The 68,915-nt window shown below is 35.4% G+C and overlaps 3 protein-coding genes, 1 long non-coding RNA gene and 1 pseudogene across 11 annotated transcripts; 1 reads left to right on the top strand and 4 right to left on the bottom strand.

Moving 5' to 3' along the window:
- Positions 1–8: 8 nt before the first annotated feature.
- Positions 9–2,208, bottom strand: LOC145215435 (uncharacterized; annotated as a pseudogene).
- Positions 2,209–8,284: 6,076 nt separating this feature from the next.
- LOC145214901 (uncharacterized) lies at positions 8,285–17,455 on the bottom strand. Of its 5 annotated transcripts, none has more exons than XM_080083521.1 (9): positions 17,387–17,455; positions 16,979–17,299; positions 16,625–16,795; positions 16,140–16,313; positions 15,391–15,558; positions 15,139–15,324; positions 11,703–11,921; positions 11,346–11,416; positions 8,285–9,180 (listed from the first exon to the last, which is right to left on the bottom strand). In XM_080083521.1, exons 1-8 carry the CDS (start codon positions 17,451–17,453, stop codon positions 11,370–11,372), a joined length of 1,353 nt encoding a protein of 450 aa, XP_079939647.1. In that variant the 5' UTR covers positions 17,454–17,455; the 3' UTR covers positions 8,285–9,180; positions 11,346–11,369. The 5 variants fall into 5 exon arrangements, with proteins under 5 accessions (XP_079939647.1, XP_079939648.1, XP_079939649.1 ...); XM_080083520.1 differs by lacking the exon at positions 8,285–9,180 and adding an exon at positions 9,251–9,312; XM_080083522.1 differs by lacking the exon at positions 11,346–11,416 and having other exon boundaries at positions 8,285–9,312.
- A 13,708-nt stretch (positions 17,456–31,163) lies between these two features.
- LOC145215250 (uncharacterized) lies at positions 31,164–41,631 on the top strand. Of its 4 annotated transcripts, XM_080083933.1 has the most exons (15): positions 31,164–31,495; positions 32,585–32,655; positions 34,391–34,515; positions 35,305–35,517; positions 35,744–35,883; positions 36,002–36,131; positions 37,317–37,504; positions 38,886–39,075; positions 39,377–39,556; positions 39,663–39,770; positions 39,828–39,947; positions 40,005–40,112; positions 40,260–40,361; positions 40,534–40,577; positions 40,649–41,631. In XM_080083933.1, exons 3-15 carry the CDS (start codon positions 34,407–34,409, stop codon positions 40,664–40,666), a joined length of 1,650 nt encoding a protein of 549 aa, XP_079940059.1. In that variant the 5' UTR covers positions 31,164–31,495; positions 32,585–32,655; positions 34,391–34,406; the 3' UTR covers positions 40,667–41,631. The 4 variants fall into 4 exon arrangements, with proteins under 4 accessions (XP_079940059.1, XP_079940057.1, XP_079940058.1 ...); XM_080083931.1 differs by lacking the exon at positions 31,164–31,495 and having other exon boundaries at positions 32,497–32,655; positions 40,652–41,631; XM_080083930.1 differs by lacking the exon at positions 31,164–31,495 and having other exon boundaries at positions 32,498–32,655.
- A 6,199-nt stretch (positions 41,632–47,830) lies between these two features.
- Positions 47,831–58,444, bottom strand: LOC145212841 (uncharacterized; the record flags this gene model as incomplete). Its single annotated transcript, XM_080081102.1, has 5 exons — positions 47,831–47,938; positions 48,007–48,188; positions 56,047–56,315; positions 57,399–57,478; positions 58,400–58,444. Coding segments are annotated over 4 exons (423 nt in total), but the record flags the coding sequence as incomplete, so codon positions are not given.
- Positions 58,445–66,578: 8,134 nt separating this feature from the next.
- Positions 66,579–67,194, bottom strand: LOC145212840 (uncharacterized). Its single transcript, XR_013856796.1, has 4 exons — positions 67,155–67,194; positions 67,016–67,084; positions 66,779–66,867; positions 66,579–66,708 (listed from the first exon to the last, which is right to left on the bottom strand). It is a non-coding gene; the product is annotated as an uncharacterized LOC145212840 (long non-coding RNA).
- Positions 67,195–68,915: the final 1,721 nt, after the last annotated feature.

Here is a 68,915-nt window from a genome sequence, read left to right as displayed (position 1 = left end):
AAGGGTCGCTTGTAGACTACACACGCTGATGGCTTCAACTGCCTTTCCCGGTCAGTCAGTCGTAGAATGTTGGGGAAGGAGGTCGCCCAAACAATTCTTGTTTCGCTCCGGTGTCTGGAAGTTGGGGGGGCAAAACGTTCCTTCCATTTGGCTGCTGCAGTAAGTACGCGGAATACACGTTAAATGGAAAACTGGAGCGTCGATATTTTGCCTCAAGGTCGCAGAGGCTGGACCTATATCGGTCATGCATTTCATTAAGTCGGCGGAGACGAATGCACTCCCCAAACACGATGCCTCTAAAAATCCAAGGTGGATGGTGGGACGTGCCGTTGAGGAATAATCTCCCTTTTGCCGTAGGTTTTACATAATTGGTGGTGTAAAAACCCCCCCGCGAGGTTTTGTCTATGATGTGCAGTACATCAAAAACTCCAGCCGATCGCCATCTTTGTCAGTGGAGATTCAGCGGAAGGTTATTTCGAGGTGATTTCGTGCAAACCTATCCCTTAAGGCGCGTTCCACAGCCAACGTGCGGGTCTTTCCATACGACAGCCAAACTATGTCGTCAATATATCGGCGAAATAGTTCTGTTTTACCCACAGCACGCACTTCTTGTTTGATGATGTAATGGGCTGTAATATTTGCCACTGAAACCGAGTGGTTGTCTCCTGTGACAATTCCTTCTGCCTGCTGAAAAAATGCTTGTTGGTACTGAGTTATTACATTTTTTAGGCAGTACATCACCAGCTGCATCAGCGATTGGCAAGCGTTTGCAGATAGTGTTGATTGTGTAGCCGTAGCGTCCAGCAAAGCCTCTGCGACAATATCGCGGCGCAGATTTGCATACATTTTTGTGACGTCTGCTGTAACCAGAAAAAGAGGTCGACTAGGGCGCATTTGTGAATCATGCGCCGTTTTCCAGTGGTCCAATTGCATGAGATAGTCTCGGGTGTCACGGCAATATTCATCCACGAAAGACCGACAGTATGCCACACTAATGGGCTGGAGTACAAGTTCCAGAAATGCCGTTATCCGTGATGTCGTGATGTTTCCAGCGGACTGAAGTAGTCTGATTGGGATGTCGGCGGCGTCGATGGATGGAAGCAAGACCGGTTGTACTTTGTGCGTCTTGAATAACGGGTAGGCATATGCTGTGTTGTTGTTGCAAAATACTTTCGACAAACAACCGTGTGTGTGGTGATAGCGGTTGTTTTGAAATTTTATCCCTACCGTAGCGTAGAGAAGCTTTTCAGTTATTGCACCTTCAGCGTGGAGCGCCATCATGTACTTGTCACACATTTTACGGACTTTATCCAGGTGTTGCACAAGTCCCTCAGCTGTCATGTCAAGCTCCATAAACTGTGCTAGTTCTCGCTTCATGGTCTTGTCATAATCAATATAGTTGATGATGATAATTTTACCATCCTTGTCTGAACGACAGATGACGATTTTTTTGTCACGAACCATTGATTGAAGTTTGTGAAAACTTTTTCGTAGGTCTACAGAAAGGTTGTTTTTCTTCTTATACCGCTGGATTACTTCTTCTTTCAAGTTGCGCATTTTTGCCATGACACCTTCTACGTACGCAATGGTGACATCATCTAGCTGGCTCTTGTCTGGTCTAGAGTGTCGTGGGACTGTCAGCTTACGTGGTAATGCAACATACTCTGCTTCGCTATTTTCAAACACGTGTGCCCATTCCACTCTTCTGATATGTGCTTGAGTGTTCAGCCATTCGTTCGTCTCTACTGCTGTTGCCCAATTTGGCGTCGCGACGAAATTTGGACCTTTCATCAGAAGAATTTTGTCATTGTCGTCCAGGTTAAACGCCGATTTATTATGAATGACTTGTGAGGCCTGTTGTACAATGTTTTCTCTTATTTTGTAAGCTTTTCTTTTTCTGTACCTTTGGGTGTCGCGTCTGTTCTTTTTGTGCCTACTGGAACTTCCAGGAAAGTAGAGGGGAACACACGCTCGCTGTGGACGTTGCTTTTCGTAGAGCCAATTTACTTTCCGGATAAAGTTTCTTGCAATAGCCCTTTTGTGATTTTTCAGATTATGTGCATATTTGGAGAAGTGGGCTTGTCTGTGGATGTTGGCTAAATCATTCTCCATTTTACGTATTTGCATTTTCAACTTGCGAAATTGCTGTATTAGCAATAGGTCGAAATCAATTCCTTTTCTGTGGTTGGAGGGGAGCAAAATGTGCATGCTGTTGCATCTTGTGCAATGCGCCCTGTGCGGTCACCACGGTAAATCCAAATCAATGGTTTTTCCGGTGACTGACTTGCGGTCACAACAAAGACTGTTCCACTTACGTCAGCAACTTTCGTGTCGTAACTACGGAATATATGTTGCCACGTGTTTGGCGTGTGAAGAACAATATGTCGGCCAAACTAAAAATAAGTTTTCGACCCGATGGAATTCGCATCGAGCTGTTTGGCGGACGTCCGACATAAGTGTAGGGGGTGACCGCGCGGCCCTTCTTCAGCACTACCACAATAAACATTTCCGACTTTTCCAAAAAAAGTTAGGTATTGCACAATGCTATAATGTGGTTTTTGTAGAGGAACCTCGGACTGAAAATTTGGACGTTTGTGAAAACAAATGGCTAATTTTAACGGGCGCCACAATAAATGTTCAAGCTATGGTCCTTCCTGCGGTTCGTTGACTGCAATCGCTTTGTTGCTACAATCGTGTTTGTTTTTTCGTTTTGCGCCCTTATCTTTTCCTCGCCTTTTTTCGTGGTTTTAATCAGCGCCATACCTGTCGGTCTGCATTTGCAGTCCTGTAAGACAGAGGATAGGCTTTTTGTGGTTGGTCTGTGTGTGTGTTTTTTTGTGTATTTTTTACTTTTATCCCGCTTTTTTATTTTGTTTTTAGACACTGATGATGCTTTTTATAGCGAAATGCATTTGTATTGATAAAACAAATAAAACATAGCGACAGATTTAGTGGTTTTTCACACTGAATTTTCTTCCTCTGTAAAATAATAGCTTTAGTCTTCTGCAACAATTACGCAACAAAAATTAAACAAAAAATAAGCAGTAAAGTAAAAAGTTTTGAAAAAGTTTTTTACACTGCTTAAAAAGAAAAACGATTGCATGTGCAAAAAGAGTGCACTAGTAAGGACGCTTTTCACCATTTGCTACAAATCTAATACCAGGTTTGCATCTGAGTTTGAGACGCTGGACCCAAAAAGAAATATGATGTCTATGATTAACTTTTAGCTAAACAGGGAATTTCCCTATTCAGAAACTGCCGAATGTTTTAAAACAAAACAAAAGTTTTTTTAAAACCTCTTTAGTATTACATGCAAAATTTAAATAACCACTGAGATTTACCTTGGTCATTTAAAAATGCCACAAACCCATTGGTCCTAAAAAACTTATTAACGATGCTGCTTAGAAAAGAACGCAAGCACGAACAGTGTGAAGACGATGGATTCGTTATCACTAGGGCAAGTTTTTGCAACTTTTGCAACTTTTCTTACAGCTTCCTGCAGCTTCATAAATACTTAGAATTTATGTAGTATGATGTTATAAGTTGTTTGTAGGAATATTATGTTGCATCTTTTTGCAACTTTTTTCTAATTTTCGTGTAACTTTTGACTGCAACTTTTATCAAGTATTGCGCAAAATGTAAAGAAGTGATTCAAAAAACATGCTAAATACTATTTCTAGTATGGTCTTATTCTCTTTGATTGCATAACAAACAGCTATGTGATAGATTAGCTGAATCTCAATGTTATCTATGACGCAACAGATGGCTTGCAAGCTAGAAGTTCAACAACCCCAGCCAAGCATAAAGTTTTATATAAACGTGCATTCGTTATTTTGCAAGTAAGAAGCGATAACCTTGATATCTGTTAAGATGACAGTCTGAGGCAGGGATTGTCCAACCTGCTGCCTGCTAGTCATTTTAACTCCAAGAAGTATGCATTAATGCAACTTGTGCATAAATGTAACATTTTACTGCAACTTTTGTTGAAATTAAGTGCAACTTTCTCACGTTTTTAGTGCAACAAAAACTTGCCCTAGTTATCACCAAAGCAAAAATATGTGTAACTAGCACTTTTATCGTAACTAATATATATTTTAAACATATTCGTGAACAACCATTTTTATCAATAGTTTGTTTGGAAACGAAAAATATTTTGCCAAATACTAGTTCTGCTCTAAGCAATATACTGGTTTAAATAGGCAGCTTTACAAACGCAACGAAAAAATGGATTGGCCTATATCAACGTTTGGTTACTTGTTTAGTGTTTTGTGATGAGGTTGAGTTCGTTTAAGTTCAGTGAGGCAAAAGAACACATGGGGACACAATTACACTGAAAAATCACTAATCCGGGAATAGCTGCACAGTTACGGAGCGCAACGAAGCTCTGTGGAATTTTAGACAACGAAATTTTATGTGGGAAAGGACATAAAATTTCGTTACTCGAAGAAACCAGAAGTCCCAAAAAGTCACAGCACTTTGTACTGCAGCAGAATCAAGATATCCTAGATTGGCTTATTTTTACAATTAGTCGGCTTTCATATTGAAGATCTTTGATCTCATAATACACGACCCTTTGTAATTTGACATGAAACAAACAATTAGGCCAATATTTATGCAACGTGTATATTTCTTTTCACAGGGTTCAAACCCAGGACGCTCCCAGGGACCGATCAGTTTTTTTGTCTGTACATGGGGCAGGCGCGCCAGGCCGTTGGGATAGGTTCCTGCCCGCAGCAACATGTTTGTGAAAACATAACGTCCGGTTCTACATCTTTCGAAAACCAGGCGGACAACCCACTTGCAGAGTAACGTCACAAAAAAGGAAAATTTCCACACTCCAGATGCGTTGGCTAAATCAAACGATCGCACACACCTGCTGCTTTGGCAGTCCTTTAGCACAGTGCTCTTCAACTTTTTTGGGTTTGGTTTTTTGTTTACTTAAGAGGTAAACTGAGGTAAAACGTTTATTAAAATGTATTTGCATGTCATCATGTCAATTAAACCTAGTGGAGCTACAGCAGTTTTACATCACAGACAAAATAGTTAACTAAACGTCAGTTGAAACCTACATCTATTTTCCAACATCATGAAAATTAAATAATAATAAACGAATTATCGTTTCAAACACAAAAATGCATATACGACCATACCCTAGGGTGCACCGTGCACACCGGTTGAAGAGCACTGCTTTAGCATACAAGAACACAGACCCTAATGTAAACCAAAGTTAAAATCTTTTTTATCTTTTATCTGCCCGTGGTTTCCTGCAACTCGCTTTGTTTTTGTTTTTTTGTCATTTTTACTATATTTACTGGTTTTAAATGTTAAAGGGACTTTTCTTTTTATTTCATTTGTGAATGACATAAGATGTGTCGAATCGTGTCTTTTACAACTATATTGGATTGTCTGTTCCTTGTCAGAATTTACAATCATGAATTGTGTACCCAAACTCTGTGATTTAAGTACAAATTGCGTAATACTGGTGTTCACCACTAGGTCGTGCACAGGATCGATTTCTTTTGACTTCTACCTTGCCGAAGGCGTTTACACCCACCTTGCTCGCTTCGCTAAACATGAGCAAACTCATCAGACCATGTCCATACGGATTGCACCATTTTAAGTCTAAACTTTCTTCGGTTTTTGAAACCGCTTCTAGTTTCCACGTTTGAGTAAACAATATAGCGGGTTAACAAGCTTTTTACTTTAACGACGAGTGGCTACAGTCTATTATTATTTTTGTAGTTAAAAATACGGAACCACAATGCATTTATTTCAAGTCTACTTTATATTGGAAAGAGATGTATCTGTATAATTATTTTGATGTAAGCCTATTCCCTTGCTCCTTTTTTAAGCATCAAGTGGTTATAATATGTCACAATTTGTTTGGTTCAATGTTTTCTAAAGTTTGCTTTGTTTTGAATATTATTTCCCTCCATAATCAGCAAGTCTGTTAAAAACCATAGCACCGAAGCCCACCAATACAGCATGACTATGAAGTTCTGCTGAGCAAAAAAAAAAAAAACGCAACAGGGTCGGTGGCAACCAAACAATACAATGCTTTGTGTTCGCAACCCAACCTCAACGAAAAGCCCGCGAGCCACACAAAGGGTTTGGAAAGTCCATGGTGTTTTCCAGCTGTCGCCATAGCAGCCTCATTGTTTGTGTCGTTTGCGCAACGGGTGGCTGACTTAATTGGCTAGGATCGTTTCAAACACAACATCGTCCTCATATGTGTTCACAAGTCAATGTTTACAAAACGTCAGTCTATATTGTTGTGACTATGCCTGTGGCATAATGTTCCATAAAATTCCTGTTACCCAATCCACTACAATACGTGTTTTCGAATGTACACAAAAGTTCATATTGTTATTCTTCGGAATTTTCCGCCGTACATGTATGTTCCTTTGTAGCTAAAATGCACATCATTGTTTTTCGCTATATGCGTGACATTGCACCTCTGGAGATGAATAAATAGCGTGTTTGTTCATTTGAGTGAAGATTCCCTACTGGCATTGTATGTCGCAATCACAACACAAATAATTACCTAATATGTATACAATGACAATTGTGTGTGGCGTTTTTGGTAAACATTATGTAGGTAGTTTGTTGTTTGTGCCATGAATTGGTGGTTTTAAGTGTGGGCGTACAGACTATTTTAGGCCTTGCTTGACAGGAACTGACGTGTTGAATGCAAGAAGCAGAAATAACGCCGTACACGCGTGGGTTGATAAATGGTCCATTGCAATCTGAAACAACGTGTACGCCTTCTACCTTGATTTTACTGCATAACACGTCGGAAGTCAAGTGTTCGTTTACAGAATAATGAATGTGCTAGCTAATTTTTTGTGCGTGATTGTCATTTTGGCTGTTAAAGTCACATTAATCATTTCACCTTAATTAACGTTGTGCAGTTTCAATAGCTACTAATCGGTTTGCTTTAGTAATCATCGAAAATAATGAATATATTTCGAATCAAAACACGTTGGGTCTTGATTGACGCTTTAAACTAAATTCAACCAAAAGCAGATTGGCGGTAACAAGGTTTCCTACAAAGAGATTTACTGGGCATAATGTATTGGGTGCGATTTCAGAAAGGAACCACACAGCCTATTCACCTGACAATGAGCTCACCGTACCCCATGCGAGACGCTCATTGAACCGAGGGTGAAACCTGAAACCACCAACAAACTGCTAGAAAGGCGGTTAATCACAAACCGTGAACAAAACAGTTGAAGGATTGTTTAAGCCGTAGAAATTCAAAAACCAATACCCAATCACGAACGGGTATTTTGTTAAACTGCAGAGGGGGGATTTCTGGACAATAAGAAACTAAATATATATGACGATTTTCAAGTTGTTCAACGACTTTTAAATTGCGATAAACAAAACATGCTTTAATTTATCATATAATAACCAACCCAGACTATGTAATTTCAAACAAGACCGCAACAACACATTGACATTAAAATGCCAAGCAACACCAACACACACAAAAAAACGAGTGCTGTACAACATTTCTTCTAAACGCACTATGGCATATCAAAAGCCCAGAACGAGCGCACTCGTCAACCATAACGCCGCAGTTCAATGCCAACGCTTGCAGCGAAGCGTTAATGCGCAAAAAATGGGACTGGGAGATTGTGTTTAGCAAGCAAAACACTTTTCACATACAATTACAGGAAGCAACCAAACACCATCTGCTCAATCCATACCCGGAAAAATACAAAACCTAAGGTACACTGAACACATTAAACATGTCTTTGTTTGTGGCATAAATTTAGCTTGAATTTCAAACCGCAGCACACTGCATTAAACATAATGACAAATGATGTCTCAGTCATTTTGAAAAAAATAATGAAACACACGCATATAATCTCACAACACATAACTAGCAAGGCATTTTTTGTTTAATAAACATTCATGGTGACTGTTTACCCAAGGAAATGTAGCGACTAAAAAATAATTGTAAACCGAACAATGGCAGCTCAATCAAAACTATCAAACCGGTTTCAATAGTCAATAGGTAAGACAAACATGAAGTCATAACTGGGATCAGCTCTGAAGGGACCATGCAGACCATTGTAGGTATGCGCGCATACCATGAGGCAAAGCAGGTAATTAAGAAACAAACACTCATATGCAAAGTCATCATAAAAAAACATGAAAGGAAATGCCTTTTTGAAGCCAAAACTATTTCAACGGTTTGACAATACTTTGAATGCCATTGTTGCAATAAACAAACTGTTTAAGGAGTTCTTGTTACATGACAAGCAATTAATACATAGCTTTATTTAATAATGTAAACACACAATACATAACGAGTATAAAAGGCAAGATTGGTTACAAACATATATCAGACACATATGCTACTTGGTGTTTGATAGTACAAATTAGACAGTTTTAAAAACTGGAAACATAGTTCACAAATATGTGTATGTGGAACATTTTAAAGAGTTTGTAACTCTTTTTTAAAAGAGTTCATAACTCCAAAGGGCTTGATTGTCACAAAATCAATGAGTGTGCAAAACAAATTTAAGTTACAGAAACATTGTTGTTCATACTAATGTTTGCTAAAAAAAGTATAAAATGTAAGGCTGCAATATTAAGAAGATAAACAAAACAACTTAACATATGTCGCATTAGAAATATGTTTAAACAGCTTTACACTTGTTAAAAAAAACTTACAGCGGTTTTGAAAATGAACTTTTAAAAAGCTTTTGCGGTGTGAAACAGAATAATACATATAACATAAAAAAATACTTTAAAAGGTAAAGAAAAGCACTAATTTGGATTAAGTTAGGCATTGAATGCTTATTACAATGGGTGACATAACTTTTCAAAAGACTCAAAAGTGTACATGTTACTTAAAAGTGCAAAGATTATTAATAGCATAACAAATCAAATGTTTGTTACATTGTTACAGTTTTGAATTAAGTGCTTAAATTGATTTTGGTGCAATATGTGCCTTGCATATTAAAAAATACAATAACATTGAAAGTTATAAACGGTTAAGAAAAACCAGTCAAACTCTATTGACAAAAGTAATTGCATAAACAAGAATACGAAAAGTTTGGGATGTTGGTATTTTTGAATGTACAGTTTTTTTTTGTTGGAAGTTGGCTTCTGATCATTGGTATTCCTTTAGTTAGAGAGGTGTGTTTTCACTGTCATCATTTTTATCTACAGTGGGTTTCATAGATGTTATCATTGTTCTTTTAATTACAGTGGTTTTGTCAGTTTTATGTCCATTTTAAAACCATCAGAAGGTTGTTCAGCAAAAAAGGCTATTGCCATTTCGACTTTCACCATGTTCTGAAAGTTGTAAAATTTAATAAGACTTTTTCTATTTTCTTACAAAAAACTCCTAAAAGAAAAAGAAGTCCTTCTACTCAACATGCTTCAAAGTTCAATTTGAATATCACATAAGCCTTGTACAGTCATTAGATACTCCATTCTAAATTAAAAACTGTATGACTAGATGTTGATAGTATCCACTACCACATTTGTTTCAAAATAAAGTCAATAATGGTGCCAGTAGATACACACTGATAAAAAACACATCCTTCATTGCCATAAAAAAGTACATATTTTTAAATTAAGTTTACAGTATATATGGTCTACTCATACGTTTAATGGTGAAAATCACGGCCCAATTAGACATAAAAAGTGACATGCTTTATTGTTCAAACGTTTCGGCAAATGCTTATGCCATCATCAGTGATATATAAACTGCTGTAACTGATGTGGCCTTCATATCAGTGATGATGGCATGAGCATTTTGCTATAATGTTTCAAAAATAAAGCATGTCGCTTTATACAGCTATTTAGGCGGTTATTTTCACCATTAAATTTACAGTATTAAGTCCAATTGAAAAGCCCTCTTACTGGAGTTGACAACTTTAATACAAATAGCACTTAAACATTTACTTAGTATTTATTTCTTTTCTTTTCACCAGGGTCTGTCACCTTTCACATGTGGCAGGCCAAAACCCAGACCACTCGCAGTAGGCCATACTAACTGTTCACTTGTAATTCCATTCTCATTACTGTTTACATGGTATTAAACTTCTTGAATTTTGTGTAATTGATAGGTAAATTTCGCCATCATAACAAAAAGTGGACAAACCCAAGTCCATCAGTTACTGATTTTTTTTAAATCCCGCAGACATAGTAGTGGCAACTGTTTCTAATTCAAGCTTTGTAAAACCCTCAGCAGAGTTTAAACACATACTTTCATTTATTAAGTGATTTTTTTATAATTAGCCACTTTGTAAGAAGGCTGTAGGTTGTTGATCTCTGCTTTAAATACTACAATGTTTCTAGTAATGTACAAACAAAACTTAGGCATAATTTTTTAAACTTGAATGAGATTTATTTTCGCTTACTTGAATTAGACTTACAAACTTGAATGGTAAAAAAAATCTGTACACCTATGAGCAAAGCTCATTATACAATTAGCTGCAGTCAAGTTGGACATAAAGTGTAGCATGCAAACTGCTAAACTTAAATTAAATTATTTCCAGTTTAAACCAATGATTCTCAAACGTGCTCTCAGGGCCGCATGCTGCTCCCAACTACATTTTTATGCCCTCACCAGATGTCAGAAAATCACTACAGTTTAATATTACCATGCATTATAATCTATTACATATAAGCACTGTAATTATTTAATCAATTTATTACCTATATAATTACAAACAAAGATAATTGTGTCTTAAAAGTTAGAACTTGAGCTTTTCTGTGGAGAGGCGTTATTAAAAAAGTAGCTATTTAGATTTTTGTTGTTTTCTGTTCACCTGCATTCCTTTTTTAATTTTTTTTTTTTTTTTTTGCTGCACCTTACACCCTTGAAAAACTACCTTTTGGCTTCAACAACAATAAATTGAGAACCACTGGTTTAAACTGATAGAAAACAGAAGAAAGTGACATTAGCATTATAAAAAGGTTTCAGTTAAACCATAACAAACACAAGAGTACAACATGCAATAAATGTATCAAAAGAAATAAAACTAGTACAGAAAGTATCAGTTACATCAGTGTTTCCCAAACTGTGATACATGAAGACCTTTTTCGGATGATACACAAGCATATTTTAGGTGGCAAGAATTTATGAAAAAATAAGTTTAAACCTGCATGTTGTGAATTCTTGATCCATAATTACTTATATTCAAATTTACACAGTTATGACCTAACAGAGAATGTTTTATTGATGTCAGCTGTTGTAGTGAAACCTAAGTTCTTGCAAATGAGCAAAATTTTTTGACATTATAAACACTGCTCAATGTCGTTCGATTGGTATGTGTTTGAAATTGTTTGGGAATCACTGAGTTAAACCATGCTCCTACCTATTTTGTCTTTTTTGCAACTTTTCACATTTCTATAGTTTGTGTTTCTGGTGCAACTTTTGATCCCTTTGCTACAATTTTATTTGAGAATTGTAAATATGGCTTTGATTTTCAATTTTAGCAGTGACAATTTTTCTAACAGTATAGCAATCCTTTCTTAAGGTTGTAACATGACAAACAAAGCTAAGTGGTGAGGAAAATCAAGGTATTTATTGAAATCTAATTGCAATCTGGGCTTTATCCATTTTACACAGGAATTGCAATCCTAATTTAATTTTAAACTGAATCCCAAGCAGTGGTCTATCAGGAGTTCTTCTGTGTATTTAGTTTTAGCTTATTTCTTGGCATTTTACTTACCTTTGTCATTATTTTCCTTTTCGCATAAAGTGAATCCATGTACCTTGCAAATGCAGCACACACAACAAAGGCAGGCGCAGCGTTCGCACAATTTGGTTTTGGCACATTCAAATTTGGTTCGTTTGATACATCCCTTAAAACAACATATGATGCAAACCACCACAATCAAACCAAGAATGGATCCAACTACACCTCCAACAATTTTGCCAGTTTGTGATTCTGTAAATACAAACAACAGACCAAATTAACAAATGACAAGTTTTTTGTCTAAAACTAAAAACTATTGTACAAATAATATTAAGATTGCCAGTGGTCCCATAAAAGCAGAAAGTCATGCTAACTTGCTTGGAAAAGGTGATTTATTGTTTATTGAAGTAATAGCTAGAAAGTTCAGTATGCAAATAAACACACTATCTGACTCCTTTTATAGTTCAAGCATTTTTGTCCAAATTGTAAAAGAATTGTCATAATTTAAAAAATGACAGAGCAATCCATTTTTGCTATTGATTTATTTAATTTCTTTTTATAGTTCTTCACTGCTATTTTCAACTCAATAAAATACTATGCATAAAGATATCAATTCTGTGGTATGTTTTGTAAAAATTCCATCCACTGGTGTCTAAAACTAAAGTAAAAATTAACATAGACCGAAAAAATTAGCAATATGTAAATTGAGGGCCAACAAAAATCCTAAATTCCCATTGCAACCTTTTGAAATAACACAGCCATGCAGCCAAGCATAAAAACATGCAGATACATTTAGTCGATTGCCCCTCATGGGCATAATCTAAAAAATGCAGTTATTGACTAATAACTATTTAGGGGTGTTAGGATTAAATAATTAGCGTCAAACCCATAAGTTCAAGAACCCCTGGATTTAAAGCTTAATGGGTTTGATTTTATTCAACATTTTCATTTACCAGTAAATTTTTGTTTTGGTAAATAAAAAACTAACATGCAAATGTATAGTGGTAAAAGAGACAAATAACATCACATTATCAAGCTGTTTATGCCAAAGCAGATCTCCATTAGTACAACAAATTATTACAAGACACCCACAAATTACCTTTCACCAACGTAGTATCAGTTGACATATCTGTTTAATTGCAAAGAAATTTAGATCGTGATCAGTCAATTTTAAAACTAGTAAAGACATTACTTACATTGTAAACAACACTGTTAATGCCTAAACATGATAAAAACATCAAGCAGTACACTATCAATGCTATACATATATTACCATGTCAGAATACTATGCTCGTGTTTAAATATGTAGAAAATATGATTGTATTATCTTACTTTTATGCTTTACATATGCAAGTTGTCTGCACAAACCATTGGACAACTGAGTTATAGGACAAGTGTGTTTTATGTAGTCTAATCAGTACCTGTGCTAATGCTAGACGTTGAACTACCAGTACTAACAGAACTACCAGTGGAAGTAACTACAGAAAACAAAACACAATAAACCACATATGATATACGATCAACCATAATGTATCTACTGCTAAATCTAACATAAAATAAAAACCATTAACACATGCAGTTACATTAATTGATAAACATCAAAAGAAACTAAAAATAAAGCTTAAAAGAATTAGGAAAAAACTACCCAATGAGCACTGATTAAAAACTATCTGGTATACCACATCATAATTCACCACAGGATTATAAAAGTTTGGGATGATAATGAATTTTGATTTCTATAAGAGCAGTTGGAGATGATTAAAAGGGTGTTAAAATAGTCAATTTTTTTCTGATGCTCTAATTATCTGTTATAACTTAGTAACACAGTAATGAAAATAGCTGTTAAATTTACAAGATTCTAAGACATAAAGTGCTAAGGAAAACTATTTTGGCAGTTTTTGTTTCTACTCCTATCATATCATTTGTATCATGCTTGAATTATTTAGGCATTTTTATTTTGTGGTAATGGTATAAACACCTTCAGATGTACTGAGAACACCCCCATTGTCAGTTGTACCAGTAGTAGCAGGTAATGTTGTTTGGGTTAATACTGTTTCAGTTTGTTCTGTATTTTCTAAAAATGAATCACTAATGGTAAAATATTCAAACACTTTAAACAAAAACAGTACAGGTTGGTTAAACATGCACTAAAAAAAAAACAGTGGTATTGTATAAATAAATCATAAGACAAATCTCAAATCTCTGCGAATTGAAGCATGCATGTAGTTAAAATAAAAATCACCACAACATGCAATGCAAAAAACTAAAAAAACATAAATGCAAATTTTAACAATTAAATAAAGTTGTTGATATATTTGAACAAAACTGCAAATGAGAAAACATGCCCATTCACTAACGCTATCGCTTAAATTCATGTTTCTGTTTTACAGTACACAAAGACAAATTATTCCACCGTATTTTTTTTAATAGTATTAGCATACTGACTCTGAACTTGACTTTTAAGATTCCGTTGACTCTGACAAGTATGGACTAATTCAGGTTGTTACTTATTATATTCGAAAATAAACAGTAGCTTTCCACTATAACCAAGTTAAGAGATCACCTAAATATATTTTTATATTTGAAAAGGCGCAAAATCTTTAATATCCTGGACTCAAATCTGTTTTAAAACCATAAAATGCAGTTATTCGCAAATAGGGTGTCGTGAGTGGATGCCAGGTGCACCCATAATCCAAGTCAATGACTACCTGACTGTATCACTCAAAACTTTGCTTATTTTATAAGTGTGCCATGCAGTAAAAAGTTTAAGAAAAGCTGATGTAATGCAGTACAAACAATAAGTTAAGGAAAATTTGTTCCGTTACCTATAGATAAGCATTGATAGCAACTAGTGACCAAATAAGCTCGGATGTGTTTTTAAGCTAAAAGATTTTGCCATTTTATTCACATGCAAATACTACCTGACACAAAAGTAGTTTGCTCTGTCAAACTACTGACATACACTGAAGTTACTGAAGCAGCAACAGAACTATCAGTTGCTCTGTCAGTACTACTTACAGAAGCAGGTGTAGTATCTAATGCATAAATAAAGTTAACAGATATATTTATGTTGTTATAATTTGGATTGTAAAATCCTAGCTTACAAAAAAATTACAAAAAATAAATAAAAAACAACCACTTGAAAGACATGCATAAATTATGACAGAGAAAAAAAACTAAATATAACTTTTAAACACACAATCACACAGAGAAGAAAAAAGGACAGCATTATTTTAAATGTATTGATCTTAATTAGCAGTGTTTTTAATGTTCAACTAATAAATCAGATAATGTTTGACATGTTTTATGCACACACAAAAAACCACAGGTTTCACCAAAATTTAATAAAGAAAGGGACCACTGGCATTTTGCTGAAAACACTTGCAGTAACCATGTCAAAATGTATAATCAAGCCATGTTGTATAGTGCACATGTCATTTCACACACAATTATATCTATGTATGTATACCTGAGGCTGAACAATCCAAAGTCACAGTTACCTCCCGCAGGTGAGAACAACTAGCTGTTGCAGTAGCACCTGGATTTCTGCAACATTGCACAGTAGAGGGACTTTCTTCAGTTATTGACAAAAAACTGGTGTTTGCAGAGCAGTATGTTTCATTCATAGTGCCACTTGGAAAAACCTCACACACAGCTAAAATGTACAAAAGCAGCTACAGAGGTGCTTGATATGACATAAGTAGTACAACACAATATTTACCCAAACAGTTTTGCACATTCCATAGGCCAGGACCAGCGCATGTTGCTGTTGCAGTGCCGGTATATCCAACATTGCAAGGGATATTCACAGTTTCACCTACTTGTGAAATGCCAACCAAAACGTTGGTGAATGAAACATCTGATGGAATCAACCTTTCAATGCATGTCCCTGAAAAATTCCAACATCATGTATCTACATTTGGTGATATTATCTAAGCCTGCTAATTGTTCGCTATAATTTAGTTTGACCATTTCAATGTTTTTCAAAATTGATTTGTAAATACACTCGATATGTATCCAATATGTAAATTCATTGTTTACCAGTACATACACTACTTGTATGATCAAATTGCCCAAGCATATCTACAATTTCCAAGCCTTTTTTACTTAAACAGCTATGAACTACAATTGGAAATTTATTAAAAACAAAATAAAACATGGTGTTAACCAGTGTATTGATCTGAATTATATATATATGTGTGTTTTTATCATGACAAGTATATACTATTTCTGAAAGCAGATGCTTGTAAATCAAGGTGAATTTTTGAATTAGCAGCCCATTAATAGGACTAAATTATGAACATAACAAAACAAAATTTAAACAAAATGTTTTGAAAATACATCAAACATGTTGAAAAGTCCAAGTATGAAATCAGAAACGCTAACAAATTTCTATGTCCAAACAAATAAATGCTTTTTTAAGGCTGTTAAAAAAAATTGTGAATAAGCACATAGATGCTAAAAAAATACCGTTGCAGTTGTCAGTAATATCCCACATTCCACTCCGTAAACACTGTGATGTCACTATTCCTGTATGATTTCCAATACAATTCAACCTTACTGTGTTGGGTGAGTAGGTTATGCCAAGAGGTGGTGCTTCATGTGTGCTAGTTGCCCTTATCTCCGAATTGTTACAACTAGGAACTTCAAAAGCAAATAAATTTTAGAGAGTTTAAATAGGTTAAAAAGACAATTCGTGCAAATTGATTTCTATGTATAATACTATGCAACTATATGTCACAGGAAATTCTTAAAAACACAAAACATTAACTTTTAGAACAATTACACTACTACAGGTGGAAGTGGATTTAAAACTGAAAAAAAATGTTGAAAAAATACAATGGACATTTTTTTGATAAAATACATGGTCTTTAATTCCCTTTACAATGCTAGCAGGTTGTTGTTGCAGACAACCAATTAAATAAACAGTATGCCAAAATAATAAAAAGTTAAACCTTCAGAGCAAAACAGTAATGTCAAATTCCATAGAGCATTAGCTTCACAAACAGCAGTTACTGGCTCTCCTTCGTACATTGGCTCCATGCATGAAAAAGTATGAGTACTGAGGTATCCTTGATTTGCCGGGACATCATTCATAACTCCGATTAGTGTGAGGTTTTTGCAGTCTAAACAGTTAATGTTAGGTTAAGAAAGGTAATTTTTGGTTCTATGATGAAAAGTAACAACAAACAGCAATATAAGATGTGATACTCTCTAAGGTGTTTTGCTTCACTCTGAGTCATATTGTCAAGTACATATTGTGAGTTGAAAAAAAGCAAACTTAATAATTATGGGTAAGTTTTACTTACATTCAGCTTGGAGACTAAATGATCCAGCCCCGTTAGGGGTACAACTAACACCAACAGTAATGTCAGCAGTAATTGCTGGTATTCTGTATGTGGATGTTGCAGTTGTTGTTGTTTCAGTACATGTTACATCATCAGGGGAGAGTGTGGAAGCATCCTCACAGCCAGAAAAATAAAATAAAATTGAATCATGTAAGTTTGAATTCCACTGACAAGAGGTAACAGCAGCTATAGTTACTGATACTTCAAAAACAGGCTGAAAGCCAATTGACACAGTATTGGTATTGGTGTTGTTAAATCCAGTAACAGTCACTTCTTGTGCATCTAGAATCATTAAATTCTTGCTTTAGAAATTGTTTTCTGATCATTCTAAAAAAATGCTTTAACCACACAGTACTTTACACAACTTACCAGCAAACAAGTCTTGTTCGGAGAGCATCAAAACCACAGCACACAAATTAAAAATAAATGTGATCATTGTTACGAGATTCCTGCCAGAACACAAAATTAATACCATGTAAGTTTCTGACAAACAGTTATAAATCTAACGCTAAAATGCATGTGGTGTTGTAAAGCAATGCACTTGCATATTTACATACAGAAATAGTGTATGTGGTGTTGTAAAGCAATGCACTTGCATACTTACAAGCGATACTACAATACTGATTTCTAAAAATTACTGGTAAATACAACAAATAACAAGCTTAACAAATATTGTAAACCGTATGTACACATTCCGAGTCCAAGCGCTACTACACAAAAATACGTTCTGAAGTTAATTCTAATCCATAGTTCATTCAGTTACATCCTTTTTTTTTTTTTTTTTTTAATTTTTTTTTTTTTTTCACGGGGTTCGAACCCAGGACTCTCCCGGGGACGAATCCCGATCAGGGTTTTTATGTCTGTATATGGGTCAGGCGCGCCGGACCATTCGGCCAAGTTCCTGCCCATTCAGTTACATCCTGCCGGGTAGAGGGTACGCATTGTTTGTTCAGTGCCCTCTGACGGTTTGCATTTCGTTCTTGGGCATCGATATTATCAACGACATTATTTCTTAAACGTTCAACTTTGACGTCGACGCACCCTATAAACACCCACTCCTCGCACTAGTTATTCATTCAGATAAGTAATTATCTTCTTTTCGGTCTATTTTACAAACACTTAACCCGGGGTTGCCAAACTTGAGTGCCTTCAAATACCACTGGGCCGCTTGGTGCACTACTAGGTGCTCCAGGTACCTCTCTCGGTATGCTTGGTAATGGCTAGGTAATTTGGTCAGTGCAAGTAACTCGTTTAGAATCAACTAAATTCGTATTTAGTGCAGTACTTTGCTTGTTTGCTATAGATACTTCGATTACAGCAGGTAACTTGTTTAGACTCGACGGAACTCGTACTTAGTGCAGCTAACCGTTTTTATGCGACTAAACTTGTGATAGGTGCAACATAGCTCTAAAATGCTGCAGGTAACTCGTTTTGTTTTGACGATAATCTACATGCTACAGATGACCCGTTTTGGCGCAATCAAATTCCATGAGGCTGAAGTTCAACTACTAAAAAATATTAAAATCTAATGTACAAAACTAAACATATGGAAACAGGTTTCCAAATAACCTCTAAGTTTTGTGTTGACTTTAGTGTTGACATAAAGGAACTTAAAACAAGACACAAACAAACGAATACAAGAAACATCATCAACAAATGTCGTAACAAAGTAGCCTACTCTGAAAAACCATACAACAACCCGTCACTTTTGCTGCTGGGTTTTGTGAGATCGCATACTTTGCTTTTTCTTTTTCTTTTTTCCAGCAGTTTTCGGTGGCACTTCTGTAAGTTTATGCAGATTTCCTTGTTTTTTCGTTTCATAAAATTAATAAATCTAAAAATGCGTGTAACTCTAACATTAAAACGTTAAATTCCGGTGCAAAGTGGAAATCCCACGATTGCTTTTTTGACGTCTGTGTATTGACTTGTGACGATTTCATGCAACATCGCTATAAGCTATGGCAGGTTTGGTTGTTTCCAGTCAGTTTTTGATTTCATAACATGGTTTGCTGACTCGACACTTTTTGTTTATCTAAATGTATCCAACCTCCTTTTTTGAATTCCACACTTGATCTTTCAGAAGTGGCAAAAAAACGATGTTCTACGTAATCCAGAGGCTCATCAGTAGAAGTAGTAGTAATTTTATTTTTGCGCTGTTTAAGCGGCAGGGTGGCGAAAGACCCTAAGGTCACATTGTCACCCACCCTTGATTTCAAAACAGGCAATCAAATGAATAAACAAAACAGAAAACATACAAAGGTAAGAAAAGAATCACCCATCGGAAAAATTTGCCAATTTACATTTAAGCAAAGAACAAAAACGAAAAAGAGATGGATCGACAAGCAAGTGTAGCCTACTACTAAATGTACTAAAGAAACAAAGAAGGGCACGGGACGAAAAAGATGATTGTGGTAGGAAAACCAGAGTAAAAAGATCAGCTAACAATGAACTACGATAACAAAAACCGGTAATAAATGGGGAAAAAATAGGACAAAAAAACAATGTGTGAACAAGGCGTGATTATGAAAAGAAATACAGGTGAAAGAATGATAGACAAACCGAAAGCACATAAGGAAATGAAAAAGGAAACCAGATAAACAGATGACGAAGGAACAGAAAAAAAAAGAGAAAATAATTAATTAAAAAAATGCTAACCGTAACTTTATATGATGGACTCAAAAACAACATTGCAGCAGAGAACTTAAAAAAGCAAAGTGTAAACAAAAACAGAATGCGTTTAGATAAATGATAAACAAACCGAAAATACGTGAAGAAAAGAAATACGATGACAAAAGAAAAAATCAGGCAAATTTTGACAGAAACACCTTAGATTTGCTTCATATCTGAAATAATCAGCCACTTTTTTGCTGTTTCCAACGGCCTAAAAAACAACCCTTGCAGATCTGCTGATAATAATCCAACATTATCCACTGCAAATTAAATATTTTGTCTCTGCAAAATACTGTTTAACCTGGAACGCAAAACCGTTTGAAGTCACATACTTGTACATCGGTATAAAGGTGGAAACTCACTGGTAAATCTTTTCCATGTGTGACACACCTTACGAAATTATAGGTCACGGCCATGTTTACCATTTCTATTTTTTCTTCAGCATATTTTTTCAGGTACTGGATTGTGTTTGGTCTAGTCAAACTGCTTTTCTCTGAGCAGTTGATCCTCCTTTGATTCTTGCCTATTCGAACTTCTTGAAGAAACAACACATTTATCGAGAGAAATGAACTCCCCAAAAGCACATTTTTGGCTACTGGGTTGTTGGTTGAGATGTGGTTGTGTAAGCTTGCGTACTTGGCAAATATATTTAGATGTGTGAACGAGCTTAATACTTCAAGGCTTTTGTACGAATATATTTGTACTGAGAAACAGGACATATGCTTTCATAAACAAGCTGGCACTTTATGATAGTCTTGTGCAAAAAAACACAATTATGTTTCCAAATTGAAATGAGTATTTGAACAGTGTTGATGTAAATGTTAAAGAGTTACTGAACATTGCAAGATAACACTTAAAACAGTTGGCTAACAATTTTAACTATTATTTTCCGGACCATGAAGATCTTCGACGTAGAAACCTTTGGATCAACAATCCATTCAACGAAGATGTCAACACATGCAACTTTGAACTCTATGAAAAAGAAAGTCTGATTGAATTGTGCTCCTGATTCTACTTTGCAGTCCAGCTACAAAAAACAACCACTAACACAATTCTGGATATTTTTTGAAAACAAATATCCGTGTCTAACTCACAAATCAACAAAATTATTGGTGTTTATTTCAATCTGCTGCTTGTGGGAGAAATCTTTTTCATCGCTAACTTTAATTAAAACATAACAAAGAAATCGACTAGATGCCGAAGCGGAGCTACGAGTTTCAGAAACCTTGTTGAGGCCTCGTTTGCCTCGCATACTGGCTGCGACCCACCAGCAAACATCACACTAACATTGATTTATATGTAAATGAATTGACGTTTTGTTGTTTAAGTTTGCCGTTTGGTTGTAATGTTTGTCCTAAATACATGGGCTATGACTTTATTTTGCATTATGTTGCGCAACGACAACTTTGGTGAACAAAAAGATTATAAATAGCTGTTGCATTCACTAAGATCTTTTTTGCCAGTCCGTGGAAATTGTTCAAAATTTTTACCGGTCCCACTGTGTCAAAAGTTTGGGAACCATTGGTCTTAGGTATGAGCCAAACTTAGGTTTTTTTCGCAGTTGCATGCTCGTTGTTGTCAAACGACCATTATTAAAAGGTTTGGGTGGGTCCTAAAGACACAAGGATTTTTTTTTGTTATACTTAGCTTATACTAAAAGTCCCCTCCTGACGAGTATGGTCACTTGAAGCGCCATTCGTCTAGGAAAGAAGAAGACAAACCAATGCTTGTATCTGAAGTATAAAACTGAGCAAAGTTTTGTTATTAAGCTAATGCTATTGACAATTCAACATCACCCCAATCATAGGTAAACGTGCAGGATGATCGTAGAAATAGACAAAAATATATGGAACAGGAAATTTTCTACAAGTTACCGTTATCACAAAAAGATTACCTGGTTTTGACTAATGTTTTGTTAATCAAGTGTTTACGCAGGCTGCTTTGAGATATTTTTTATAACATGTTTGCAAAGGGCAATTATAGAATAACATTGATTAGTATGTTATATGTTTTGGCAAATGGAAACCAAATGGGTAAGTCCAATTTTTATTGTTGTGACTGTAATGTTGCTATTCCTAATTGTTGTTGAACTAGCACCTTACTTAGATTAAATATGAAACATATGTTGACACATAACTGCGCAGCGCTAAAACTTTAAGAGGCGCCAAAAGAGTCTGGGTAATTGGGTGATGATGGGTAAATGCAATGCATATCGTATAATAAGGTGTTTAGAGGTTACAAGAAAGTGAGTGTGGCGAGCAGTGAAACACACAGCAACAAACTTGTAACAAGCATAGTGAGTTAAAATCAAACAGTTCAAATGGATAGCCGAGTGAACAGGGTGTTCAAAAATGACATCTCTTTTTGTTTGTTTACGGTGAATCGTATTCAAGGCTCGGGGGTGGTTGCAATTTCAAGTAAACTATACAGTACTTACAAACGCACAATATTCTTTTGTACGTAACAATGCTTATTTGTGATGATAAACAATTTACTATCGGCGTTTAATATAAAAACTCTTTTGTGTAAGGTATGTAACGCATCAATCGCATCCGGCCGATAAAAAAATACGTATTTTTAATGTGGTCGCAGGTGGTAGGTTGCCCACCCTTGCACTATACTATAATGACTGTAGTAAACGAGAAATTTTTCAACTATTGTTATCTCATTACCAGACCAGTAGGGTAAGCAGGATTAGTAGCCGTTGGGGGTAAAAAAATCAGTACCGGAGCGGCATTCCGCTAAAGTCTTAACTCAAGCTGTCACAAGTATCAGCACGATCATAAATCTATCATCAAATTTTGTAATTAATTTTCATATTCTTTCTATAATCTCTTCGTATTCAAATAATTATCTCATTACGCCTAAGTGATGTATTTTGTGACGCATACTTCCATTGTTGTTTATATTTTTTGTGTTTTTGTTACAATTAACGTTAAAAGTTTGGGTCTAAATTGACAAGTACCATATATTTCATTCCTGAGCGATCAGATGTGTTGTTTGAAACACGTAATTGTTAAGCCTCACAAACTTAGGAAAATAGGTGCAAAACGCTTTGGAAATGCGTTAAGGTGTGGTAGTACCGATCTATGCTATTTAGGCAACAATCTAAATTTGGTTTAACCCGACAGACACGCTTGTTTTGAAAATGCTTTGTTATTTTTAATTCTGCCTATTTTTAAAACTCGAGAAGACTGGTCGGCGAAAAAAAAGATGCATTTTGCCCGTGAGGTAAAAATGCGGCCACCTGATTGGCACCACACTTCGCCACTTGCTGTGCAATGTATAAGCAACTAGTTTTCTTGAGTAAATTTTAAAGCGATGCCTTGTAGCTTGCAACGTCCTAAAGCAAAATATATTTCAAAAATTTCTGGATAGTATCGTGTATATGGGTGACTTTGCAAAGTATTTTTTTAATTTTTAATAGTACCACATTTTAAATCAGTGTGGCAGTCTTTCTGGTTCTTGCACTAGTTCAGAACTATTTTTTTTTTCACTTGAAAATGTTGGAATTTTAGGTTGCAAAAATGTGATAGCAAATGCTAATTTATATTACCGCACTGTTGTAATGAAATCTAATTGAATTTAGCTCAGTGCTTTTTGTCTTCATCCAGTCAAGTCTACCTTTTCTTTGTTGTGTTCTACAGATAATGAAAGCAACTTTACATTATCACCAAGTGATAAACAAGCAAGGGGGGCAAACGCTACCTCCAAAGCAATCTATTCAATGGATCTATCAATGACAACTGTTGCTAATGTCTATTTGAATGAGGCCATAGCATCAAAAGTACGTATGCAGATTTAGTATGTGGTAAAATAAAAAATGCCTTAATCCTAAAGAATATATTGTAAAGAATTTAAATGCAGTTGTAATTGTTGTATATCAATAAAAATCCATAACACATAACAATAAAAATCCATAACACATCTTCAACAAGTATGAAAAAGGCAATTACTAACACAATAATTGTCTGGGTTGACGTATTCTTGTAAAACGTCTTAGATTCCTAAGATAATATTTAAAATCGAGCCACATCCGGGCTGTGCGCGCTGATTTTGCGCGGCCGGCGACAACAGTCTATCTCAGGGGTCACCAAGTTTATTAAGGCCACGCGCTACGCTATGGCCATCAAATGGCTAATAAGTTAAAACACAAGTAACAGTGGCGTTAAATTTTTTAATGCATGAGGTTTTGTAAAGAAATTTGAAGCGAGCTTAAACAATAATCGATTGTCAAGACAACACTGTTCTGCTAGGTCAGCCCGTTATTGAGAACCCTGGCATTCCATTTCGTTCACTTGTCTCTTGGAGTGTTTAGTTTAAAACTGTAGTCCGGTGTATAGTTTTGACACACTCTCAATGACTCTAGCAGATGTGCATCTGTTAGGCGTGTTCGGTGTGTAGCGTCGCACCTTCAGTGCAGCGCCTGGACAAGCTACCAGTGCGAGCAACAGAATTTTTATTTCGACCAAGATGAATGACGCGCGCAATAAACGCGGTTTTCTGCAAACATAACAACACTAGTAAAAGTCAGAACGAGGAACAACGACAAACGCATTTACAGGAGAGAAACAAATAACGTACCGAACTTTGATCGGTCCAGGCATTAGACTTCCCAGTTGGAAATCACAGATTACGGTTTTCACACTGTAAATATCGTAAGGCGTAATGAGTAAAACATGTAAAAACACACCAAGATACAGGCCATTACATTAAAACATACCGGCGTACAGCAATGCAACCAAGTCACTTCCTCGCACAGATCGATGTACGCCGAATCTTGCCCACAGTAAATTAGTCGGGTCACAATATTCCAATGCTCAGCGCAAAGTTCACAGGTCCAATTTACTTAGGTACAACTTTTGCACATTTGCAGTAAAATTTCTGTTTCAAATAGAATCAGAATGTCGTTACTTAGCTATCACAATTCACTTTCATGCGTTCAGCACATCACAGACACTAATAACTAATAACCATGCGGTCTCGCACAAGGTAATTGCACCACAATGGATTTTACGTCACAAAGTCATTGTTGCGACAATAGCAATGCCAGGACGATCTTCCTGGCAACCGTACATAACAGTTTGCGCCGCTAGAGGCAAGAAATCTTACACGGTGTTTATGTTCTATAAAGTTCATGTCTGAATATGTTGATTCACAAAGATATGTGAACCCGAAGAGACCAGCAATCTTCATAGCTTCTGTAGAGTTAGCTTTAAACTTTTCTTTGTCCACTAAGTTCCAAACGTTTGGGTTAATCAGGTTTGCTTTCAGGTGCAGATCATTTTGCAATGTTATTGTATCCACTGACACCTGCGCCGCATCCAATGTAAAGGTTGTACTTAGGTTCTCAGCTGTGGATGTAATGTCCACCGGCCTGAAGGGATTTGAGGTGAATGCAACCCATGGCTCAAGTTGATCAAAGTCATAAGTCTCTTCTATTAGTCTGTAAATCACTTGGCGGTATTTATCGACCTATCAAAGGCCGCATCTCCACAAGTGCGAGGCATTATTTCTTTTAACTGTCAAGAAAGAAATATATTTTAGCTTTAAAAGCTTTTACAGCACTGTTGCGTTTAAAACAACATGTTTGCTTACAACAAACCACAATCGGTTTCCTAACAATCTGAAACAAGACGTCACATATTTGCCCTCAGGACAGGTCAATTCACTGACCAACGCAGTATACTCGGAAGAAATCTCTGTAACGTAAACATTACCAAATTAAACTATAAATTGTCGTATTTCAAATAAACGATGGCATTAATTATTCTGTTGTATTGGCGCTTTTCATGTAATCGCCCTTTCTTGCGTTCACATACCTACGACACAGTATTTTATACGGTCCCTTTCGTTACGAAAGGGAGAGTGTTATCCTCGGGACAGTCGTCCAGGGTATATGCTGGACTGATTGCCCAGTGTTGTTGCCCGTGCAGTTGTACGCTTGTTGAATGCAGTTGCTTTAGAGCTGAATGCCAGATTGCATTTGTTTTGAATGTCTTAGCATTATGTCTTGTGTATCATAATCAAACGCGTCTTGTTCTTTTTCGTTTCACCTCCACTCGACCACTTTTCTTGTAAGTCGATGGAACGGCTCTGACACCAGAAAAATTCAATCGTATAACCTTGCCATTCAACTGAACAGCATCAAAAAACGAACGGCTGTTGAAACATTGTGGGGTTTAGGCATTTAAATAACGTCATTTACTTTCGCACCTTTCTCCATTCTCTCATTAGATAAGATGTGGCCCAAATACTCGACTTTGTTTTGAGCAAATTTCCACTTTCTTTGCGACAACGAAGACCCATTTTGCCCAGTCCGATCTAACTGGTCTGTTTTGTCTGTCTCATTTTGCATCTAACATGATTTATAGTTGGGAGTTGATGTCTTGCTTTATCCCGGGGCAAAACTATGTCGCCCCAAAACAAGAAATCATTACTGAAAACGGTCCGGGAAAAAGTGTTGATAATGGCGAAATCTAACTAACAAAGAAAAAAACGAAAAGTTTTAGATGACGTCCGATATGAAGTTACAAGCACATTAAAAAACATTAATATACACGGAACACAACAAACGCATTGCTACAATGTCGGCGTTCTTGCAGTTCCTTCTGGTTTTGCATAACCTCAAAAAAATTCTCCTTCGTAGGAGAATTTAAAGAGCCACATTGCATTTCATCTCGTGTAGCCGAATCCTATTAAAACATCTTTTGATGAGCCATTACTAGGCTCGTGTTTATGTAATCAGGAATGTTACTGCGCTATAGGACACAAAATGAGCTGCCAATTGAAGCATAATGTTAGAGACAACGACATAACAATAGTCCACTAAGTTCCAAATCCTTAACAGTAATGTTGTTTTAGAATGAAATAAAAAACACAGTTATATAGATAAAACACTGTAGAAAGTATTGTTAAAAGCAGTGTTGAAAAAGGTGCTCTTGGTAACATAAACAGGTGGTTTAGAGCAACTAAATTAGTTGCATTTTAGCCCAATAAACACGACTTAAACATGACGGAATTGATTGGTTCAAGGTCAATACCAGTTATGTATTGGTGGTAATCTTAACCAATTACTGATCAATCTGGCGATGCTGGGATGACATGTGCAGCATAAGAGGTAGGCTACGGTGTTTGTTACTCAGTTGGTAGAGTGCGTGTCCCAGAAAGACTCGCCTCGCCGTATGGTATAATGCAGTGTTTCTCAACCTTTTTTCCTGTACCGCCCCTTATAGACCTACATAATTTATAAACGCCCCTTCTTGAACTAACAAAAATCAAAACGATTTAATTTCACGTACAATATCAATGTGATAATTGAAAGTCTAATCTCTAACAAGCTAAATTATTATCCCACCAACGTTAAGTAACAAACAACAACTAATTAAAAACACCTTTGAGTGCGCGCGTGCCCATTATTTAACGTTTTTAAAAACGGTCACTTTTATTCTTAGGGATCCTACTTCAGTACGTCAGCAGAGAACAAATCACACGTTGAATTGTGATGTTAACAAACCCGTTTGTGACTTACCCGTTACATCAGTGGTTCTCAATTGGTGGTCCATGGACCACTAGTGGTCCATGATGCCTTTTTTTGGTGGTCCACAGGACGTCCACTAAATTTAGTAATAAACTAGAAATGATTACATATTACATTTTGAAAGAGTATCAAAATGCTAGCTGTCAATAAATCAATCTCACTTCTTGAAAATCGGTTTAAAAAAAGTATGTTTCAAGCCCAAATGGTTGCTTTGTATATGTACTTCAATCTTGCTCAAAAATGAAATGGTCCATGATATTATTTTTACTGGGACGGTGGTCCATGGACCGAAACGAGTTGAGAACCAATGCGTTACATTATAGTGTAATTAACAAGCGATCAATTCGTAGCACGGTTTACAGTGATTGTCTAACACTCTGGGGCCGAACACCGAGCATCAAAAATACCGAGTACTCGGGTTCTGGCTCGGTTCGGCCTAGCACAGCGGTTCCCAAACTGTGGGTCATGGCCCAGTACTGGGCCGCCAAGACATTTTTAATGGGCCACAGAGCCATTTGAACAGATTCTACTGTTTTGTTGTACTATATGCGCTTTGTTTTGAAAAACGTAACTTTTGCAAAGAATTCCGAATCTTGTAGCCAAATTTCAGGAGCATGTATCTCATTAAAATAAGTTGCTAGAAATCATTTCGATGTTTTTGAGTTATTTTTTTGTTTGTGCCCAAATTTACAGCACATGGTGGGCCACGAATCGCTATTCAATAGACATGTGGGCCACAGATGAAAAAAGTTTGGGAACCCCTGGCCTGGCACAACTCAATCACTACCTGCAAATGTTGCTAATAAAGCGCAGACAAGCCCCGACAAATGGCGCATTGTGATTTGCACAAAATTCATTGTGACATCATAATCAAAAACACATAGCAAAACAAAGCACCCAATACAGTAAATACTTGAAAATATAATTTAGTGAAAAATAAATTTACTTATACTGGTCACTGGAAGAGATATGAAAAATATAACTTTGACTTTTGTTTAGTTTTAACTGCTCTATTTTCTCTCAGCGCCCCCCAATCGCCCAATTATTCTCCAGCGCCCCCTTTGTGATAGAAAACGCCCCCAGGGGGGCGCTGGCGCCCCCGTTGAGAACTACTGGTATAATGCTTGGTGACGGGCTGATTTGTAAGACGCCGTCATTAGGCCTGGCGAACTAGGATTTGACCCACAACCCGCCAAAGGTGTTTGCACATAAAAATGCTATAGTGTTTCGCTAACCAGTGTTATGTTAGAGACAAGACATAACGCAAAGCGTTTGTTTAGTGACTTTCGCTGTTGCTTGCGCTCATAGAATGAAACAACGTGGTGTGAACGATTTCTAGTAGGGTAAAGACGAACAGGGTCATTTTTCTACAATAACGTTTGCATTATATTCTTTACAAGGTGTTGTGTTATCCTGGTCATGAATGATGAATTTTTGGTTACTGTTTTGTTTTGTTTTGTGGCGATCGTTTGTTTCTTTGGTGTATGTAACTGTGAGTGCATTTGGATTATATGAAAGCATTTTTTTTTCTTTCTTTCAAAAGAACTTGATTGCCAATTTGGACATGTGGTGCTTTTTCACTCGGGTGTCGGCATGCCTTTTCATCTTCTTTTTAGCATGCTCATCTGTGATACAAAGGTCTGTGTCTTTTGTTATCTCATCAATGCAAGGAATAGTTATTTTGATGTTTCTGCCAAATAGTAGTTCAGCAGGACTCACTTGTGTTGCAGAATGATGGGTTGCTCTGTACTTTTAAAGAAATTGTTGTAGATTACCTTACCACGAGTTACTTACAGCATTCATGATTTTCACAGCTTTCTTTAAGGTTTTTATGCATCTTTCTGCTTCAGCATTCCTTTTTGGCCAAGGTGGAGTAATCATTCGATGAGTAAATCGAAGTTGTTTTGCAAATTTCTTGAATTCAGTTAAACAGTGGATATTTGATATCCCAAACCATGTTTCATTAGTGGACCTGATAACTTTGACAATTGGATTCTTTCCTTTCGAAGTTCTTTCCACAGACATTTGCAGTGGTTGATAATTTTTGGATTAGTTGCTTCTTGACATTTCAATCACTTTTTGAAGTTTTTCATGGTTTTGAAAGGCATATTGCATATCATCTATTGTTAATGCCGTAGGTATAACTGCTGTGGCAAAGAAATTGAGTTTTTATGGGTCCCCGCATCTTGATTTCACTCAGTTTTTTTTTTCTTTTTTTTTCACCGGTAAAAATTATCCATGCACTTTTGGCTTGAAATTTGGTGGATTTGGATAAAACTTTCACAGATGTTAGATATAGTTATGCAGATGTGCCATCTGCTTCGTTTGACTTGATACTGCGCACCACAAACGAAATATTTCTGTGGTGTAATGGTATAATAAATATAAAGTGTTAACAGGAGCTTGGCCGAATGATAAAGTGTTAACAGAAACTTGGCCGAATGGTCTGGAGCGCCTGACCCATATACACACATAAAAAACCTTGATCGGGATTCGTAAAATAGAAAAAATAAATAACAATAAAAAAGTTTTATGGTGTTAACAGCCTTGTGACGTCAGAAGCGTTAACGAATGTTGCTAATAACACCTCTAGTGGTCCGAATTTTAAACATCGGCATATTTGGACAAAATTTTACATTAATAATGATTGGGTCATTCTGGTTTCATATGTTTTACTTATGGGGTGTGAAACCCCATCAATTGCCCAACTAACCCCCTAAAATAAGTGATTTATTTTTAAAACAAGCACAGAATTAACTGAAATTTGGACAGCTTATAGAATTTGTCATTTTTAGGTGGCAATTGTTGTGTTTAACCCTGTAAACCAGTGGTTCTCAAACTTTTTGCCTTTGCGGACTCCTTTTGGTACTGTCAAGCTAATCGCGGACCCCTTTGATAGTTTTGCTATTTTTTGTCCTTGTTTAATAACAAGCAACCCAAAAAAGGTGCAGAATATACCAACCATGTTTGGTCCAGGACCAAAATTTCAATCACTTTGACTGGACTGCGACATCGGAACTCAATAATAAAGAGCCACTACATTGTAATGTGACGTTGTTTGCCACTCAAAATTAACCTCTGTTGCATCACAATGGGGTTAAAATGTCACAATGCATTTTGGTTTAATCGTTGCCTATGAAAAATGATTTTAAACAAGTTTCATGCTATTTTAAAACGCTGTAACACAGTTTTTAATTAGCGCTTTATCAATATCGTTGTCTGCTAAATTAGGAAGTTGTGGCGGACCCCCTGAAAACGCTTTGCAAACTCCTGGGGGCCCGCGGACCCCCGGTTGAGAACCACTGCTGTAGACCCAATATTCACCCTCTACCCCCCTAAAATGGGTGACTTGTTTAAAGGATGTCGGAATTGGCTGAATTTTGTAAACGCTTGTAGAATGGTCATTTTGTAGATGTCAGTTGTTGTGTTTTACCCTGTAGCCCCACCATACACCTCATTAACCCCCAAAATGAGTAATCTTTTTAAACAGTGTCGGAATTGAATCAAGTTTGGACAGTTTGCAGAATTTGTTATTATAGGTGTCGATTGTTGTGTTTAGCTTTATTTTGCCCCTATTTACCCCATTCTTTCTTATAAATAGAACAATAAATAGGACAATGTGTAAATTGAATCAGATTTGCATAATTTAAACAGATAGTAGCATGATTATTTAGGACAAGAAGTGACCACAGTGTTTTTTTAAAACTCCCGACTGACAATTATCTCTTGAAATGCATTGTTGCATTTGTGGGGGACCCATGAGTTTCTGCCTGCAGAAACAACTAAGGTTATAAAAGACAGTGGGTGATATGGGACCCAATATAAAATATGTGTAGGGAATATATCAACGTTTCAAAATAGGTTATAGTGTATGTGCAACGGCAATATGTGCTGAGCCACCTTTCTAGTTTTTTTAGTATTATTTATTTCTGGAACTGAATGACGTGTAATAGAATGTTTTGACATGTAATCTGCTGGGCTGTCTTTGCCTGGTCGGTATACAATTTTGAAATTGTATGCTTGCAATCTCAAGTGCCATCTATCAAATTTTGTGGAGGTTTTGTTGACGAGTTTTGAATATCAATTCTAAAGACTTGATCTGTTACAAGTGTAAATGTTTTTTTTTCCATTCCACACAACTAAAGGCGAAGTTTTTACATCCCCAAACGATTTCTAGTGCTTCACATTATGTTTGTGATTATCTTTGTTCAACTGATGTTGGCACCTTTCTGGCAATAATGTGGAAGTTATTGTTTTCATCTTGTTAGGTAAGGCCTAATCAAATTATACTTGCATCAAAAATCAGCTTGGTGCCTTTTTGTCAATCGAAATGGTGTATGACAGCTGTGTAGGTTAAAATGTCTTTTAGTTGTTGTAATGAATGATCATGTTCATGTTTTGCATTCAACTCCCAGGTAGAATTCTTGTGAGTAAGTTCTCTTAACGTTGAAGTAATTGTAGCATAATCCTTATCCAACTTTGAACAGCATTTTGCTAATTCAAGTAAGAATCTCACTTCTTTGTTTGTTTTAGGAATTTCAGCATCTTTGATTGCTTCAATTTTCTTTTTTGGGCATAGACTCCTTATTTGCTTACAACAAATCCAAAAAATTCAAGTTTAAAATTGTTAAACTCATTTTGGTCAATGTCAGATTCTTCTTTCTGAGAGTATTGAGTACTGCCGTAAGACTTTTGTAGGATTTGACCAAAAGTTGAGATGTTGTTTTTGTAGAATATTTTGTTTCTTTATCACATTGATTTGCATATCCCAAAGTAAAAGTATGTGTCAAATAATATTGTATTCATTCACCTCTGTGATAATTTGTTGCTAATGTATTAGAAGAAAATATCAAAAACACAGTAACGTAGCTGCTTTATCACATTCTTATCAGTTATTTCTTTCCGTATGTTAACTTTCTTATTCACAACAATCCTACCAAAAACAATCTTTAAAAGTTTTCTAGGTATATGCATATTTTGCCATCTTTTTTACAAGAAATAAACTTTGACATGCACAGTAACAAATTTCAAAAGTTTGAACATTTTTAACAAAACTTTAACATGCACGGAACATTGTTGTACACAGCAAGTTACACTTTAATCCACAACATGTGACAACAGCATGCAACACACTGGAACGATGACTGTAATAACCTTGAATTTAATATCGCATCAGATATGCTATTAATTGGTTCTACAGTGAATAAAGATGCCACAGATCCTCTGCATTAAAGATATGTAGAACAAACTGTTTTTTCAGTCACTACTAACAAACCTAGGAGTTGTAACATGAAACAACCAATGCTGGATTTTTTCTTGTAATGCAAACATACTGTTTGTTTCATCCCTGTTTTAAGGCTATTGGACTTGTGGATTTAAAGATAAACAGTAGCCGCTGCACAAAAGTGAAAGAAAATGCACTGTTCAGGTATGATTTTACATTTAAAAAACAACCTTGATAAAGTCAAGAAATATTTCAATATTCTGATTTTAGTAGCTTGTATATGAATTTTTTTGCAACTTCACTAAATTGTTTAATTCAAAAATAGTAGCTGCAATTGCAGTAGTGTATTTAAATTAAAACACCATGTCAGATCAAACAAGTGATAACTTTTGTATCTGTTGCATCATTTATGCCAACGCTTCGTTCAAAATGAAGTGGTTCATTTTTTTAATTTGAGCATGAGCTTAATATTTTCATTGAGTTGTACACTGAAATTTTAACCTTGTTGACCCAGCAGTTAACCTACGGGAAACCCCAAAATATATTAGTTTAAAAAAGGTTAAAAGTGCATGATCCAGAATTTGTAAATGAATGTTTATTTGTAGTGCAATATTGGTATGTACATAAAAGCATCTAGTATCTTTTGACATGTTTCAACCATTTTTATTAGGGTATATTTTTGATGTTTACTTTCAAAGATCTTTAACATTACAAATTGAACCTTATCCTTATTAAAGGTTTTACACCTTTAATGAATTCTACATAGGTTGTTTTGTGCTCGTTGTAAAATTTTGTTGACCTATTTGATTGTGATTTGTCCTTGCAGCACCCAAAACATAATAAAGGAACATGTTTTAACTGTTTTTTTTAATAGCCTTGGATAGCAATATCGTGGTCACAGCTAGAAATTAAATTCTAGGACAGTGGTTCTTAACCTTTTTTTGTCCATGCCCCCTAAAATGTTTGTCCGACACTTCACGTTGCTGTGAAAAAAGTTTTGTGACTGCTGTTCTAAACTGATAAACTAAAAACTTAAGCCATGTATATCAATATTCAAAATGTGTGTTATGTCATAAGGTATTGTATCTTAATATTCATTTCTTTTTCAATGCTGTTTGTTGTTTGCTCACAAACAATGCACTACATTTCCAATATAAATTTTAGAGGGATGTGAGTAAGTTTGTTTATTTAAGTTTGGACTCATGCCACACTTGAAAGAGTATAAGGCCTCCCTGGTTAAGAACCACTGATCTAGGAGAACTTTTGTACACATACAAAACTTTTGTACACGTACAGAAATACAATATGGCCTATGATATGTCAGCCGCACCGATAAGACCTTATAAGTCAAAACAATGTGTGCTGCCTGTTTATAATTTACTTACTGTTGTGTTTTGCTCTATTATGCCACTATTTACCCCCTATTTCCATTACAATCGGACAAAAAATAGGACAATTAAACATCAAACGTTGTCTGAAATGAATCACATTTATATAGTTTATACTTTTAATTGCATGGTTATTTAAGCCCAGTACTGATAACTATATTTTACCTTACAAAGCCAAACTTTTTTATGATTATATTTCTTGAAATGCTTCATTTTAAACTTTGCATATTTGGGCCCATGTGGTTCCGCCTGCAGAACAACTAAGGTCATAAAAGACGATGACTAATATAGGACTCATTATAAGTTAATGTAAGGAATATATTGACGTTACAAAGTAGGGTGCAGTTTTTGTACAATAGCAAAATATGCTAAGCCACCCTTCTAGTTTTAAATTGTCGTTGCGTTTCATTCACCACACTACCTATAAATCACAAAGTTAACAAAAATTTAGGTTAAGTTTAGACAAAATTAACAAAAATAATCATTATAGTGACATGTGTTATTGTTGGTAACAGTGAATAAACTTTAAGCAAACAATGTTCATAATGCAGTTGTTTTCGAAACAATATGAAAAAGACAGTCCTGGTTGTTGCAACATTAACAAACCTCAAGTCAAACTATTCACGTTTTATTTGGATTGGTCCTGTCAATCACACAGAACCTTTGAATGTGAAAGGTAAGTTATGTTTATGTTTCAAAGTTTTAATTAATTTAGTTGTACAAAATCATGCGAAAAAAGTTTGTTTAGGTTTGTCCATGCCTTTGCAAAAACATTTTAACGTATGTTCCCTAGTAAACTGATTTGTTTTGCCAAATATGTCACTAAGTAATGCCAAATGAGCTCTATAAACTGGAAAGTAATGTCAGTTGCACAGTAATTTAGCAGTAAAACTAGTTTGATGCATCTGAACTGGCCATATTGATTAAAACTTCAAAACTTGTGCATTTTGCTTAAAGTGTCATGCCTAATTTCGTTGTTTGTAAATCATTTGGATATCATTAAAAAGCAGGTCAGCAACCTTTCGCATGCAGTGTGTCAGGACCAAGATCAGTCATGTTGCTGTGAGGCATATTAATACTCAATTTGAATTCATTTCCATTTACTGTTTCCAACATTCAAAAATTTACCATAGTTTAGCTGCATTTTGCCAAACACTGCAAAACTTTTTTTAATCTAATGTCAAAACCAAACATACTGAGACTGCCAATGACCCTCCTTTGTGAAACTTGAAATAAAAGCATTGTTAAAGCATTGTTAGGACAGAGGTATTCATATTCTTATGTATAAGTTATTTGTGAAGATTGCAACTTGCAATTGAAACAAAATCTATCCACTTTAGCACACAGGTAATAGTGTTACTATCACACTCTAAAAATCACTGAGCTGAGTGATGTTGAAACCTTATACAAAAAGTATAAAACACGAATAAAAAAGGAAAATAGAAAACACTTGTTTTTTGGAAAGGTTGCCAATCTGATGTTAGTAAACACCAACCACATGTGAATTCAGATGATAGTTTTGTAAATGGGGCATTTGATTATGATGCACAAGGCAAATTTGAGTGTGAGTCAGGAAAAAAAATATTTTTTAAAAATTCAACTCGTCCAGTTGAGCTTCAAACACGATGTCTTCAAAATGCTGAATGGAAAGGAATACAAAACTTGGAATGTTGGTCAGGTGCGTTTAGTTTTATTTTGTATTATATAGGAAAAGCAAAGAAAAATGTACGTTCCAATACAAACATAACACAAGCAATCTTTTAATGGAAATATGTAAGACATTAAAAATGGAAATATATAAGACACTTTTATAGAGCAACCAGTAGTTTTGCATTTAACATTTAAGTGCTTGTAATGCAAAGTATTGATACAGATTTAAACAATGCCTTCTATTTTATCGGTAGCACCTGTTTTCAATCTTACTGGAACATTTGAAGGGAAATCTGGAGATAGAATAACAATTTGTTGCAATGCTGACATGCTTGTGCATCCACCTGTCATTAACTACACATTTACAGTTGGAGAAACAATAAACAAAAATCAAGTAAGTTTCCAAAACTGGATTTCATTTCTTTTGGGTTAAGCTGCAAAAGTGTATACCAATTTGCTTGAAAAAAATTATTATTGCTCCACAATGTTGTATTCATTTTTTTGTATTGCAGACTAGTGAATTTAATATTACACTTAAACCTGATCTTAACAACGCAACAGTAAACTGTCAACCAATATCCAAATACACCAACAAATTTCCAAGTACAGAAGTATCCCAAATTCAATTGTTGACTGTGCTGTGTAAGTGCCTAGGCTGTATTTTAAAGTTTTCACAGGTTGTAGTATATATTATATTTGTTTTTTGTTAGTTTCTCCTCAGAATGTTAGTTTGGATCTAACAAATGTTGCATCAAGACTCATCAATTTAAGTGAAAAAAGGGGTTTAGTTAGATCAGATATGATTCTCAATCTTAACTGTTCAAGTCAGGGAAATCCAGTCCCAACATGTCATTGGTTTAACAACTATGACAATGTCAGCAACCAAAACCTAAATCATGGTAACACATGTTTGGGAAAATTTAGCAACCTTTCAACTGGATCTTTTTACTGTGTTTCGAGGAACAGAGAAGGATCAGTAAATAGCACAGTATACAGTCTAATTATTATTCCAAAAAATAGTAAGTGATATAAAACCCAATTTTGAATCTAATATACATGACTTAATCATTGCTTATAGGAAATACCAAGATATATGAAAACATTATCAAAGAGAAAGGCGAAAGTTTGTTTGTCAACTGCTCTTTTCCTACACATTCTCTTTTGATCCCAAGTTATTCCTGGAGAACAAATAGCAGCAGTAGAAGATACAAGTTTAATAATCAAACCCTAAATGTTTTTAATGTGACCAGTTTGGACATTGGTTTTTACACATGCAATGCAACTGATAAGTTTGGAAATGTTCAAAGGTTATTTTACTTGGATGTTCTGTGTAAGATGTTCTGTGTTTCGTTGCCGCTTTTAGTGGTTTAATGATTACCATTTATTATTTTGGGGAGAAATTTCACCACTGATCTGAAAACTGTCCTTATAAGATGATGCAAAAGTCAGTTTTCTGGTGTAATTTTTAGGGCCTTGGATGGTTCGATTTTTACCTTAACACTACAAATATGTTCAGGGCATTTTTTACACTACACTGGTTACTTTCTTTGCAGTTGCTTAAAATAAGTTATAAGTTTCCATCAGGTTATACCTAAATGACCATTAAACCCTAAATCCAGTGTAACTCTTTATTGCAGTGTTTGAGGTTTTGCAAAGAACAGTGAAAAACATAATATAATTGAACCATTAAGATTATGTTTAATTTATTTCACATATTACCACAAGCAAAAAACACCGGAAGGTTTATACTCAGCATTCATATGCTCCCTCCTGTGATAATTGATTAAGGATGTTTTTAATGTGCTTGACTTATTAAATGTTTTCCAGACCCACCAGAAAGTGTGGAAGGTGTAGAAAGAAATTGCACATGGTATGTGGGTCAGAGTGGTGATTGCTCCATTCTGTATCGATCAAATCCACCCACTAAATGCAGTTTTTCAAACTCCTTCTTAAGCAGTATGAGTTGTATGACCATTTCATCAGATGTACAGATGTTCAAAATTCAAAAAAACATTGTGAGTAAGAATATTGTCTTTATTAATCACATGTGCTTTGAGGACATTGCCTACAATATTTTTTTAGTTATTCAATCATTTTTTTGTTTTGTTTGAAAGGACCAAGGTTTTAAAAGAAATTTTATGAAAATCAATATGGATCCACCCACTAGCCCCCAAAGTGTAAAATGTATTTGTTTGTTACTAGGCATTACAAACGAAACAATTCTGTGGCGCAATAGTGTTACAAGGGCAACCAGTCCTGTGTTTCTCGTGTTTGTGGGTTGCTTGGTGCATGTTTTTATGCCATGGTAGTTAGAGGGGTGTTAACAGCCCTATGACGTCCGAAGCATGAATGTTTGTTGCTCAAACACCTCTAGTGGTTGGAATTTTAAACATTGGCGGATTGAGCTCCAATTTTGCAATAATATTGATTGAGTCATTGCGGTTTATAATGTTTTACTTTGTGTGTCAAACCTCTTAAGTTACACTAGTAGGCACCCTAAAATGAGTGAGTTTAATAAACAGTGTTGGAATTGACTAAAATTTGGAAAGCATGTAGAATTTTCTTATTGTAGGTTTCGATTGACATGTTTTACCTTGTAGCTCCAACATTTACCCCACTTGCCCCTTAAAATTGGTTAATTTTCCAAACAACTTTTAACATAGAGGAAATCTGTATATCTTGTAGGATTTGCCAGTTATAACTGTTGATTGTTGTGCTTTACCCTATAGCTCAAAACATTTACCCCACCAGCCCCCTAATATAAGTGAATTTTTTAGAAAAGGCGGAATTAAATAAACTTGCAAAGTTTATTGAACATACTATTTTAGGTCCTCAATTGTTGTGTTTCGCCCTGTAGCCCCATAATTTATCTAACTGGCCTCTAAAATGGGCTCTTTTACCAATGTTCAAATTGAATAAATATTTGACAGCTTAGAATTAGAATTAAAATTTCTGGGGTGAATCTGATTTGTACAGTTTGTCCTCTACATAGTGTTATTATTTAAGCCCAGTGCCCATCACTGTGTTTTACCTTACCACACCCGACTTTCTGTTTGGGGACCCATGAGTTTCTGCGTGCAGAAACAACTAAGGTTATAATAGACGGTGGCTAATATGGGACCTAATATAAAATTAGGAGAGGAAGTATACTAATGTTTTAAAATAGGTTATAGTGTATGTGCAACGACAAATTGTGCTAAGCCACCCTTCTAGTTTCAAAACACTTGCAAAACTCTTTCATGAATTAAGCTTACAAAACATTCTTTGAACTATACAAACAAAGTGGTATTCTAGCATTAAAATAACTATTAGCGAATTACAACTTGAGATACAGTTGTTCTAACAGTATATGTGTAGAAACATTGTATGCAATTACTATATAAAATTTATGTCAAGGTTGAAATGCAAGACATGGGTAAATACATTGCAACAGTAAATGGTACCTTGAACCTGACAATCAATATTTTTGTTGAGGAAAGTCAAAGCGTTGTATTGTACATCAGCTTGAGTATTGCTGGAAGTATTGTTATCATATCAAGCAGCATTAAAATAGTTCTTGTTCAACGAAAAAGAAAAAGTAATAAGTGTAAGTGAACTCATGTTCATGTTTTTTTTTTTACAGTTTTAGTTATTTTGTTGTGCTGACATTGTTTGATAATCAGTACAATATAAAAATAATAAATGATACACTAATACTCAAATAGCAATGTCTTAAAAAACAATTTTATAATAAGTTTTTGTGCTTTTGATCTGAAAATATTATTTCATTTCAAGTGTAATAGTTAAGTTTTTACCATTTATCCTGGCCAGACTAAGTGCCAAAAACAAAACCTTACAATACAAACAAGACTAACAAACAAAGTCAAATAAAAATGTGTTTATATCAGGTGTGAAAGAAGACAGAGAAAACCCATTGTATGGTATAGTCCATGATGGTAACCAAGAGGAAACCTATGCTAAAGTCAACAAAAAAACTAAAAAATTTAAGAAAGCAGGATCAAAACTAGAAACTGTGTCTCCCTCAACAGCAGGCACAATAGAAGATTCCTATGCTACAGTTGCCAAAGGTTTGAACAACTTTTAACATGTTCCAACCTTAAAGTACTGTTATTTGTTGTGCTGGTTGACGAACATGAATTTTTGTCAAAAATTTTAATTTCGTTTTTGTAAAAGGTGAAAAAATTACAAAAAAAAATATACTTTATGAACCTGCTGGACCATCATCTCAACCAGTTGAAGAGGCATATGCTGCAGTGGATAAAAATAAGAAACCCAAAAAAGGTTTTGCTAATTAAATTGAAAGAGTAATTCAAAATAATCTCAATGTTATTTTGATAGAAAAACTAACAAAAGTGAATGTGGCATATGTACCAACCCCAGAAAACCCTGATGCCCCAGAGGAAGCATATGCTGCAGTTGATAAGACAAAGAAAACCAAGGGAAAGAAACAAAAGCCAAGTAGGGCACCTGGGTTTGTTGAATGTTTTTGTGTGCTAAACTTGCAAACATCCATAGATCGTGGCGAAAAGGAAATGAAGGACAATATTCTGTATGCTACTTCTCAAGCTGGTGGGAGTGTGGATGATGCTTATGCACAGGTTATTAAAAAAAAGAAAAAAAATGGTGAGCACAATATAATTGGTTGATAGCTTTACTTGGAAAAGGGGCAATAAAAATATTAAAATGGATTGTAACTATTGATTAACAATGGTTTTTATGACTTAATACATATCAAAGACTCAAAAATAACTGTTAAAATGTTGTTGCTAGATAACAATCTGGGCGAATCAAGCAAAGGTGAAACCTATACAGTTGTCAACAAACCAAAAAAGAAAAAGAAAGAACCACCAACTGACCCCCCTTCAGAATCAGGTGAGACCTTGTGTTTACCCTTTTAGCTGATGTCTTAATACAGATTTGTTGGGGAAGTTACTACAGATTGTGTGAAACCATTATGTTGTTTTCTTTGCTGCTGTTCAATATACATCGTTTCAACTGGATGATTAATATTTATGTTTTGTATTCATTATGTAAATCTTTTCAGGCTCGGATGATGATCCTTATGCTGAAGTTGACCTACATGGAAAAGTATGTATAGGTCCACTTGAAAACGTTGTGACACAACTGTCTAAATAGTAACAAAAAACTTGCATTTTTAGCAGAAAGACCAGCAATGAAGAATGTTATGTGAGCAAGCAAAACTAAATCTCAACACAAAGTTTTTTGAGATATTATGAAATTATTTCAGCAAACTGAACTATTGCAACTTTCTTGGTTTCTTTTATATGTTTATATATATGTGAGATGAAGCATAAAACTTCTAAGCTTAAGTTTAGGACAAGTGGTCAAATTATCGGTTGCATGTGTTTTCTTTCCACGTAACATTTTTGAATGCCATTTATCAGCAACGTATTGTGCTAAAAGTATCGAAAAAATAATCATAAACTTTATGCACGAATTAGTATAAGTTTCAATATTTGATACCCATTTTCGTATATTTTTGAGAATTTTCGTGCTTTTTCGCAAAATGTTGTTGGCATTTCATCTAAAAAGTCAAGATATCATATAATAAGCTATCACGTATCACGTAGAGTCTGCATATCGCTATCACGTAGAAGGAAATTATTGCACTTTACTGTAGTGTGTTATGTTTGGTTTGCGCAGCTGTTTCCGGCTTGATAGTTGTGTGGTTTATCAACGCATGATCGTAAACGAAAAATGCGATGCTTGATAGGGTATGTTGTCCATCATGTTTACAGAAAATTGTAATTAATTGCGCTTTTTTGTTCTGTTGTTTTCTTTGAACTAAATTCTGGGTTTTGTTTCGCATGAACTGTTTGTTTATTGTATCGCGATAAATTCGAAACATTATAAGGGAAATGGAAAACGTTCAAACTAATGTGTAAGTGCTTTAAATCATATACTTACGTTTACTTTTAAATTTACAGTTAAATCTACTTTAAGGTACTCATTGTCTACATATTTAAAGTAATTGCGTTAAAGAGTAAATTGTGTGCATGAACTTTACAGATGTGTATTTTTACATTAGTCAAGAGTGTGTCTATGTCACTGTGGTTTTGAATCATCGCCCTATGATTTTTCACCAAAAATAAATAAAAGTGACAATACACAAATTTGTCAAGTCACAAATAGAACATGCGTTGCCTTCACCTGAATCAAAAGACTCAATGAGGTTTACGGGGTATCAGCAGTAATAGAAGTATAGAAGTCCACATGAACACAGAGAGTCTATTAAACATTTAAATAAGTTTTGTTTTTAAAGGTTTGTTTACACATGTTTGTAACCTGTTTCTAAATGATTTTTCGCATTTTGAAATAGTATGTCAAGTGGGAACAAAAATTAAAACAGTGAGCAATGTCAACGTGTTTACCGGTTTGGTTTATGTTGGCATTAAACACCAGGCTGTAGGTTGCTGCTGTTTTAAGGAAGTTGCGCAGATACCTGTTTTAGCCTGACAAATTTGGAAGCAGCATCGCAAACTATATTAGGAGTTAGGGACTTCCAACAGTGTAGGTTGCGTCCGCCAGTCATTTCCCAAACACCGAAAATAGCTCGATTAACTGTTTGTGTTATCCAACGCACAGGAAAGCCAAAGTTTGCAGAACAGGCCCACGTGTTGTATTCATAGTTGGTGTCTATTGTTGGAAGCTCCGTTTATATTTTTTGTTTCAACGTAGGGGCACTGTATATGCAGTGGTAGGATTCAAATTTTTGTCAGCCGGTTCTATCACAAAAGTCATCTTTTGAGCCGGTTCTGTTACAAAAAGTCCATTGACAGTAACCAGTAATGCTAACCGGTTCGCTGATCTCATGTAATTTTAAGAAAAGGTTATATAGACCATCACTGTGTCTAGGTATTTATTAAACACTAAAACACTAAACGCCTTGTAGGTATGTCATGAAAAAATATAACAGTAAGATAGTTTTGTAATGGAGATTGTCGGGTGCATACCAACTCACATAATAAAACATATTAAGCTCTTTAACGTTATTAGAATCAATTGTGTCCAATCACATAGTCACGTAACGTTTAATGTTTTTCTTGCACATAACGCAGACGTTTTTTTTTGTGGTGCAGAATAGTTTATCTTATCCAACTAAAGAGGGCATCGGGGTTGAACATTTGAATATGCAAATAACTTAAAGTTTTTTTAAAGTTCATTGTAACGCCAAAGAGCACTAGCTTTTGTGTGAACGCAGACAAAGTTCAGCGCGCATATTGAAAACAGAATTTCGAAACACTGTTTGCCCTCTTAACTTACAGTAAACTTTTACAATAAACCTTTTCCATAAATAGAATCACATCAATTGAAACCAAACAATTGTTATCGCCATCCCCGTTTTGGTTTTGGTCTTTAAGTACATGACAAGGACATGTCATCACAAAATTGACTCATGCTAGGAGATTGATTAAAGAACTGCCATGGCTTGCATCGTATACCGTTAATTCAATATATTGCAGATGTTTTATCGATGATTGTTGTCAGCATAATGTTACTAGGTACAATATATCAGGCAATGTCGCTTTTCGGTCAAAAGTCATACTTTGATGACGCATTACACAACTGACCGATTTGGATTCGGGTTTGCCATTTTTTTAAAGCCTAAAGTGCAGGCAAAAGTAAATTTTCCAAATAAGCCAACTTATCCGGCAAGACTACATAAGGAATTTTCGAAATAAACTGCACCAAACAAAAGATTCGTGATCCCATTCGTACAAGAAAGGGAAAATAGCAACAAAAATGCTTAGGCTTTAAAAATTTCGATTTTAATTGTATTGAAATAGCTAAACCCACATGTGACTTTTAAGTAAGCGGTTTTGCATACGCGGTTGGCTTGTTGCGCGTCTAATCCTCTGGTTGACAAGGACTAGAAAAAAGAGCAAACCTGTCAAAATATCTATTCAAACGCTCAATGTTTCCACCTAGTGTCGAGATATTTATTTCCATGTACTTTACAGTAGTTTTATTTTTGTAATAATAAAGTTTAGTTTCAAAGTGTTTTTTGATGCTTTTATTCCAGCTGTAAGAAATATTTAAAGATGCTTTATCAATTTAATCATTTTAACGTTAATTTAACTCGTATAAAAAACAACGCTATTTGTTGGTCGTTATTTGTCGGATTGCTCAATCTGGTTTAAAACAAATAAAAGCCAGGAATATTCATATTATCCTTAAATGAATTCACTGTTTAATATTTGTTTAGAACTAAACATAATTTTTATCTAAACTTAAAATGCAGTCTCAACAAGTAAATTGAAACTTGTGCGAAAAAAGGTATGTGGAGAATTATATAGTTCATTATTCCAATATCTTGGCTAGGTTTAACGTTTTAAATTTGTCAGAAAAATAACCTGCTCTTATCTCTTATCAAGTACTCCCTTTCTAATATAATCTTTTTAAACAATAAAGGTTCTTGGTCGTTTTTTTTCCTACACAAGATCACAATATATCATAAAGAAGAGTTTAAACACTATTTTCCTAATACCACGGACCAACATCGTTAGGAGCAATGTATACGGATATGTACATTAACTATGTGGCGAATAGGTTACCCACAATGCACTAAAAACGATGTGATTTAGTTTTATAAACCGTTTAGGCATAACATTTTGTTATATTTTGCCTCGACTTAAAAATGTCACAGAAAACATAAGGAGTAAAATATAGGTAAAATTAATTATTCATTTCTTAAAAACACTAAGGCGTAGAGAAACAATAAAGCAAGTGCTTTTATAACTAATATCAATTCAAATTATACCTGAAATGTCACTGACATCGATAATACTCTTTCCAACTTTACAAGATATGACGAATAAATGTATGAAGTTTCGTAGTATGTATAACAATTGCCGTGATCACCACCAGAAAATTTGCACCTATATTTTTTTCATGTTTTCTGGTGCTCTCTTTTGATTTCCTGAAAATGCAAAATATGGTATAGTACCAACACTATAGACCGATACAATAAATATAGGAACATTAGACAAGGGCTTGGAAAATAGTTTAACCGTGGTTGTTTCTACCAGAGGACCTTGAAAAGCAAACACGATATTAAAAATAAAACATTCTGACACGAAATTTGCAAAACTCACATTTGAGAATTTTTAAGTTTGGTAGTAAATGTCTATTAAAACAGAATCTTTAAACAAATAAAAATCTAATCTATTGCTTTTTTATGTTTTTCGCTAGTTAGAAATACAAGTTTCAGTCATGAAAAGAATTTTGTCAATCAATGCAATTAGACAAAGTATACATGTCTAATTTTTTTTATTATTAATAATGATCTAATGACCACCAAAATCCACATGATATTGCAATGTATACGACAGCTTATAATGATTTAAGCAGTTTTATTTTAACATGAACGGAACGCTAATTTCTGTGCAACAAGGCATTCTGTCTCAACAAAAATGTCGACACAAGTTCGTCCTAAACAGCCCGAAAATTTTAAACTAAATTTTTATCTGTTTATAAATGATGAAACTTATTGTCATATTTTTTAGATAAAAAACCTTTAGCTCAACTGTAGACATTTCCTGAACGACAGCTAGAACCCGCGCGCTGCCACTATGGCACTCTCGTAAGAATGCTAGTCATTTTAAGGACTGCTTTTTAAACTGTTATAGTTCTAGTGAGTGAAAAAGGCTTTATGGAAGCTCTTACGTTTTTTTGTTGTCAATCATTAAACAAGGTACAATACCCAAAATATATTATCGTTAAACCGATATTTTTAGCCCAAATTCAATGAGATAGAAAAATTATTTAAACCGACTGTAGTGAACACACACTATGACAAAAATAATTTTTCTATTATATGTATAAATATGTAAAAAAAACTAAAGCATTTTTTGTCTTCATTACCACAAAGTTTTGCCTTCATTAATTTAATTCTGTCTGTCTGTCTTTACATTTACATTATTCATACTAGCAAAGCATCACACAAATTTCAGACAAAACTAGAGAGCAATTAAAACACGCAAAATACAGAGAACTATACATAAACGTGGTTGGATGACAAACAACCTTGTAGACAGAAATAAGCTTGTTTAGGCGAAATAGGGCAAATACAACCTAATACACCCACAGTGAAAAAGATGCAGCGCTACAAATTCCAAACGATCGATATTAAACATTTTTAAAAAAATGTTCGCAAAATTGAAACAAAATTTCGTTTCGCTCAGATTGTAAACTGTTTATTTTACCAAACATATTTCTTAACTAAGGCAAAATGTTGGTAAAATAACTAAATCAAAGTATTGGTATTAGTACTAAATTTTAGATCTTTATTTTAACTTAAAAATCACACTTACCTTTAAGTTTTATTCATGCCTTCTGCTATAATGTAGCGCATGCGCACAACCGTATTATTAATTTAACGATGTAAAAAAAATTTAACTTTTTAATACAAACTTAGATCGTCAAAAGCCAATTACAATTTTCTGGTTATTAGTAAAAATATTTTTGCATTAAATTTTTGTTTGAATGCGGTAAATGCATCAATCAAATACATATAAAAAAGTTCTGTTTCGGGAAATCACCGTCGGATACAGTAAGGGGATTTCCCATCTATGATTTATTTTTATTTTTTACTTGGCAAAGTAATAAAAAACGGGTGCCTTCGAATACTACAGGTGCGCTAGGTGCGCTTGGTACCTCGCTTGGTAACCTTTTTTCGTGCAACGCAACTTAAAAATAGTGCAGGTAACTCTCTTTAGGGCGATTAAACTCATAATAGGTACGACGTAACTCGAAAATACTGCAGCTGTGCTGTTTTTATGCGACAAACTGTAAATACCGCAGTTAACGTTAAAACACGCAAATAATGCTGGAAAAGTGTTTCGGTAGTCCCAACACACATCCAAAACCCCAAACCCCAAACCCCAAACCCCAAACCCCAAACCCCAAACCCCAAACCCCAAACCCCAAACCCCAAACTCCCAACACACATCCAAAACCCCAAACCCCAAACCCCAAGGGTTAGGGTGTGGGTTTGGGGTTTGGGGTTTGGGGTTTGGGGTTTGGGGTTTGGGGTTTGGGGTTTTGGATGTGTGTTGGGACTAACTTCGTTTTTGAACGACTTGTGGAAATGCATTCAATTTATGTAAGATCGATAAACAACATGGATTTAGTAAACATCGCCCCTTTTCTTTCCAATGGAAGGTTAGATTAGGTTTTTAATTGAATAATTATTTTAACTAATTCTATTCCTAACCCAATACTGTGGAACCTTGTATTTTAAAAACTACATTCAGACTTTAGAGTCCTATGATCAGAGTTGACAAAACATCATTATTTGCTAAATACGTCCTCAATTGTATCAACGACGTGAAAAATATAAGGTCTTTATTTCTGAGAAATGTTATCAGTTTAGATTGGGGCCCAACTTTAAACGTTCGCTATTTTACTATATCGCCATCATCTGGATGTCGCCATCATGATTTGCGACCGGTGGTACTAAATACCTAATGATACCTCATGTGACCCTAAATACTGATCTAATTTACCCTTGTTGGGGCTTGTATTCTTACATACCATGTAATATTTTAGGCGGAATAACATGCGGTATTTAGTACCACCTATTTTCGACTTGATATAAAAAAAAACACCAGAAACGTTAGCCATAGCAATATTAGCACAGTAACTTGCTAGATTTGTTTGTAGTATTATGGTATTTTTCGAAAAAGTTGCAGTAAAACTGCTTGTTCTTTTAATGAGTGAAATCATAATATTTTTATTGGTGACAACTCGCTTGTAGTAACGGTGTAACTGCAGCGCATTGGCAGCACTTATAAGTTCGTGCGAACTGCCTTTTATAAAACAGTAAAGAATCAATTGTTCTTTTTAAATGCATGCGTTTTATTTATTAGTAGTACTCTTCCGTTTTAAATGAAATGTTTATCGAAATTTGGCAAGTGCTTGGATTCTTTTTGCATGTGCTGATAGAATTGTAAGTAAAACTCCACTCTTCTTGAGTGCATCACAATCACAATATTCATGTATTTTTAGATGGGAAAGAACTTTAAAACCTTGGTCAGAACACGTAGTTATACCAGAAGATCATAGGACAGAAAACTTGACCAAAGATTTAAAAAAATCTTTTTTGATACACATATTGCCTTTGTATTATTTTTTTTCATTTTCTATTTTCAGGTTTTAAACTGAACACATACATATATAACGTCAATTCCAAACGTTTCGTAAATATACATGCAAAGCAACTTCGAATTCATAGTAACTGTGTATCCAACCATAAACCAATCGGCACGGAGTCATTGTGATTGTTTAGTAAAGTGATTCTTGTTGAACTAGCTGCTGCTGCTGTTGTTTCTTATCCCTTGAAGCAAACAAACCAATGTTCTCATTTTTCTGTGAATCATCACTTCGAAAAGTGGGTTTTTTATTGATCAATGAATTGAGTTGAAAAGCTGAAATGAAAATTTAAATGGTAACAAATTTGTGACTGTCTGAGATTAATGCAATAGATGAAACTTACCATTTTGGGAATAATTAGAAGAAAATGGTTGTGTTTGCATATTTTCCTTATCGCATACTTATTGAGACTTCATTGCAGACAGAGAAGTTTAACCAAACATAAAAAAGCATCAATACTCAATCCATCTAAGGCAATATTTTATCCAATTGATTCTCAGCCATTCTGAAAATGTGTGCTATAATCTAAACATAAAATAACCATAGTTATACATAATAATATGTTTGTTTTTTAGATCAAACTATTTTACATTTATTAAGTGAGTTATACATTTACATAGTGTCCACTTCCTCTGTAATGACATGCCTAGAACCTTGATTCTATTTGAATAAGGTTGCCTAGGTAGCATTATTTAAATACAAAAAAGTGATCTGCTGAAATATTGTGTGAAAACTTTGGAATATGTCTCAATTAAAGAAAAAGAAGGAAGAACAATCTTTGGTTCTTGAGAAGATAGAATCCCTGAGGGATGAGGTTCGGGAGAGTAAAACCTCCACTGACTCAACCCTAAAAGAACTGATCAACGAGCTAAGGGAGATCCGCAAGAGCCAAAAATTCTTGCAAGATCAATATGAAAATGTTAAAACTCAGCTGGTAAAAAACGAAGCTGAAATGAAAATCTTAAAAACTGAAAATAAGGAACTAAAAAAAGCTGTTAAAGATCTACAGGCGCAAGCCACCTCCAATGCCGAGAACCTAAATGATCTCGAGCAATATGGTCGGAGACCGTGCTTGGAGTTTAAGGGACTGCCATATTTGGAAAATGAGTGCACAGATGATTTAGTCATCTCTGCAGTAAAGAGGTTAGGAATCACCATCTCCAAACCTGACATAAGCATCTCGCACCGACTAAGGAGATCTACTAAAGATCATCCCCGTCCAGCAATCATAGCTAAGTTTATGAGCCGGAAAGTGAGGGATGCAATATACTCTAACCAGTACAAATTAAAACATTCCAACAAAGGTGTAGCCCCGGTCAATCAAATCTTTATTAATGAGAGCCTGACAAAGAAGAACAGGGAGAGATTTAATAACTGTCTCCGGTTCAAGAGGGAGCAACACTTCAACCACATTTGGACAAGAAACGGAGTGACATTCTTGAAGAAGGATGACGACAGTAACATCATAGCCATCCGGAGTGACAAAGACTTGGTAAGGCATAAGATTTATTTACAATAGTTGCAGTTTAATCTACAAAATTCCTTAATCCTTTTCTCACATGAAATGTAACAAATGCGCAAGTGATCTCAACAGCAACAACCCATACTTTTGTACCCGATGCCTATTGTCCAATTTACCCTTCAGCAATATCAGTAACTTAGAGCTAGTACATGTAATTTCACCCAATAAAACTACACATCCACCCTGTTTACTAGCAAACATTAGTCACAGCCATTCAGACTACTATGATTGTGCATCCTTGAACTGTACTCTGAAGCAACATAGCAACAAAGATATGTATATATTGCACACAAATATTCGAAGCCTAAGAAAAAATAAACCTGCCTTAGAACTATTCCTGTCTGATATGGTCAGATCCCCTGACATTGTTATGATAACTGAGACTAGAATAACCCTTAATGGCATAAGCACTGATGCTGATATTATGGGATATAACTTTCATCACACTGATACTCCCCATAGTGCCGGAGGAGTTGGAGTATATATAAAATCACATGTTGCATATAGTATAAGACCAGACTTGGAAATTACTGTCCCAGATACTGAAAGTCTTTGGGTCCAACTTAAATTGAAAAACAAAAATGTTATTTTGGGAGTAATATACAGACATCCAAAGCATTCATTTGAAGTGTTCCAGGATGCACTATCATCTACATTGCATAAACTAAATGATGCCAACCAAACTGTTTATTTATGTGGTGATTTCAACATAGACCTCATGCAGCACAAGGAAGCAAAAGGCATTCAAAACTTTTTAGATTCTATGGAAATTTATGGTCTATCATCATTAATATGTCAACCCACACGTATAACAAACCATAGCCAAACACTCCTTGACCATTTTTATACCAACAATCAAAATATTACCTGCAAATCAGGAATACTGACTGTAGACATTTCAGACCATCTTCCTGTCTTTGTGTTATTGCATTCAACTTGTGGTGATAGAACAGAAAAACTCTTAAGCAGAAATGAGACCTCATTTTGCAGTGAAGATTTTATTTCAGACATTAAAGATGCTGTTAGCAACATACCACTACCAAGTGAAACCATATTGCATAAATTCACTTCATTTAATCATTTATTCCACGAAATACTGGAACGACATGCACCATTAACCACAATGACTAGAAGAAGAAGGAAATTGGCCAAAAAACCTTGGATAAGCAAGGGAATTTATAAGTCAATCAAAATAAAAAATAAAATGTACCATGCATTATGTAAGTCAGGCTTCTCAAGTACAAGTAAATACAACCAATATAAACAGTACCGTAACAAGCTTAATCACATTTTACGAGATGCTAAGCACAGGTATATTGAAAAAGAACTAACAGATCATAGAAATGATATTGGTGAAATGTGGAAAATCATCAATAGATTGTTGTCCCGAAAACAAACTTTACACAAAGCTCCAACTGAACTAAAACTAGATGGTACTGCACATTGCACTACTGACCCAATCACTGTGGCCAGCAAATTTAACCAGTTCTTTGCCAACATAGGAGCAAATATGGCATCATCCATTCCACAGCCAGTAATGCCACCACCCGATATTTCCCTCACAACAAAGCCATCATCCTTCTTCTTCTATGACACTACCCCAGATGAGGTGGAAATGTATATATCCACTCTTGACAGTTGCAAGTCTGTGCCCAGTCATGAAATTCCTATCAAATACATCAAAATGGTCAAAAGCATTATTTCACCTTTGCTTTCAGAGACTTTTAACTGGTGTATACAGCATGGGGAATACCCCACTGAACTTAAAATTGCGGAAGTAATACCAATTCATAAAACAGGTTCACAAGTTGAATGCACTAACTACAGACCAATTTCATTACTGTCCCCTTTCGCTAAGATTTTTGAAAAAATTATATATCAACGTCTGTACAACTACGTTGAAAAAAATGGAATGTTAACAACTCACCAGTATGGTTTTCGATGCAATCGGTCCACATCCCTGGCAATTTATGACATACATGAAAGAGTGTTAGCCGCCCTTGACCAGAAGAAATATACATGTGCTATTTTCCTAGACTTATCAAAAGCGTTTGACACAGTCGATCACAGGGTTTTGTTGTGGAGGTTGGAGCATCAGTACGGAATACGGGGAAGCCCCTTAGAAATGTTCCGTAGCTATTTAAGTCACCGCAAACAATGCACACGCATAGAAAACGTAACATCAAAACTGCTAAACGTTACCTGTGGCTGCCCTCAAGGTTCGTCACTGGCTCCTTTATTCTTTTCGCTTTACATAAACGATTTACCAACGGCATCTAAATTCACAACGAAACTCTTTGCGGATGACACGTGTTTAAGCATGTCATCAGAGTCTCTGACTGATCTACAGGCCAACGTAAACAAGGAACTCGTTTATGTCGACAACTGGATGCGCCACAACAAACTATCTCTTAATACGAGTAAAACAACGTATTTACTGTTTTGTCCTTCCAAGCGCTTAAACACGCAGCAGTTTTCGATTTCCATAGGATCTCAGCAAATACAGCGATCAACAGAAACAAAATACCTGGGAGTTTATATCGACGATCAGTTAAAATGGGAGAAACACATAGCTCATGTGGAACGAAAACTAGCACAAGCCTGCGGTATCATGTACAAGCTGCGTGACTACTTTGGACAACAGTTTCTCCGTATTATTTATTACTCTTTTGCGTACCCCTATCTGCAATATGCGATCGCGGCGTGGGGTAGCGGATACGCTGCATCAATTAAAACCCTTAACATCAAACATAACAAAATTTTGCGAGCTATTACTCGCAGCCCTTACCGATGTCGCGCTACTCCACTATATCATGATTTGCGTCTTCTAAAATTTAAAGACATTTACAAACTTGAAGTAGCCAAACTGCTGCATTCGTTTCATACTGGTGCACTACCTTCCACATACAACTCCCTTTTCACACCTATTACGTCAGTACACCATTACAACACCCGAAGGGCTGAAAACCAGAACTACTTTCATCCACGCGTAAACACCGCGTTCGGCACAAGATCAATTTGTCATCGAGGTCCAAAAGTATGGGAAGACTTACCACGCGATATTAAGTCTCTGTCACGCTTGTCCTCTTTTAAGAAACAGCTTCGCTTGTATTTATTAAGGCAATATCACCCCTCAACAATTATTTCACTTTCCTGTCCTCGCCTATACCAGAATTCATATAATACAGCTTGTTCTCCTACGTCATAACTACCACAGTTTTCACTTTTTTTCTTTCGTGTTTTTTTTGTGTGTGTTTCAGTTTTATCTTAGTGTGATTTTACTTTTTGACTTTTTATTCCATACTATTACATCATTAAACTGGATAACTTGGTCACATAAAAAGAACAAAATACTGCCGTAGGATTCGGTTTTTTCAGATCAGCCATCCGGGTCGAAGACAGTGCAGCACCTTCCCCAGCGAACAACATCAGAGATCTCGAGATCGATCTTACAAAAGCAGAGGAGGAGATGCTCGACGACAACAGTTTCATCGTCGCAACGAACTGTCCTCGGGACACCCGGGTCTGCCTACGGGATCACAGGAAACGTTCCGAGGAACCGAGCTGGTGTTTCCGTTTAGGCGGGTTTCATTTGGCCAGCAGAACCTGCGGGTTCAAACACCGTCTTATGCAACCGGACGTACCCCGCCAGGTTCGTGCGGTCGGTTGCGATCCTACGGCAGGACATACCCAAAACGGAATTCAACCACAATTCAAATAACAGGACACTTGACTCGATAACCTACGGTTTTTTCGGTGTCCTTGCTGTTTACGTATCCGTTCAACAATGGAACTGTAATGATGAAGTGACTATGCAAATAAAAATTTGACTTGACTTGACTTGACTTGTTAAATATAACATAGACTAACACTATGATTTTTCATTTATTTGCATTCAGAATTGATATATCTGCATAGTGTGCTGTTTCTTGTTTAATAACTAGAAGGGTGGCTTAGCACATTTTGTCATTGCCTATACACTATAACCTATTTTAAAACATTCACATATTTCCTCTGCTTATTTTATATTGGGCCCCACATTATCCAGCGTCTTTTATAACCTTAGAAAGTGGGATCACATCTACATAACTATCTTTACCATATGTGTAAGTTTCATCCGAATCCATTAAACATTTGATGGCAAAACGAGTCGGACAAACTTTGCAGGGCAAAAAAACATTTTAGGGGGCTAGCGGGGTAAGTACTGGGGCTATCAACACAAACAAAGTGGGATGCACATCTACATAACTATATCTACCATCTGTGCAAATTTCACCCAAATCCATCATACATTTGATGGAAAAACGAGTCGGACAAACTTTGGGTGAAAAAAACATTTTAGGGGGCTAGCGGGGTAAATAGTGGGGTTATCAACAGAAACAAAGTAGGATGTCAAATTAAAATTTATTTCCAAAATTTAGGATCACAATAATTCCACTTGTTTATTTAATTTAGTTTCATAATAGCCCACCCGAAATTCCACCTCTAGTAGTTGATGCTTGAGGCATTGTTGTTGTACCGTAATTTTCCATGCATAATGCACCCCATGCATAATACGCACCCTAAAAATGGCATGTCGATGCTGGAAAAAAGCCTGTACCCATGTATAATGCGCACCTAAACTTTGACTCTTACTTAAGTCAGTAAACGTAAAATTATTTCAGAAAAAAGAGCATCTTTGGGAACAACCGGATTTTATTCTGCCGGTCAGTATCACTGCACATGCATTAGCAAACTCGATAGCGAAGAAAGGTTTCGGATTTGTGTGTGGTACATTATGACAGCAAACGAGTAGGTGATTGAGCAAGCGTCTGATACGAGAGCATTGTGTTTGTGTGGGGCGTGTTTGAAGTGAACTGCAGCCATCTTGATGAAACTGCTAATTAAACTGTGAAACTGCTAATTAAACTTGAATTAAACTGTGAAACTGCTAATTAAACTTGAAACTAATAGGTAGAGAACTGAACTCTTGCTCTTCATACAGCGAACATGTCTTGCGCATCCGTCCTGTGCATCAGATCTCAAGTTCCTTCGCAGAGTTCAAATATCTAGTGCCATATAGTTGTCGAGTTTTAAACTAGTACTGTAATGGTGCCCTCAACATGATATCCGGTTTGCGATGGAGATTGAAAAACAAACAATATTTGACAACAACACACCATCAAGGATTGCACCATCACATCTAACGATGTGTCGTCAATTATGAATTTTTCTGACTAACTGTGTTGGGCAGGATGGCTGAATGTGATGCACGATTGACAGCAAACAAGAAGAAAGGTGTGATTTCCACTTTTATTTTGAGGGAGATTTTCTTCAAAAATTGTTGTACCCATGCATAATGCGCACCCCAGATTGTAGGACAATACAGTATTTTACGGACCATAAGGCGCAATTCAAATCCTTTTTTTTCCTCAAAAATTGATTGTGCGCCTTATAAGCCTAATGTATGAATCAAGTAGTGCTTAATTGCCTAGGCTACACTCAAAACCAGTACCGATACTATTATTATATAAACAAACCACCGTCTTACACAATAAACTGCGGTAAAGGCAACTAGCAACTGTGATATTCAGAACTTTAATGAGCTTTATACGGTAACCCATACTCCTTAAAATACGTTGCGTTCTATAGTCCGGTGCGCCTTATGTATGAACAAAATACTAATCAAAGCAATTTATTGACAGTGTGCCTTATAATCGGGTGCGCTTTATGGTCCGTAAAATACGGTAAATTAATTAAATTTTGCGCATTATACACGGAAAATTACGGTAACTGCAAAACAAGTAACCGAATATTACTATTTGTTTTACACAAGAACTTAAGGTAGTAGGTTTATTAAAACGAGCTAAAAACCAAAATTTATACTTAAAAAACACCAATTATGAAGATGCAAACAACAAGACCATTTTTTATTCACAAAAAAAGCTGGACAGAAAACATCTGATAAATGAAGTTTGAAAGTATGTAGCAATTTGTATTTGGTTTAAATTAATGTCCAGTGAAGCAAAAAGTGGTCAATGATACCTAAGTCAACAATAGAAGTTCAGTCACTAGTACTAACAACAGTATCAGTAAAACGCGTGGTTGCTCATGTACGTACTTACGAACATTACTCTTTTTGTTTTTAAGCAAGAAGATTTAACTGTTTACAAGCACCAGTGGTGGCTTTCGTTGTGATGTGGCTTGTAACAAAACTTGTACTGGTGATGACAGGAGTATTTGCACTTGTGGTACCAGTTTATGCTGTGTCGTGCTTTCAAAATTTAGGGTTGCAACTATACACAATCACACTTTTTTGGCCATTGAACATCAAATTGGCAATCTTATCATCAACATACTTGTTATCTTGCTGAACCACACAAAGCAATGTTGAAATGCAACACACAGACAAATTGGCAAAAATGTACTATAAATTATCGATCTATAATTAACACTGCAGCGCAGCAGCCAAAACAAAATTTGAACTATACAACATTTTATTACCGAGAAAATTACCAGCTTTTATTTACAAATACTGATGTATAAAAACTTGTACCTGAACTGCAAACTCATTGGATTAATATTGTTGGGCACCAAAATTACACAACACTGACCGCATTCGACCTGTAAGGTCCCATGAGTGCAGGTGGTGACAAGATATGACCATATGGGCTAGCATAGCCATCCAAAGACACAACAGTTGGCAGGCTTAATGCCATGCCTCACCTATTCTGTTCGATTACACCACAGAGGAAACTGGCTCACAATGGTTGAGCAACTGCTTGAGAACCAAAGTGATGTCAGATTGGTGTCATGGTTTCAGTGTAAAGCATCAAGGCAATGTTTGGCTTATAGAATTCATTAAACATAACAACAACTTACTTTGATGACAGATAGATGTGCCAATATTCCACATTGCATTGTTTTGACAAGTTCCCACTCCACTTCCAGAATAGCCCATCGCACATGAGAATATTCCTTTGCAACCCAGTCCACAAGGTGAAGTTGTTATGTTTGATGTAACAATTTTGAGGATAATATCCATATTTTGGATTAAGACACAAACAACACACAACAAGCTTTGAAATCTGTTTGTAACTGCTGGAAAAGTGAGAAAGGCTTTTGTAACAGTAGGGGATACAACTTCTGCCCTAAAAAATTAAAACAAAATAGTTTTTTACGTATGTTAAGTGTGTAATTGGTCAAGGTAAGTTCTGTTCGAAACTCCTAATTCAAAAATTTAAGATTCTACAAAAACAATAACATTTGTTACTTTAAAAAAATTATTACAGGTGGCCATTATTTTTCAGACAAGTCAAGCATATGGGACGCAAACCAAAACCTCAAAGACAGTGTCATTAATGCAGGACTTAGGTGACAAGTTAATTGTAACAGAGTAACTGTACTTGAGGCTACAAAAAGTAAGAATGCCCCACTGTGCTGTAAATTGGTAGCATAGACTTGTTGCAACAATATTATAACTGGAGAAACATAAACCAACATATGTTGTGTTTGACAAGCAAATTTAACTTCATCAAATTTTTCATTAGTTGCCAAGTAACCATCAGACAGAAAATGAGGTGATTTAATACAAACCGAATGCAACACAATTTTACACTGCTAGACAAGAGTCCTTTTATCTATTTTACTCCCAATTTTCGGTGTTATGTAAAAGGCCTTTCACTGTTGAAACTTTGCCATAAAATGCTTGGCAAGCAACAAACTAACAACAAAAGAGTGGTTAAAAAACAGAATACAAATAATTTTAAAATTTATTGTCATTACAAGATGGGCTTAACTTTGTTTCACAATATGTATGTGCATTTAGAAATCAAGTAAAGGGTCATTTTTACCAGTTTAGTGACACATAGTATACCTTACACAAATGCATGCATAAAGAGTGTCCTTAAATATTGCAAAAAAATGACAGTAACCTGAGATGATTTTGTTTAAAAGTGCCCTCATGATTACAATAAAGTTAAATAAGTTTGACTTCCTTGGCTGAACTGTGTAGACACACCACAAAAATGAAATAAGAATATTAATGGGATGAACACAATATGTGATCCTTTTATAGAAGAATCCATAAACAGAATTTTTGGCTGCTTTTGGTCACAGAACTTTAATAATAGAAGTGCACCTGGAAAAAATCTAGATACTCAGTCACATAAATAGAGTGTGCATAAAAACCTTGTTTTGTGTCAAAAATACTTGTTTAACTTTAGTGTACCCACCTGACAGCTACTTGAGATGAGTTGTATACTGTATCATAGACCGTCTGATTGGTACTAAATGTGTGTCGTATAACATTTGTCTGAAAAAAGTTGTTTTATTACATTGTAATAATGTGCTAGGCCTATATACCCATCAAGGGAAACATTCATTTCAACTAAAACTAGAAGGGTGGCTTAGCACATTTAGACATTGCACAAACACTATTACCTTATTTGAAACGTTAATATATCACCTATACTTATTTTATGTTAAGTCCCACATCAGCTACTGTTTTCTGATCTTATTTTCTGCAGACAGAAACCCACACATGCAAAGTTGCAAATCATGCATTTTAAGGGATAGTCACAAGAAAGTTTAAAACTCAAACACTTTAGAGTTCTATTTGGGTAAATATCGGCCTATATGGTTAGTCACAACAATCAGCTCCTGTAAATGGTAAATTCTACAAGCTATACAAATCTCTTTCAAATCTAACACTATTTTTAAAAAACTTACTTATTTAAGAGGGCTAGTGGGGTAACTGGTGGGATTCTACACCCAAACCAGTAAAATATAAAAACAAACTTTGGGAAGAAAAAATAAGAAAAAAGCACAGAGTAAAGTCAATATGTGTCCCCTGCAGGGAGGAGGACTCATAACAAATGACGCAGGTGATAAGTTGACTAAAACGTTATGTTGTGATGTACCATGTAAGTCCTGAAACTATAAAGCCTAAAAATATATGCATTAACAAAAACTTATTATTGGTAGTGATTTTTGATGCGTACAATGTTTAGCAATGTCAAGCAACCAAAGCAAATACTGGGACAATAAAGTGAAATAAAAGGTATGGCGAAATTACATGGTTTATTCTACCAATCTAAATTTATAAAACATTTGATAGCAAAATGTGTTAGACAAAATTTGGGAAGATAAAAAAAACTAGAAAAATAAAAAATCAATAATTATAGTACAATTGGCATACATTTTTGTCATCAAAATACATCTATGTCCCACTCACCTGACGTCTGACTCTTTGCAGTCTTAAATGCAATAAGAAAACAAAATATTACAATTAACTGAGAAGCCATTTTATTTTAAATAGGTCCGATGTTTGTCAGTAATTTTTTTTACAAAATAGCTGCAGCACAGAAACAGAAATTAGTGATGCACCCCAGTTTTGGTGGGCCAAAACATTTCAGCCAACTATGCTGTGTTGATGATGTTTCAGTTTTAGCCTGAAAGCTTTTGAAAATTTGTGTGTACGAAATTAATGCACAAGCTTTTAGGTCATCAATTTAAAACATCATAAATAAACTAATGATGTATGTAGAAAGGATGAGCCAAGTTGTCTTAACAAATTAGGATGTTTTGTTCAGCTTACGTATCGTAAAAGACAGTATAATAAACAAAGTTCCACTGTATCAAATAAAAGTCTGCAATAATTGCCTGGTAATGAAAAAAAGGCACATGAGTGACTTTTCTAAACTTTGTCAATATATGTACTGATAGCACAGGAGGGTTGCTACCTATCTCAGTTTAAACTTATAGAAAAAAGCTTTACAAAAAAATCTTGTGTAGTAAAAAGAACATATATGAAATTATAAAAACAAGAACCAAGCATTTTGAAACAAGACACACAAGGATTGTTATCAACTTGGGTTAGCTTTTGATTTTTATTTAATGAAAGAATAGATACAAATTAGAAACTAAAATGAATTGAAATGACACAGTGCTGTGATACTAGAGCCCTAGATCAGCAAGAAATGACATTCACAATATCTCTCAAACTATGTTCTGTGCTTTTAAAACATTACAACACTTACCATTGGAGAGAAAAATCGATATCCTATGTAGTGGCAACAAGAAAATTTTTTGAAATATTCATCAAAAAATATGCTATATTTACTCAAACATGCACAATGTGTTTGAGCCCTAAAATTCAATGCACCTTTGTTAAATTTACATTTCTTATTTCCTACAAAAATATCTTTAAAATAAGCTTTGATGTTTGCGTTTAGAACAGTGGTTCTTAACCTTTTTTCCTTGCTGCACCCCTTTCAAATCACTAACCAATTTTCGCACCCCCTTTCAAATCACTAACCAATTTTCGCTCCAGGTTAAGAACCCCTGGTTTAGAACAACAAAAAATGTTGTGAAAGTTTGATTTAGCACAACTAATGCTATGACAACCACATCAATGAATAATAATTCAAAAATATATGCATTAATAACTGAAAAATGTTTTGTTACAAAAGTGTGTGCACTAAAATGCATAAAAAGTGTAGAACATTTGGTCCAAATTTTAGCATCAGATCATTTAAAGTTTTGAACAATATGTGGTTGTTGGCTGGATACTCGCTGTTTGTAGCTAAGGGCCAGGGAACTGCCCTCTCAAAATATAAAAAAATGTTTCTATCCAAGTTCCATAATTTGTGAGGTGTTTTAACCAACGTGTTTAACCTCGCAGGCAATCGCTACATTTCCAGAAAGGTGTTGTGTCATAACAGTCACAGTAATCTCTGTTTTGAAACTTTTTACCATACTTTTACAACAGTTTACGTGCAAATAATATACCACAAATATTTGACATTTTCAACAACGTAATTAATTGAGAACAAAGCAGTTGCTGTGACTAGTCAAGAATGGTGTTACAAGTTTTGCAGAGAAGTTGTGATCTGTTAAATACAATCACATGTAATAGTGAGCAAGAGCCTTGAATTGTATTTTTCCAACCCACAGAAGGTTTGAGCTAATTTGGTTTGTATTTCACAAGTGGGTGAAACTGTGAATACCCTTCGCAATGTTGGGTATACTGGTACTGCAACAGCAACATGTGCTAGTCCTGGCCTATGGAATGTGCGAAACTGTTTAGGTAAATATGGTGCAGTACTACTTACGTCATATGAAGCACATCTGTAGCTGTTTTTGTACATTTTAGCTGTGTGTAAGGTTTTTCCAAGTGGCACAAAATTTAGTGACCAAATAAGCTCGAAATTGTTTTTTTAAGCTAAAAGATTTTGCCATTTTATTCACATGCAAATACTACCTGACACAAAAGTAGTTTGCTCTGTCAAACTACTGACATTGGCCACTGACACTGAAGTTACTGAAGCAGCAACAGAACTATCCGTTGTTCTGTCAGTACTACTTACAGAAGCAGGTGTAGTATCTAATGCATAAATACAGTGAACAGAAATAGTTCCTCCATCCTAGTTAACACACAAAAAAACTTGAAAGACCTGCAGAAATTACAATACAAAACAAATAAAACTTTTAAACACAATCATTTGGAATGGAGCAAAGGAAACAGCATTATTTTAAATGTATGAATGTTAATTTTGCAATGTTTCTAAGGTTTAACTAATAAAAACCCTGTGCCGTCAGCATGTTTGACATGCTGTGTTTTGCACACAAGAGAAACCACAGATGTACCTATCAACGTTTAATGGGGAAATGGGACCACTGGCGTTTTGTTGTACAAACACTTGTGGTAACCATGCCAACATATACAATCAAACCAGGTTGTATAGTGCGCATGTCTTTTTACATACAATTATATCTATGTATGTATACCTGAAGCTGAACAATCCAAAGTCACAGTTACCTCCCGCATGTGAGAAAAACTAGTTGTTGCTGTAGCACCTAGATTTCTGCATCAGTGCACAGTAGAGAGACTTCCTTCAGTTACTGACAAAAAACTGGTGTTTGCAGACCAGTATGTTTCATTTGTAGTGCCACTTGGAAAAACCTCACACACAGCTAAAATGTAGAAAAGCAGCTGCATATGTGCTTTATACGACATAAGTACTGCAGCACCATATTTACCCAAAAGTTTTGCACATTCCATAGGCCAGGACCAGCACATCTGCTGTTGCAGTACCAGTATACCCAACATTACAAAGGATATTCACAGTTTCACCTACTTGTGAAATACCAACCAAAACATTAGTAAATGAAACATCCGATGGAATCAACCTTTGGTTGCATGTTCCTGAAAAATTCAACATCATGTATCTACATTTGGTGATATTATCTAAGCCTGCTGACTTTTTAAATGTATTTGGTGATACAACTACACCTAAAATGCATTTAAAACTAGAAGAGTGGCTCAGCACATATTGCCATTGCACATACACTACGTACACTTTGTTTAATAGGTGCCATATCAGCCACTGTCTTTTGTAGCCTTAGTTGTTTCTGCAAGCAGAAACTCATGGGTCCCCCACACATGCAAAGTTGTAAATAATGCATTTTGCAAAAAATATGATAAATTTTGGTGCTATCTGTTTAAACAGGGCGATAAAAAAAGTCTGCAGACATAATCATGCTATATGAGGTACAAACTATTCAAGTCACATTCAATTCTGCGATTGTTTGCAAAATTTAACCATTGCAGGGGTGAATGGGGTAAATGGTGGGGCTGCAGAGCAAAACTCAACAATCAACACCCCAAAATAAAATATTATAAAAAATTCAAAATTTTATGACATTGTTTAAAAAGTTAAGGGGCTAACGGGGTAACTGATCAGACAACAGGGTAAAACGTCAAATTCGACACCTAAAAATGCCATATTGACCAAACTGTCAAAATTTCATGCAACTTAGTCAATGTTTAGAAATTACACCCACTTAGGGGTTACTGCGGTGTAGTTGGGGCTCACAGGGTAAAAGAGATCAATGGATGATGTATTTTACAAACTGTCCATATTTCATTAAATTTAGACATTGTTTAAGAAATTCACCAATTTTAGGGGGCCAGTGGGGTAAATATTGGGGCTGCAGGAGGAAACACAACAATTGACACCTAATTATGGCAAACTGAACAAACTGTCAAAGTTTTATGCAATTCAGACTTTGTTTAAAAAATTCGCCATTTTTAGGGGGCCAGTGGGGTAAATATTGGGGCTACAGGGTGAAACACAACAATCGACACCTAATTATGGCACAAACAACAAACTGTCCAAATTTCATCCAATTCGGACATTGTTTAAAATTTTACCCATTTTAGGGGGCTGGTGGGGTAAATATTGGGGCTGCAGGGTGAAACACAACAATCGACACCTAATTATGGCACAAAGAACAAACTGTCCAAATTTCATCCAATTCGGACATTGTTTAAAATTTTACCCATTTTAGGGGGCTGGTGGGGTAAATATTGGGGCTGCAGTGTGAAACACAACAATCGACACCTAATTATGGCACAAAGAACAAACTGTCCAAATTTCATCCAATTCGGACATTGTTTAAAATTTTACCCATTTTAGAGGGCTGGTGGGGTAAATATTGGGGCTGCAGGGTGAAACACAACAATCGACACCTAATTATGGCACAAAGAACAAACTGTCCAAATTTCATCCAATTCGGACATTGTTTAAAATTTTACCCATTTTAGAGGGCTGGTGGGGTAAATATTGGGGCTGCAGGGTGAAACACAACAATCGACACCTAATTATGGCACAAAGAACAAACTGTCCAAATTTCATCCAATTCGGACATTGTTTAAAATTTTACCCATTTTAGGGGGCTGGTGGGGTAAATATTGGGGCTGCAGTGTGAAACACAACAATCGACACCTAATTATGGCACAAAGAACAAACTGTCCAAATTTCATCGAATTCGGACATTGTTTAAAATTTTACCCATTTTAGGGGGCTGGTGGGGTAAATACTGGGGTGATTAAGTCAAACAAACCAAAAGGCACAACTACATAACCATATCTTCAATCTGTGAAAGTTTCATCCAAATCCAACAAAGATTTGTTGCCAAAAGTGCATGGACAACTTCATGGCGGAAAAAAGAAAAAAAAAAGAAAAAAAAAACATAGTGAAATCAAGATGCGTCCCCTTCAGGGAAGGGGACCCATAATTAGAAGGGTGGCTTAGCACATATTGTCCTCGCACATACGCCATAGCATATTTTGAAACATTAATATATTTCCTACACTTATTTATATTGGGTCCCATATTAACCATCGTCTTTTATAACCTTGGTTGTTTCTGCAAGCAAAAACTCATGGGTCCCCACACATGCAAAGTTGTAGATAATGCATTTCAATAGATAACAATGAGGAAGTAGGATAAATCATTGAGGTTCAACACACACAAACTTAAAAGTAGGAAACCACAATGACTCAATCAATAGTACTGCAAAATTTCAACCCAATCTGCCAACGTTTAAGATTTCAACCACTAGAGGTGTTTTGAGCAACAACCGTTAATGTTTCTGATGTCAAAGAGCACATTCTAAGTACAGCCTTAGTAATGGATGAAACAGTGACGACGTTGGTTAGGTTCACCAGGCTATGAGCTCAAACGTGCCTCTCAAAGCTTTCTAAGACAAAAGGTGAAACATAATCCCAATCAAGCTGTCAGGAAAGGCTGTTAATCACAAACCGTGAAATAAACAGGCAAAGTACACTTAAATCTAAATGTTATCAACAAAAACAAAGTGGGATGCACATCTACATAACCACATCTACCATCTGTGCAAATTTTAGCCAAATCCATCAAACATTTGATGGAAAAACGAGTCAGACAAACTTCGGGGGAAAATACCCATTTTAGGGGGCTAGCGGGGTAAATACTAGGGTTATCAACAAAAACAAAGTGGGATGCACATCTACATAACTACATCTACCCTCTGTGTCAATTTCAGCCAAATCCATCAAACATTTGATGGAAAAACGAGTAGGACAACCTTCGAGGAAAAAATACCCATTTTAGGGGGCTAGTGGGGTAAATACTGGGGTTATGAACAAAAACAAAGTGGGATGCACATCTACATAACTACATCTACCATCTGTGTAAATTTCATCCAAATCCATCAAGGATTTGATGGAAAAACGAGTCGGACCAACTTTGGGGAGAAGAAAAATGAAAGAAAAGAAAAAAACATTTTGAGTAAAATCAATATGTGTCCCCTTCAGGGAAGACCCATAATAATTTATTGCTTAACAGTACACACACATCCCTTATCATCACCAAGGCATATCTATAATATACATGCATTTTTTCTTCAAACAGCTATGAACTACAGTTGGTTATTCATTAAAAACTAAATAAAACATTGAGTTAACCAGTGTACTGATCTGAATTATATATATATATGTGTGTGTTTTTATCCTGACAACTATAAATTATGTCTGCAAGCAGATGCTTGTGAATCATCCTAAACCAGTATTTTTGAATTAGCAGCCCGTTAATAGGACTGAATTATGAACATAACAAAGCAAAGTTTAAAGCAAAATGTTTTGAAAATACATCAAACATGTTCAAAAGTCCAAGTATGAAATCAGAAATGCTAACATATTTCCAAACATATAAATGCTTAAATAGCCACATCGCTTTTCAAAGGCTGTTATACACCAAATGAAACAAAAAAATTTTTGCGAATAAGCACGTATATGCTACAAAAAATACCATTGCAGTTGTCAGTAATATCCCACATTCCATTCCGCAAACACTGTGCTGTCATTATTCCTGTATAATTTCCAGTACAATTCAATCTTATTGTGTTGGGTGAGTAAGTTATGCCAGGAGGTGGTGCTTCATGTGTGCTGGTTGCCCTTATCTCCGAATTGTTAAAACAAGGAACTTTAAAGCAAAGAAATTTTAGAGAGTTTGAAAGGTTAAAAAGACATTTCGTGCATGTTGATTTCCATGTATAATACTATGCAACTATATGTCACAGGAAATTCTTAAAAACACAAAACATTAACTTTCATAATGTTCACACTACTACTGGTGAAAGTGGGTTCAAAACTAAAAAGAATGTTGAAATTAAAATCCAATGGACATTTTTTCGATAAATACATGGTCTTAAATCAACTCACAATGCTGGGAGTTTTTTGCTGCACACAGCCCATTAAATCAATAGTATACAAAAAAATAAAAAGTTAAACCTTCAGAGCAAAATGGCAATGTCAAATTCCACAAAGCATGAGACGGGGCTGTAACAATTTAGTGACAGGGTGTCACTCGCTGCCTGTCACTGACAGACTGTCCCAGAATTGTGACAGGGTGTCCCTGATTGTGTGACAGGTGTCCCTGATTTTGTGACAGGGTGTTCCTGATTTGTGACAGGGTGTCCCTGATTTTGTGACAGGTGTCCCTGATTTTGTGACAGGTGTCCCTAATTTTGTGACAGGTGTCCCTAATTTTGTGACAGGTGTCCCTGATTTTTTGACAGGTGTCCCTAATTATGTGACAGGTTGTCCCTGATTTGTGACAGGGTGTCCCTGATTTGTGACAGGGTGTCCCTGATTTGTGACATTGGCTGACGCTCTGTCACATACAGTGACTGTGTGATACGGATTTACTTTTCCTGTCTAATTAACATTACCTACTTGGTTTTGTGGAAGTGCAAAGACGTGTAGTTTTTTACTGTTATTTAGTTTCAACCCAATCTAATGGCTCGTTATAAAACAATGTTGCTAACAGCGACAAAAAAACGAAAAGGTCCTGAAAAGAGGTTTTATTATTCAACGAAGTAACTCCATGAAACACAAAAAGGCAAATAAGTTTTACATGCAGACTGGACACTGCCAATATTTCAGTGCCTTGAGCCTCAAAGAGTCAATTCCAACACAATGGCAATGATACCATCGCCAACAACTGTCACATCCAATCTATTGACACAAAGAATGTTTTATGTAAATAACAAAGTATTTTGACAAGCACAGTAGACATGAGGAAAATGGGTGGCAATGACAAATATCATTTAAGATCACATTATATACATTGTATTTACAAACATCAGTAGAAAATGGATTTGACTTCAAAAAAATTTAATCTGCAGTTGTTTTATGCAAAAATTTCAGGTCAATTAGATTAAAGCAATAAAAAAGTACACACCCAACTTCCATCTGCGATGCTTCCACATTGAGCACATAGATCCACAATGTTCTCTAAAAACAAAACAAAAATACAGTGCCAGCTATATCCAACAAAATTATAGCCAATGCTTAAGTAAAATAAAAAAAAAGAACAATTCAATAAAAAAAGTGGGAAGTGTTAATTTTCAAATGAACCTACCTGATTCATTTAGTATTTGCTGTCCAATTTTATTTCTGAGATTAACCATAGCCCTTGGGGAACTAGGAAACATTACTTTTTTGGGAATATTTTTCCCGCAGCTGTTCATCAAACATTCAGCAATCTAAATGCAATAAAATTTCAATTGTGGCTTTCAAACATGCATTAAGTTTTTACCTTTAATACAAACACTCCACAATTGTGTGCATCAGTTTGCACTGGATGGTTTAGGCTTTTGTATGCTTTTATTTGAAGATCCTTGTCATCATCATTAGAATGAAGTGACAAATATGTTCTAAGAATAAAAAATATGATCTAACAATGATGCAAATGGCTTGATAAGTAAAATTTTAGAATCCACTTACTTAAATTTTGGTATTGCATCAGATCCTTTACTTGTGTTCGGAGTATATGGATCAATTTTGTACAGAGTCTCAGTTTTCCAATGAACAAACTACAACACAAGTAATATATTAAAATCGTAAGCAGTACATAGGCCCTATATTTAATAACGTACTGGTTATAAATATAATAACTTGGAGCGTTGGACATTTAATTTCAAGCTTATGACAAAATGTACACATACGACTTTTACTCTTTACCAGTAGGTTCCAGTGATTTCCGTGTAGGTTGTATGCTCCCATAATTCCATCATACTTTGAAAATGTTACCTGAAACATTACCATTTTCTTAATTTGCGTACACAATTAAAATATAACTGAACAAATATAGTGAGATTACATTATTTAGTGTATGTCGACTTGCCACTTTAAAGTTGTTGTCCAAAATACAGTTTACAATAAAGGAGTCGAAAACAAAAAAAAACATTTTTTGCACACAAGTTGAGTGCATAGTTCATCACCTGCAAGAAATGAACACACACAATTGTAAACATTTGGTTTCTAATACTAACAAACCATTCTGGTGTTGCATCAAGATGGTGCAATTATATATACATGCAGCATAAGCGTGAAACTGTTGAAACCACTGAACATTAATCACATATTACCTTAAATTGTAAGTACTTACTTCTCCATCAAGCCAATTTGTCTCAGCTAAGGTGCAAAACGATGAGTGTCGCAAAATGGACACACCCTTATTGCACAATGCAACAATCATATCATGTTTTTTCTCTTCCCACAACTTCTTTGCAAAAAAACCAAGGGGGGAGTGGGACAATGTTTGCCTTTAGTATGTGACGCACTGGTTGTTTTTGGTGCAATATTGTTTTTCTTTGTGTCTGCATTGCCCAAATAAACATCTTGGACTGTTATTGGATCTTGGTTCTTATTTGGAACTTTATCATTTTTCATTTTAAGGTTCTCAACTGTGCTTGTATCTTTTATTTCACTGGAAACCTCCTCATTCTTTTCACTTGGAAAATCCTCATTTTGCATTTCAAAGGTCTCAACTGTGCTTGCATCTTTTATTTTACTGGGAACCTCCTCATTATTTTCACTTGAAACATCCTCATTTTGCATTACAAAGGTCTCAACTGTGCTTGCATTTTTTATTTCACTGGGAACCTCATCAGTTATTGTGCCAATATCCTCATTATTAATTTGAAGGTTCGCTTGCATCTTTTATTTTACTGGGAACCTCCTCATTTTCTTCACTTGGAACATCCTCATTTTGCATTTCAAAGGTCTCAACTGTGCTTGCATCTTTCATATCACTTGCGACATCCTCAATTTTTGTGCCAATATCCTCATTATTAATTTGAAGGTTCTCAACTGTGCCTGAATCTTCTATTTCACTGTTTTCACTTGAAACATCCTCGTTTTTTTTCACCAGTTTCGTCATTACTTACTTTAAAGCCTCTTTGTTCGTTTGCATCATCTGCAACCTATTATGTGAAAATTTTTTTGTACAAGTGTATGTTCAATTCCAGACAAAATGATGACAATATTAATGTTATCTTTGAGTTATTTAAGTAGCAAATTGTTAATGTTAAAATTGTACAGCCAGGATGCTAATTAATATTTCATTAAAGGTAATCAAGTTTTAAACCATTTTTCTCCAAAACAATGCTGTATGCTGTGCCCAATTAGAAATGTACAAACAAGCATGTTAAGTTATTTTATTATCTTATTCAAATAGAATCCATAAACAAGTTATTAATAAACATAAATATGAAACATACACAAGTATTTCACATAAGCTGCTCACACAAGTCAACACAAGAACTACTAAACTAAACATGCTGAGGGTGAGGTCAAACAAGTTGCCACATGTACAAAATCACTCAAGCATTGAAATCAGTCATGCATAAAAAAACCAAATAAATAAATTTAATGGGGAAATAAAGTTAACAAACTCATTATGTTATTTTTCTTTTTTATTTGTCCATCATCCAAAACTACTGACAAAGCTAAAGAAGATGCAGTTTTCTTTGTCAAGCAATCTGCCAGTTGTTTTTCTGAAGACACCCATGATACGATAACATTGTGTTGTTCCATCATTTCCTTAACAGATCCAATATCTACCCAGAGCCTTTTATCT

Source organism: Phallusia mammillata, chromosome 2 (assembly GCF_965637545.1).
Source record: "Phallusia mammillata chromosome 2, kaPhaMamm4.hap1.1, whole genome shotgun sequence".
Taxonomy (NCBI): Eukaryota; Metazoa; Chordata; class Ascidiacea; order Phlebobranchia; family Ascidiidae; genus Phallusia; species Phallusia mammillata.
The sequence above is the reverse complement of the archived record's forward strand: the minus strand, read 5'-3'. Positions and strand labels throughout refer to the sequence as shown.

Excerpts from the sequence above, each read along its gene's own strand:
- LOC145214901 (XM_080083521.1), bottom strand. The coding sequence starts at position 17,453 with ATGATCACATTTATTTTTAATTTGTGTGCTGTGGTTTTGATGCTCTCC. Across the intron at positions 15,559-16,139 it reads TATTACTGACAACTGCAACG|GGACATGCATTGAAAGGTTG; the intron begins GTATTTTTTTAG and ends GGAATTTTTCAG. Across the intron at positions 15,325-15,390 it reads GAATGTGCAAAACTGTTTGG|CTGTGTGTGAGGTTTTTCCA; the intron begins GTAAATATTGTG and ends TGTACATTTTAG.
- LOC145215250 (XM_080083930.1), top strand. The coding sequence starts at position 32,549 with ATGCAAACATACTGTTTGTTTCATCCCTGTTTTAAGGCTATTGGACTT. Across the intron at positions 32,656-34,390 it reads AAAGAAAATGCACTGTTCAG|TTGTTTTCGAAACAATATGA; the intron begins GTATGATTTTAC and ends TTCATAATGCAG. Across the intron at positions 40,113-40,259 it reads TAAAAAAAAGAAAAAAAATG|ATAACAATCTGGGCGAATCA; the intron begins GTGAGCACAATA and ends TGTTGTTGCTAG.